This window comes from Ursus arctos, unplaced genomic scaffold (genome assembly GCF_023065955.2).
Source record: "Ursus arctos isolate Adak ecotype North America unplaced genomic scaffold, UrsArc2.0 scaffold_15, whole genome shotgun sequence".
Classification (NCBI taxonomy): Eukaryota; Metazoa; Chordata; class Mammalia; order Carnivora; family Ursidae; genus Ursus; species Ursus arctos.
The window spans coordinates 61,599,626-61,660,573 of NW_026622819.1; the positions used below are offsets into that span (position 1 = coordinate 61,599,626).

At 51.0% G+C, this 60,948-nt stretch overlaps 1 protein-coding gene across 1 annotated transcript; it reads left to right on the forward strand.

Annotated features, from left to right (window-relative positions):
• Positions 1-29,492: 29,492 nt before the first annotated feature.
• HRH2 (histamine receptor H2) lies at positions 29,493-60,667 on the forward strand. The gene is made up of 2 exons (XM_026510677.4): positions 29,493-31,054; positions 57,950-60,667. Exons 1-2 carry the CDS (start codon positions 29,979-29,981, stop codon positions 58,140-58,142), a joined length of 1,269 nt encoding a protein of 422 aa, XP_026366462.2. The 5' UTR covers positions 29,493-29,978; the 3' UTR covers positions 58,143-60,667.
• Positions 60,668-60,948: the final 281 nt, after the last annotated feature.

The following is a 60,948-nucleotide window of genomic DNA, read 5'->3' on the forward strand; positions in this document are numbered from 1 at the left end:
GTCCCTACTTGACACATAAAGAAACATAAGCCCAGAGATATGTGACCTGTTCAAGGTCACAAGCCAATGAATGGTGGAGCAGAGCTCTGAATCCAAGGCTGTCTAGCTCCTATGTCTCTGCTCATAAGCACTACAACAGGTGATAGGATAGGACATCAAGACATCAGATCAGTAGGGAAAAGGTGGCTTAGTCAACAAATGGTACAGAGAAAATTGAGAGATTATTAACTTGATTTTAAAAACAAAATTTGAAATGGATTAGGTATTTAAATGTAAGGCAAACCCATAAAAGCAATAGACAAAATAAAGGGAAATAGATCAGATATTTAAATGTGAGACAAAAACCATAAAAATAATAGAGACAAGAAAGGGAGGGAAAGGTTGACAATGTTGAGTTGAGAAAGCCCTTTCTCAGCAGAACACGAGGGCCCATAAAGATACAAGAAAAGATCAATGGATCTAACCACATTGCAGTTTAAAACTTTCTTATGGCACAAGGCATGGACACAAAGACCAAAGTGAGAAAGTATATTCACAGCACAGACAAAGCTTGATATTCAAGGAACTCTTGGGCTTACAATACATGCAAAGGCCATGAACAAGCAACACCAGAAAAAGAACCAAAGGGTGCTGGGCAGGTTGCTGGCCCCACACACTGGCCCCTCTGAAGGACCTGCTTTCCCTCTGGCCTCCTGAGTCCTATGTGCTCATTTGCTGGCCTGAGACCCATCAGATCCTCTCTCTTGAAGATCTGAATGGAGAGATGAGTTACAGAGCTTGCAATCAGGTGGGGGAAAGTTGAGCTGAATGGTCACCTCAGGGCAAGGCCAGAGTCACTGCCACAGAGCTGAAGCCTCAAGTCAGACATTCTCACGAGGAAGGCAGCAAAGTGACAAATTGGGAGCAACTAAATGTCCATCAATAGGAGATGGACTGAAAAAAAGTATAGTTCATCCATATAATGGAGTATCATTTAGGAATTCAAAAGAGTCAAGTAAATCTTTATATACAGGAAAAGATGCAGAAAATTATCTGGTTTTTATATTATACAAAACTCTATTTTTAAATTTATGTCTATAGTGTGTGTGTGTCTGCGTGTGTCAGAGTCAGACTACCTGGGTTTGAATCCTGGCTCTGATATTATTAGCCACATGGCTTTGAGCAAATTACTTAACCTCAATTTCTTCATTTCTAAAGTGAGAAATAACCATATCAGCTTCAAATGGTTGTTTTAACGAGGATGAAAACCTGTATTATCGTATAGCCATGTTAGGAACATACTAAGTACTCAGTAACTAGGAGCTTCCATCATCAGCATCCTCCACAGAGCAAGAAAACCAGAAGGACAGACATCACACAGTTCCTTGCCAGTACTCTGAGAGAAGGGATGGGGTGGAGATGGCAGTATGACTGTGACTTCCTCCACTGCCCCATTAATTCACATTCTCGTCATAGAGAGGTTTTCTTTTGAAAACTAGAAGAAAGCCATGAGGAAGCTTCTTTCCTAAGTGGAGGAGCTGATCAGTAAAGAAGGAAAGAGAGTGGAGCAGACGGGCAGAGAGAAGCAGTATCCCTTCCTCGGTCCCCAGGGAGTGAGCAGTGAAAGAAGTGAGCAGAGAGCGAGGATGGAGGGCGTCACTTTCCAGAGGGCAAGGCGGTGATCTTTTTCTGAAGTTGCTTTGTGTTCTTACCAAAAAAAACCACCCTCTTCCATTTTTTTTTTTTTACAAATAAGTGCCTAAAAAGTATTTTTATGCATAGATAAGAAGTCTGGAATGAGCTATAGATCAAATTATTCATAGGCTTATCTCTGGAGGAATAAGATTTCAGGAAACTCACTTCACCCATATGGTTTGAAATTTTACTACAAGCTTTCTTACTTTTAGAATGGGTAAAAAATAATAAAAGTATTTCCATTTAGGAAAAAAAGACAAATAATATATGGTTCAAACATTAAAAACTTGATAAAATATTTCTTCATTTGTGGCAGATGCCTCTTCATGGCCAGCCCAGCACTTGCATTCCCAGCCCTCTTCTCCTTGCTTGCCTCCCACTATGGAGGCTAGAAGGGTCCAGCGGTGGCCACGTGGTTGACCGGGGCGAGTGAGGCCAGTGTGGAAGCCTGCTGAGGGAGACAAGTATCACTGGCTCCCTCCCTTCTCCCATTCTTCCTGCCCCCACCCCCACCCAGCACCCATTCTGTGACGTGTTCACTGGCTCGTGAAGATGCACCGGGCGAAGAAGGCTCTGAAGAGGCCATGGGACCCCGCTGGGAACTTGAGGTTGAACTTGCACAGGAAGTTACTACCTAGGTGCGGCACAGGTGGAGAACAGAGAGGAAAAACGTGCCAGCAGAGGAAACCGCCTGCCGTACTCTCAGAGGACAAGAAATTGGGGATGGGGTCACATTCGTGCACTTTCGTGGACTTCCTCCTTGACTCGGAATGTGTTCAGCTGTAAATCATAGAAACCCTGACTTAAGGGGGAGGGGGCTTACTCTCTCAGAAGTGAAAAAGTTGGCCCAGAAGCCCTATAACATTAGGTTTTGAGTCCATTTCTTTGTAGTTCTCACAGTTTTTCCCTCATGGTCACAACATGGCTGCCTCTGCCGTGGGATCAAAAGAGGGAAGTAGCTGAACAATCAGGGGAAGGTGTGCCTGTCTCTCCTGTCATAGGAGGGAAAATTATCACCGTACCCCCCCAAGTTTCCCCTTCTTCTCATTGGCTGAACCAGGTCACATGACAATCTCCATCCGTAGCAGAGGCTGGGACAGCACGGTGGAAATCACTGCTGTAGACAACAGCAGGGCCCGCTGCCCACCACCCTCCACCCTCCACCCCCCACCCCCACGAATCAGAAAGGAGCTTCCCAAGCATCTTTGGCTGGGCCTCAGGCTCACCTTCTGACCTTCACATCCAAACTCCTTGCCTCTTGGGACTCTGATTGATGACCCAGCCAGGCTCCCAGGGTTTAGCCGAGCATGATTCCGAAATCTAGCTTTCCCTTCATTCGGGGCCCTTGTGCTCTTACTTGAGTCCCAGTTCTGGGCTGCCTGCATCAGCCAGCACATCCTCCAGCTGCTCTTAGGAAACCCTTCCTTTAGGAAATGGCTAATAGGTCCTATTCTATGCACTAGTCAGGGTTCCCAGAGAAGCAGAAGCAATAGGATGTGGATATAGAAAGATATATTTTAAGGAATTGGCTCATGCCATTATGGAGGCTGGGAAACCCAAAATCCATCGGGTGGGCTGGCTGGCTGGAGACCCAGGCTAAATGCATCATTACCAACCCTGGGTTCCACAGAACATTCGCCTTTTGGCTAGTGGAGTGCCCCAGGAGAGTAGACTGGTTAAAAGATGGGGCTTTGGAACCGGTCAAATGAATTCCCCAGCCAGCTGTGGGACCTTCGCGAAAACTCTGACTTTCTGAGCTTCAGCTTCCTCATCTATAAAGGGGTGATGAGATAATAGTATCTACCTCACAGGGCTGTGGCGAGAATTAGTTGAGATGATACATGCAAAAAATCCAGCACAGTAGACAGAAGAGTATGGATATTCAACAAACTGTGCTCCTTCCTAGCTCGGAGATGCCCCTAGCTGGGACATCTATAATGTTGGAGACACTGCGCGAATAGCCAAGTCCGGGGTCTCTGGAGTAGCCGTGGTGGGGCAGGGACCAAGGGCATCCATCAGGGGACTCCCGGCCCCGTGACCTTTCCAAAGCTTCTCTCAAGACTCAGAGCACGTGACGGCCAAGAAACGTTACACCCCACACATCCCAATCACAGTCTCAGTTGCCCTACCGCAAACCTAAAGCCACCCCAGAGCCCAGGACAGAGATGAGAAATAACTGATGACAAAACCCAGTGGGTTTCGCCGGAATTTTCCGCAGACCACTTCGGTAAATGTTATCGTTATGCCATGTCATTCGTTATCTTAATTGTTGCAATTTTTTTTTCAATGTTAAGCTGTCAGACTTGGCAGAGATTACTCATCCAAAGAAGGCACGTTTTTGGTTTTTTTTTTCTATTTTGGTCAAATTGTGGTTTGGGTTTCCTCAGAATAAGAAGCTTCTTCCGTTTCCTTTGAAAGATGGTTTTTTATTAAGTATTCAGAGCAAGGAGAAAATTTAGGCTATCAGATCCCAAAGCCTCTTGCAAGGTGGGGTGCCTCTTAGTTACAATGATGACTTCCTATACGATCGTGTTCAATAGTGTCCAAAGGTTTTTCAGATCTAATACAGAACCGGAAACTTTTAGAGCTGGAAGGGTTTGCAAATGTTCTCCCGGTCTGTGGGGGGACCAACCGTGAATTGACTCCAGCAATCCAGTACTAACTTGCTTCATAGTGTATAAGGGTATCACTTCCCTGCTGAAATCCTTCCTTGGCTCCTTTTCATTTAGGATGCAATCCACTCACCTCACCGTGGCCTTGCAGGAACACCACCTCCAAACATCGTCCCTCTCCCTCACGCGCTCAGCCGTGATGAACTTCTCCCTGCCTTGGGGCATTTGCACTCACTGCCCCTCATCCATGGCATGCTGCTCCCTGCTGTCGTCATGTCGGCCTGGGCTCAGGTGTCATGGGCTAAGAAACTCCTTCTCCAACCGTGAACAAAGCACTGACTGGGGTCTCTGGAGTAGCCGTGGTGGGGCAGGAACCAAGAGCATCCATCAGGGGACTCCCAGCCCCATGACCTTGGCTTTGCTTCCTGGTGGCGATTATCTCTAGCTGAAATTATCTGCCTTGTTCATTGTCTTTTCCCTCCTCACATTTCCGATCCTTGCCTATCTGGTTCATTGCTGTATCCCAGAGTTAACCGAGGGCCTGAAACATAGTAGGTCCCACCGACACGTGTTGAATGAATGAATGAATTTAATACCCATTTCTTTTTTTCATCTGAGCCTCATCTCAACTCTTTGAGGCAGACATTGCTGTCATTCTTATTTAACGGTCAAGGAAATGGGCTCAGAGATAGGAACTGATTCTCCCCAAGGCCCCTTACCTAATTCATTGCTTTGTTCCAAACCCACCCCAAAATCTACGGACTTAAAACAACAAAGATGGATCATTTCTCTCAGTTCTGTGGGTGAGCTGAGTGGTTCTTCTGCTGGCCTTGCCTGTGCGTACCACGTGGCTGTGACAGCTGGGACAGCTGGCTGTCTCTCGTGTGTGGCCCTTCATCCCAGACGTCTTTGTGGCCTGGTGGTCTCAGGCATTATTCCAAGACACTGAGAGCTGAAGCACCAGCCCAGCCTCAGGAGCCACCCAGCGCCACTTCCGCGGGGCTCTGTCAGTTAAAGCCAGTCATGGGGTGCCGGGGTGGCTCAGTCGGTTAAGCGTCATGACCCCAGGGTCCTGGGACCCAGCGTGCATCGGGGTTCCTGCTCAGCAGGGGAGTCTGCTTCTCCCTCTCCCTCTGCTGCTCCCCCTGCTTGTGCTCTCTCTCTCTCTGTCAAATAAATAAACAAAATTAAAAAAAAAAAAAAAAGCCAGTCATGAGGCCGGCCCAGTTTAGGGGAACGGATACCTCTTGCTGGGAGGTGCTGCCACATTGCAGAGGCCCTCGGGCCACGTTGTTGTGGCCGTCTTTGAAAATCTCTCATAGCTAAGGAGTGCCGACAGGCTTGAATGGACCTCTGACTCAGTGAAGGACACTGAGGCACCACGATTACCCTGCAACATCAAATGACTCCAGAAATCCAAATGGCCTACGAGGAATTTGTCTCTCGATGACATTACGTGCCCACTGGGAGCGGGGTAAGGCTCTGGGACTTCACTCGGGGACCCAAGGTGATAGAGCAGCCTCTCCCTGAATCATGGCCTGAATAGACCCAGTCTCATGACAGAAGAAAGGGACACAGCAGACACCTGCTGTCCCAGACCCTCCTGCATAGAAGGGACACAAATCACCCTCACCAACACATCCATGGCCAAACAGGTCACAGACATAGCATCCTTTCTCTGGGAGGGGCACTGAATATAAGTGTACCGTAATCTCACCCACGAAGAGCCGATTTCCCTTTTCAGATCCTTAAAAAAATTCGTTACAGCGTCCAAATCTGTCTCATTCTATTTCTACCATTGGTCCAAGTGCTGGAGTCTCATCTGCTCCCTCAGAGAGCCCTTCATAGAGACAGAAGTTGCTGGAGCCTTCTCTTCTCCAGGACACCCCCCCCCCCGCCTTTCCAGCCACCCAGCCCCAAAACCTGCCACAGCTTCCATTGCTCACAAGGTCAAGTCCAAACTCGCATCCCTGAGGTGTCCTTAAAGCCCTCCCCCCACCCATATGATTTCTGCCAGCTGGCCCACCAAGCAGCTCCCTGGATGCCCCAGGCTAGCTGATGCTCTTCACCTGTCTTCACGCTGTTTCCACCAGCCCTGCAGCCCTCCCCTCTTCTCCACTCCTATCTCAAGACAATCGTTTTTCCCCTTGGTGGGGTCAAGCACCTTTTCTTTTTTCGAAACATTTTCATTATCGTGTTTATTCATTCAGTTATTCAACCAGCATTTGTTGGGCATTTATTAGTATGTGCCAGCTACTGTTAGAGGCTCCGGGGAGACACAGGGAATGAGACCAACAAGATTCCTCCTCCTTCACTGGTTACATTCTGGTGAGGTCAAGCAGACAGTAAGCATTAAAACAAAAAATTCTAGATATCGGTTAAGTGTTTTTATGATAATAAAAAGGGATGATCCGAAAAGCACTGTGGCGAGGAGGTAACTACTTTAGGTAAAATGATCAGGGCATATGGCCTCTCTGAGGTTTGAGCAGCCAGCAAGATGTGGGGGAAGAGCAATCTCAGAAGAAGGAACCGCCAGTGCAAATGGCCTGTGGTATGATCCGGGGCAGCCCATTCCGGGCACAAGTAGGAACAGCCAGGGCTGCCACACGGAGTGAGGCAGAATGCGGTGAGACCTAAGATCGGATCACACTGGCAGTGATAAGGAGCTTGGATTTTATCCTAACCAACAGGAAGTCATGGGAGGGTTTGAAGCAGGACATACAGAGGCATGATCTGATTTACACTTTTTTAGAGATGACCTATGTGGCTTTGTAAATTGTGGGTGAGCAAGCCGGCTTGGAGGCTCTTGCTGTCCTTCCAAGATACTGGTGACTTGGATGCATGGCCTACCACATCCTTCCCAAGAAACTGTGACCTCAGAGCTCCAGAGGACTGTGGCCTTAGTCTGCATCTCAGCCTGTAGGCACAGGGCCAGGCCCATAGTGTCCAAATGACTTAGGGGGCACGTCAGGCATCATGAGCGCGCCTCAACACGTAGGCCCAGCTGGGCCAGCCTCCTTCTGCTCTCCTTTGCCAAGCTTCTGCGCAAACTCCCTTCCTCGTATCGGGCTCCCCAAGCAACTAGGGGCAGCCCATCTGACCACCTGCCTCTCCTACCCTGGGCTGACTACCGCAGGCCTGGCACAACGCCCTTGGCCATCCTGCCCGCCCAGGCTCCCTCCACCCACGTCTGCGTGGTTAGTTAGCACAGCAGCCTGGACGTCTGTCTTGATAGTTAAGAGATAGGTTTTCCCATTTGAGCCCCCGTTTTCCATACCCAAGAGCCCTTTTGCCAAGACCCTTCTCTCTAGCTCTTCTCTTTCTCTATCCCTTCCTCCAACTAGAACAAACCCTCTCTGGAGTTTTCTGAAGTTCCACTGATCCCAGAATTATCCAGGCTTTTCCCAGGAAACGAGTCCTTTTTCTCCTGTAGCCTGATTCCAGGAGCGGGGTGCTGGGCACCCATGCTGAGGGGGCCACCTGATCTGGGCCACAGCTGGGAGTCCCCTTCCACTCCTACCCCCTCACCACTGGACACTGGGCCCCAGACAGGGTGGAGGTGGACTGGAGGTGGATGGAGTGGGTGGAAGTGAGGGCGGAAAATGAGAGGAAGAGGGGTAGTGTGATGGAAAGAAAGAGGAAAGGGTAGCGTCAGAGCCAGAGACAGAAGGAAAGAAGGTCTAGGAGAAAGTGGGGGAGCGTGGGGGACAGAGACCGCGGGGAGGGAGCAGAGCGAAGGGAGAGAGAGTGCGCTGTGCACGGAGGCGGGAGGAGAGAGGCTGAGAAAGAGAGGGGAGCAGGAGAGCCCTGGAGAGGGAAGGGAGGAGGGCGGGGCGGCGGAGAGCGAGGAGGAGCGAGCTGGAGGCGGAGACGAGGAAGTGGGCGCGGGGCGCAGGCGGGGCGGCCGCTCCATCCCTGCCCGGAGCGGAGCCGGCGCGGGCGCAGGACGCCGGCGAGTCCGGAGCCGAAGCCGGAGCCACACGGCGCACGCAGCAGCTCAAGGTAACGCGGCCGCCGCCTCCCCGCGGGGCCTCGGCTCGGGTGGGGTCCCCGCCGCCGTCGTGACCCTGACCCCGAGTGCGAGCTTGGCCCCGCGGCTCACCGACTGTGCCTGACCTTGGACGAGTCTCTCCGCCTGCGAGCCTCAGTTTCCTTCTCTGTGACCCGCGGGGGTCGTGCGCGCGCCAAGGGGGCGTTGCAAGGACGGGATGCAGCCCCGGTTCGAAGCCCGTGCTTTGGGCGCGGGGTCCGGTGTATTGTCCCCTCTGCCCGCGTGGGGGTGGATTTGGCAAGTCCACTTGCACCGAAAGAGTCCCTGTTTTGACCCCGGCTCTGAGTGGTGGCATTTTCTAGGGGCGTTGTGTCTGCGGGAGCGTGGAGCGACATTCTGCTTAAAGAAAGCCACCCGCTGGGAGTGGGCGGGAAGGGGCTGGGAGTTCCTCAGGGAGCCCAGGCATCTGGCCTTCGTCCTCCTGGGCTGCTGCCCTATGCCCAGTAGCAAGGACGGGCAGCGCTTGCCTGGACCGATTTGCCTCTGGGATGAGCTAGGCAAGTGGCCTCATCTGGGAATCCCAGTTCGCTGACTTAAGTAATTGCAGTTGACCTTGACCATGTGAACCTCAGTTTCCAACCTGGTGAAGATGGGTGGGGGTGCTAATGGCCTTTTGAGAAGGTTCTGAGGATAGGCAGGTGGGTCAGGAATGTACCTGCTGGCTGTGGTGTCCCCCCATGGCAGCTGTCATCCCCTAACTTCAATGACCAGAGTCCTGGTTCTCCTTGCCTCCTGGGAACTCATTTGTAGTGGCAGGTCCTCTCCGGTCTCCTTTGCCAGAGGGGGCCAGTGGCCCAGCTGGGCATGAAGCAGGGCCCAGGGAATTGGGGTGGGGGGGGCAGGAGGCCCTTCCACTCCAGACACGCATCCGGATGGTTCTCTGAGACACGAAATCTGTGAGATGACAGTTTCTGCCTTGAAGAACTCCTGGTGGAATCTGTCTGAGCCTCAGTATCTTATTTGTAATGGGAAGTTATAAATTCAAACTAAGGAGTTCCCTGTCGCTGGAGGTTATAAAAGGCAATGGGATAGATTACGTTTATTGACATCTTTGACTGTGAGATATGATGGGAATTGAATGGAACAAGAAAATAACATTTCTCCTGCACTTGCTCTGTGCTGGCCTGGGACTTGGTGCGTTGTGCATACAGTGTGGGCTATCATCTCCACAAGGATCCTGGGAAGCTGATGCCGTTAAACCCCAAAATTACAGACAAGGAAACCAAGTCTCACAGGGGCAAATGGTTTCCACATGGTCACTGGTAGGACGTGCCTGTGCCGGGATTGGTCCCAGATCTGCGTGATTCCAAGCACTTCTGATGGTACCACACCGGCTCCAAAATCTGACTGTAGAAGGTGTCGAGCATGGGACCTGGCACCTGGCTGAGGCCCAGTCGGCACTGGTTTCTTGCTCCGCATGTAACTGGAAGCTGCTGTATGAACACGAGGAGGTGAATCTGAGTTGGGGCACCTTTGCCTAGTGATTTCTCTAGGGATCGGGAAGGAAGGTCACTAGTCAACATCGCGTAGGAAACGGACATCAGGCTGCCCACCCCCCAGCCAGCCAACTTCTCTTCCCCTATCACTTTGTCCCAGTTAACCTCGTCTCTCCATTAACATTGGCCTAGGCTGCTTTTCCTTTTCGTTCTCCATCCACTGATGACTAACCAAACTGACTCTCCCCACTGATGCCTCCACGGTGAAGACAAGGCCAGCTGTGGTCCATCTTCCCCAATGTCCACAGAAGGGGAAACAGGATTAAGTCACAGTCCCAAGGATTTAGCTCAGCCTTGCGGAGGAAATCCCTGATGATGGGAAAATGGATGCCTCGCTGTGGGAAAATGGGTGTCCCGGCAGGCTGGAGAGGTTCCTTTGCCAGAGATATTTTAACAGAAGGGAGGACATCCAAGTGAAATGACGGGAATATGAACGAAGTCTTTTTCAAATGCAAAGATATTCATCAACAATCAGAGAGTGCCTAAATGTCCGGTAGGGGATCAATTAAGTAAATTATGGGACAGCCATGTGGCTACTAAAAACGGAGAGTTTTTAATGAATGAGGACCTGCTTATGCGTGAGCATATATAGGGCATGGTCACAAATTTGTGGCAAGCACTTAGAAAAAAGACTGGAAGGGAATAGACCAAAGAGTGTTAAAAAAATTTGCCTGTGGGTGGCAGGATTATGGGAGATTTGTTCCCTGACTCTATAATTTCTGAACTTTTCATATTTTATGTAATATTCTCATTAGTGGACATAGAACTGTCTGGTTTCTAGGGACAATATAACCCACCACTCCCACCTCCTCTTGGCCAGCACCCAGGACAGGGCTTTGCACAGCGAAACTTACCAGTGACAAGGCCACCTCTATGTTGAATCCTGGGAGTCCCCTCAGAAAAAAGAAAGAATAGTAAATTATTATTACCAATAGTATCTGACACTTGTTACGTTTTTGCTCTGTGTTCATGATAACCCTACAAGGTAGGTCCTATCAATATTCCTATTTTACAGAGAAGAAACCAAGAGTCAGATAACTCAGTCACTTGCCCAGTGTCTCACAGCAGTCAGACCCAGGCCATCTGGATCTGGAACCTACACCCCTACCCAGAGTCAGGAGGGGTGGACAGATCAGTAAGCTCCCATTTGAGCGCTAATCCCAGAAACCCTGGAGGCATCGGATCTCTACACTTGGCAGGTGAGGCAAAGGCTCGGTAGCGACCTCCAGAGGGCCACTCTATGCTTGGGACCCAAAGGTACATAAGGTGCCATTTCTGCACAGCTGCGGGGTAGAGTGGTGTGAACACAGCACGCCAGGGCTATGACGGGGGTTTGTTTAAGAAACTGGGAAACTTTAGAGAATGAAGGATGAAGGCTCCCCAGAAGAGGTGATATGGGAAATGATTCTGGAAGGATAAGCAAGAATTCACCAGCTAAGCAAAAGAGGTTAGAGCAGTGGTTCTCCACTGGGGTCGGTGTAGTCCCCTAGGAGGTATTTTTGATTGTCGCAGCTGGGGTGGGGCGATGTGCTGACTTCTAGCGAGTAGAGGCCGGGGGGCCGCTAAACATCCCGTGAAGCACATCCTGGTGCCTCCGCAACCAAGAATGATCCTGCGCAAAATGTGAACAGTCCAGAGTTAAGAAAGCCTGGATAGGAAGAGAAGGACATTCCCGAACAGGGATCAGCCTGTGCGAGGCATCCCCAGACTGTGCGCTGGGCACTCTGAGCCTGCGATGGCGCTCTTGGCTGCCTGGCCGACTTGCTGCCACTCTGCCCCCACCAGCAACCAGAGCGGTCTTTCGAAACAAAATTAAAGCTTTATAGAGACGTAATTCACATGCCATACAACTTGCGCATTTAAAGTCTCCAAGTCCGTGGTTTTCAGCATGTTGTACAACCATCACCACAATCTAATTCCAGAACATTTTCATCACCCCCAAAAGAAACTTTGTACCCATTAACTGTCATTCCCCAATCCATCCCCACTCCCACCCAAGGTTGAGAACCGCTTATCTATTTTCTGTGTCTATAGATGTCCCTGTTCTGGACATTTCAGATCCATGGAATCATATATGATTATGTGGAATAATACGTGGCCTTTTGTGTCTGGCTTATGTTCACTTAGCATGTTTTCAAAGTTCATCCATGTTGTGTGCAACGTGTATCAATACTTCATTCCTTTATGTGGCCAAAATAATCCTCCCTTCACCGGTACACCACATTTTGTTCACGCATTCAGCAGTCGATGGGCGTTTGGGTTGTTTCCACTTTCGTGGCTATTATGAATAGCGCTGCTGTGTGTATTTGTGCACCAGTTTTGAGGACATATATTTTCATTGTTTCTGCGGATATACCTAGGAGTAGAATTACTAAGCCACATAATAATACAATGTTTAACCTCCCAAGGACTACCAGAGTGTTTTCCAAAGCAGCTGAAACTTTTTTAAAAAAGATTTATTGATTTGAGAGAGAGAAAGAGCACACAAGTGTGGGTAGAGGGGCAGAGGGAGAGGGAGAGAGAGTCTTAAGCAGACTCTGTGCTGAGCTTGGAGCCCGATGTGGGGCTCGATCTCATGACCCTGAGTTCGCGACCTGAGCCGATCAAGTGGGATGCTTAACCGACGGCGCCACCCAGGCGTGCCAGCCGCTGAACCTTTTACATCCCCACCAGCGGTGTGTGAGGATTCCAGTTTCTTCTCATCCTCACCAACCGTCATTACCCAACTTTTGGATTCTGTGGTATGACGAGGTCTCACTATGGTTTTGATTTGCATTCCCCTGATGGCTAATGAATTAGAACATCTTTTCAGGAGCCTGTTGGCCATTCGTATATCTTGTTTGCAGAATTGTCTGCTCAGATCAGTGTCGAAACTCCGCGATGTTGTTCCCTTACACAGACTAAAATGCAAACCCTACTGAGGTCTACAAGGCCCTACATGATCGTGATCGGGCCCTGCCTTCGACTGCATCTCTGCTCACTCACCCTGCTCTGACCACGCTGCCCTCAGAATGGCAAGCTGGTCCCCACTAAAGTCCTCCGCACGGGCTATTTTCCCCTGCCGGACGCCATGTACATAGCAGCCCTGGGGTCAGCGTCACGGAGGCCTGCCCTGTCCCGTCAATTTCAAGGCCCTCCTCCCCAGGCCCTTGCCAGCACTTCTCAACTTTTCCTTTGATCTTTTTTTTTTTTTTTTTTTTTTTTTTTTTACTGTCTGATAAGATCTGGAAGAGCTGGGCTCCAGGCATGACTACACCTTTCATCACTGTGTGACCCTGGACAAGCCACGGTCCCTCTCTGGGCCCCAGCTGCTCCATCTGAAAACCAGGCAGGGGCACACTGGCTGATCTCATAGAGCCTTTCTGACTCTGTCCTTCTTTGATGCCAGCTTCTGAGTGACAGCGCTGCCAGGAGGGCACGGGCCTGGCACCGTGGCAATGAGGAAAGGGTGGCTGGAGCCAAGTTGGTCACAGATTGGAGCAGGCGGCATGACTGATTATCGCCAGCCCTGTGGGGACAGTCTCCAGGAACATGTGGCGGCCTTGACCTGGTGCCCAACCTCCAGGAACAGCAGGAAGAATTGTGAACAGCTCCAGCCGGGACTGGATGCCTCAGCCACTTTCCACTTGGAAATTACCCACCTTGGCTGCGAGAATAATCTTCTAACCTCCAGACCTGCTGCCCTGGGGGAATCAGAACAGGATTCACAGAGCTGGAGGTAGAGGTGAATGGGGAGGGCAGCAGGTAGACTGAAGAGCATTCCAGGTAGAGAGAGAGGCATACAAAGACACAGAGCCACAGAGCCACAGATCCTCCAGGTGCGCTCAGGGCATGCAGGACAGCTAGGTTTTGCCGGAGGACTGAGGGGCAGTGGCAGGTGGTAACAGAGGCGTCGACAGGGCAGGATCCCGCAATGCCAAACTGAAGAGTCTGGACTTTGTCCTGTAGGCTGGAGAGCAACACAAGGATTTTAGGCAGAGGATAGAGGTGACCGGGTTGTGTTTTCTAAAATGCCCTTTCCCCAGATAATGTGAAGGCAGGTGGGGCTGACGAGAGAGCGGAGACCTGGAATAGTCAGGACAGCCCTGCTCTCGCCCAGGTGAGCTGGGATAAAGGCTGGAACACTGCAGCTGGAGAGAAGGAGACCGACTTAAAAGCTGTTTGGGAGGTGAAAGCACATGAGAGGGATGTGGGTTGAAGGAGAAAGCGGAGTCTAAATAATGAACAATGCAGGAACAGCGGATGCCAGCCTCCTGGGGTGCTGGCGACAACAGAGACGGCACAAGGAGCTGGCGTGCCACTGTCCAGCTGCCTGAGGGATGGACGATAGAGGCAGCAGCAGGAGAGGGTGATCCCAACCCAGGGATCGGGATGTGCAAAGGCACTGGGGTGCGAGAATATGGAGAGTTACAGGAAGGATGAGGCTTTCTGGCTGGCCGTTGCACAGAGGGTGTGATGGCAGGAGAGGAAGGGAAACTGAGGCCGAAGAGGGCGGGAGGGGCAGAGACACTGGCATCAGAGGGCTGCTAGAGCCCAGAGCAGGAGCCCAGCTGCAGCACCACCGACTGTCACTGCCTGACGCAGAGCGTTCACTCCGCACGAGAAGGCTGGTTGCTAGGGTTAGTCAGCCTCTCCTGGACTCCTTCCCACATGTGCGGGGCAGAGATGGATGGATGTCAGCCCGATTTTCAACCAGAAGGAAGGCAAACTCCCCTGAGCAATTGGCCAATGAGTTTGATGCTGATCTTGGGCAAAATTCTCAAAGCAATCATGAGAGAGGGTGAGTGGCTAGAAAAGGAAGTAAATCCTCGGGGCTGACCTGCTTTCTGAGGACTCCAGCAACACGCTGAGCTCCTAGCCTGCAGCTGGTGGAGGACTTTCGCAGGGAACCGTAAGATACTAGGGAAAAAGAGAGAGAGAGAGAGGAGAGAGATTGCATCGAAAAGCTTGGATATTTTATTTTATAGCCAGAAGATTTCATTTAAAATCCAGATTTCCAGCTTCTCTTGAAGAATGCGGCCATCTGGCAACACTAGGCCCGTAGTGACCACAGTGACCACCCCTCTGGCCAGGACATGCCTCCTCTTTCTGGGTCGCCGTGCCCACACCCCTGCAGTCCCACAGTGGGTGTAGACATTTATACTCGGCTTACCGGGTTCCGGGAGGCATGAGCAGCTTCCTGGTGTTCCCTTACCCAGTGGTCCCTCAACTGGTCCTGGGAGCATCATTCTTCAGGTGGGCTCCGTGGGGAAAATAAGGGTGGGTGTGAGCCCTGGGACTTTCTTTGGCTTGGTGGGAGCCCTGCAGTCCCCAGCCTCTCTCAGTCCCAGCACATGCTGATGGGGTCCATCAAGTGCCCCATTAAGACCCTGGACTTACAGCGAAATTCGGGGTTTTTTTCAGTAGCAACTTGAATGCCCACAGAGCCCATTTGGGAAAATACTGCCTTTGCTAAAGATTTATTAGATAGTTATGCTTTCTTTTTCTTTTCACTTTCTGATTAGAGAAAACATTCATGTGGTCAGAAATATAATATCCGAAGGTGCACAGGGAGGGCCTCACTCCACCCCGGCCCCCATCTGCCCAGCCCCCAGCCCAAAAGAGGGGGTCACTTTTGTTTGCTGTGATGTATCCTTCCAAATTTTCTTCATGCATTATATAGATATAGATGCATATTTTTGACATGAGAGGAGTACAGCATACACAATTCTGCATCTTTGTGCTCTTTTTAGACACTGCAGTATTAATTCTCAATGTAGGAAAGTTTGAATAAGGGAATTTGGAAGAAGACAGTAATAAGTCACCGTACCGGCGCCCAAAGAAAACCACTATTACCATCCAGTCTGCCCTTCTAGACAGAAATGGTAGTTGTTTTTCTCTCCCGTAGGTTAACAGGGCAGGAGTTCTTAATTATAATCATTTCCTAAATACCATTTCAGTCTTGCGATTTTATTACTCAAGATAAACATTTTCTCTTATTCTTTCATAGTTTCCAAAATGGGATAGCAATAGCTATCAGGATGCCATTATGACATAATTTCTCCACCAGTCCTCTAGTTTGAAACACCTGGAAGTCGTTCCCAGTATTCAACTGTCGTAAATAATACAGTGAAACCTGCAGTCTGTTCTGCATCTGGGTTGGGCTGAGTGGACGTCTCCGGAAGCCTCGCCCCCAGATCAGACACTGAAGGGTCAGGGGTGGTCCCCCAGGGCAGGGGCTAGGAGCTGAGGGTGCTGCTGGGGGAACGTAGCTAAGAAAGGGGACATGCTGAGGTCAGGGAAGGAGAAGGGACAGGGCAGGACAGAGCCCAGCTGGAGGAGGACGGGTTCTGGGTCAGGCATTGTGCTGCGTTCACACCCACTGAACACCGACTACTGGGGCTTTGCACACCTTTGCCCATTTCTTCCTGACAACAGCCAGATAATATAGAAACTACCATCATTTCCATTCTGCCTGTTGGGGCGTCCGAGGCAGCGAGACAACACCATGCCACTGCTTGCCGTGGCTGCGGAGAGCAGCGGTGGGGGGTGCTGGTTCTAGAAGTGCCTTGCTCTTAAGCCTGCAAGCCTCTCGGCACCCTTGTGTGGGTGAGGTTATTATCCCCATTTCACAGGAAGGGAAATTGGGGCTCCAAGCCAAGTCTCCTGGACGGAGTGGCCTCACTGGTAGGTAGCAGAGCTGGTGTTAGAACGCACGGCAGCTGCTGGGGGGACCCTTTGTTTCCCTGGGGCCGGGAGGCCGAGGTGAGGGTGGGCTGAGGGGCAGGCCGGGAGGTAAAGCCTGCTAACCGAAACACCGTCCCCACTGGCCTGGCAGGCTGCCCTGCGCTCACCAGGAGCCGCCCCTGCACCCACACTGTCCCCGTGGAGACCCGCGTGGCCTTGCAATGCTCATTTCTTCTCCCCGTCTGGCCACCTGGGGTGCCTTGCCTCCCAGAAAAGGCAGGACTCCCGCGTGCAGGGTTTCTGAGAGAAGAGCAGAGAATGGCCATGGGGAAGGGAGTGACACTTGCTTGGGCGCCACCTCACTTCTGGTACCATCTCTTTGTGTCCCATCTCGTCTTCCCAGCACTGCACGCTGCAGTATCGTGCCCATGTACAGATGGAAAACCGAGCCTCGGAGAGGTTTCTGGCTCCTCTCCACTGCACAGTGGTGGCTTCCTGCATGAGCCAGATGTTTCCTCAAGGGTGGGGCAGGCAGCCCCAGCATCCCGAGGTGGACTTGGGTGGTCAGCGGCACAGATGTCAGCACGCAGCCCATCCTACGGAGAGAGGATTCCCTTTTCAGTGTCCAAGGGAACAGTCCCTCCCTGTGTCCAAGGGAAAGTATCCGTTCGGTGCCAGTCCGTCTTCAACACCTGTCCAGGCGGGCCGGTTGGCCTTTCTGACAAGGAGAGAGGCTGGTTCTTCGGCAGCACTAGCCATGGGGGATGTAACATCGGTTAATCGCCACATTAATTTTCAGGGTGACCTATTTGAAGGAAAGTGATCTTGCTGGTTATTGCAATGATAAAACAATTCCGTTTGCAATAAATCCAACCACTTTAAAGAAAAATATTAAGTGAAAAAACAGGACTGGTATTTTGTGGGTTTGGCAAGAATCCTGGAGGTGGCGCATGAGCGAATGAGGGTTAAGAAATAGAGGAAGTGGGGGCACCTGGGTGGCTCAGTCGGTTGAGCTTCTGCCTTCGGCTCAGGTCATGATCCCAGGGTCCTGGGATTGAACCCGCATCAGGCTCCTCGCTGGTGGGGAACCTGCTTCTCCTCCCCCCACCCCCCCGCTCGTGCTCTCCACTATCTCTGCCTCTCTCTCTCAAATAAATATATAAATAAAATCTTAAAAAAAAAGAAAAGAAAAGAAAAGAAAAGAAAACACAGGAGGTGTGGGATGGGGGTAAGTTGTCGGGAATGGGAACCGGAGATGGCTCTTCCTGACTTTGACCAGCTGTGTGGCCTTGCCTCGGCGGTTGGCCTCTCTGTGCCGCATTTGCAAAACAGCATAATAGTTAGTGACTGCCCGACTGCTCTGCAGCGCTCTCCTGCGGGACCCGAAATGAGGCCATGGGCCTGTGGGGGGGCCATGGAAAGTGGGAGAGGACAGAGAGGATTATGTAAGATAGCCAGTGTGTATGCATGCTCCCAACAAATGTCATTTGCTGCCGCCATCGTTAAAGCCGGCGGCCGCAGGAGCAAGCTGCACCTTGTCGGAAGGGCAGCACCTGGAGTGAGCCTGGGGGAAAGCAGCACAGAGACGGATGGAGATCCCGTGTTGGCAGGGGCAGCTCCGGTGCCCAGCTCTCGTGGCGGCGGTGGCCGGAGGTAGGGGGAGGTGATACGGCGATGGAGATGACGGTGGCGAGGGTGCTGATGGCAGCGGTGACAGGCAGGGCGGTGGTGGCCCTGATGATGGTGAGGAGTCCAGTTGGAGGGCCCGAGGGCTGTTTGATCATAAAGAAGCAGAAACTCAGGAGAACAAGGAGCTCTGTCGAGCTGCCTGGAAAAGGGGACTTTGTTCTATGGGGCTTCAGAGCTCTAAGGAACCTACAAAAATGTCTGCAAACTCATACAGGCGCACACACACACACACACACACACACCCCAGATCTAAAATACAAAAAGAAAACCACAAAATTGCAAGTAATAAATGTTTAATTGCCCATCTACAATTGTGCCACTATGACAGCTGGTCAGTGGCAGCTCATTATACCAAATAGCTAACTACACATTCTCTTTTCTTTTCTTTGGAATATGCATTTATTATAAGGCATTTATTATGCAATGGTGTATGCCTCCAAAACAAAGAGTGTGTAGGGCTCTATAATGTCTTTAAATGGCTATGACTGGTTGGCAAATAATTTCTGAGATAGTAAGTCCCCCATCACTGGAGGTATGCAAGGCAATTGGGGCTGACTACCTTTCCGGGATGCTGTAGAAGGGCTTCTTGACCACGGGGTGACCACTGAATGTTGTTTCCACCCAGAACACTCCTATGTTGTTATTTTGGGAGTTCATGATTCCATCCTTTCCACCCCCTCTACACATGCATGCATAAAGTTGTTGGAAGAAACCTTTGAGATATTCTAAGCCCATCTCCTCACTTGTCTGCTGAGGAAACTGAGGGTACGGAAATTGTTGGAGGTAGCACAGTCAGTCAGAGTCATACCGGGGACTCAAACTCAGGGTCCAAATTCCCAACCCTGTGCCCTCTCCACACCATCCCTGCCCCCCCTGGATGGCAGAGGTCTGGGCCCCCCTGCAAACATTGGCAATTCAGGTCTCACCCCTCAGAAAATCCAAGGCAGAATTTTCATTTGGTCCAGTCCAACTCCGGCCCTGAAAAGCCCTTTCCCCGGCCTTGCCCACACTTGCCAAGCCACTGCTGGCCGTGGACTTTGGCCAAGTCACAATAACACCATAAACCTCAATTTCCTTATCTAGAAGATGGAGGTGAATAATGGAATCCACATGATGGGTTATTGCAGAGATTAAATGGGATAAAGCATACGAGGTACTTAGAACATTGCTTGGCACCTTCAAAGTGCCCAGTAAATGGGATATTTTATTGTTACAATGGTTGTTTTCAACATGCATTTAGTCAATCCAGTAAGTATTAATTGAGCCCTCATTAAGTGCATGTCAGGGAACAAGACAGAGTGGATCCTGGCCCTCATGGCACCCACGTTCCAGTGGGGAGAGAGAAATAGTGTAGTGAACAAGTATAGGGAAGTAAGAAAAAGGCCAGGAAAAAAATGTGCTCTGTGGAAAGCCGAATGGAGGGATATGATAGAGGTGAAGAGAGCTGCTTTGGGGGGTCAGGGATGGCCCCTCTGTGGAACTGACATTTGTGCCAAGATTGGAACGTGTGGGTGAACAGCACGCCACGAGCAGGAGTGAGGGGCATGCCTTCGGCACTGGAGCGAGGTCAGCCTGGCCAGGTGTCCACTGAGGCCTCAGGCATGATGTAGACCAGAGAGGCAGGGCGCAGAGCCCACGAGGCCTTGGGAGCCCAGGGGAGGTGTCATGGTACAGCGCTGGCAAGAGAGAAGGGAGGCCAGTCGAGAGCGGTCACAAAAGTCCAGGCAAGAGATGATGCTGGCTTGAACTGGCCCTGGGATGGCGGCAGAGGCCAAGGAAAGCAGCCACATTCTGGACACACGCATTTCAGAGTCCCCGGGCTTGCTGGCAGGTTGGACATCCAGGGTGTTGTCTCGGTATTTAGCTGAGCACCTAGGTGGATGAGAGGGAGGCAGGGGGTGGAAAAGAGAATCAGGGGTCTCCCCCAGCCCCACACTTGCCAATTTTACACGCACTCTGTGCCTACGACATCCAGGATAGGCAAATCCAAAGAGCCAGAAGGCAGGTTGGCCGTTGGGAGGGACAAGAGGCGACGGCGACTGACTGCCTGAGGAGCGTGAAGTCTCCTCTCGGGGAGACGGACCTGCTTTGGAACCACGACGTTGTGAATAGACCAGATGCTGCTGAATTACACACTTTGAAATGTTAATTCTCTGTTATGTGATCCTCGCCTTAATTGAAACAAGAAAGGAAGGAGAGATAAAGACTGTCTCAGGCAAACACTAACTAAGGGAATTTGTTGTCACCAGCTGTCCTTCAGGTCCCCACATCAACCGTTAGCAGGGGCCAGGCAAACAGCGTGGGGTCTCTCACTGATAAGGAAACACGTCAACGAGAGCAGGTCGCACAAACGGTCAGGGATGAGCTGGACCAGATGCGTGTCTTGGACACTCAGAGGCTACGGCCCCAGGCCTGCTTCCGTGCCCTGCCTGTGTCTTTACAGCTGTGTGCCCTACAAGTGACCTTAACCTCTCAACCTGACTTTCACCATCTGTCAAGCACAGATAATAATAATCTTGGCCTCACAGAGATGGTCAGCTATCTGTAGGTTACCAGCAGATGGAAGTGACCACTGCCCCGGCTTGTGGTCCCGGGTGCGGACCTCAGTGTCCCCCTCAGTGCGATGCCAAGGTGATAGCATTCATCGTAATAGAATGTCCACTTTGATCCCACTGCCCCACTCTGGGCTAAGGAGTCAGTGGGACCCTCCCCAACCTGTGCCAAGTGGCCCCAAATTCCAGAACCTTCGGATCTGTTCACCTCTCAGCCCGTACAGAGGGGCCCCACCAAGGGGGCTGCAATGCTGGAACAAGACGCACTTGAGGACAGAAGGAAACACAATCCCTGGCTTTGGGCCCCTGGAGGAAATGGAAGAGGAGACCAAAGCTCAGATGACTGGAATCCAGGACCTTTCTCTCTAAAGAACAGCCTCGATCAGAAGCCTTTTCCTGCCCACAGGGCTTTGACCAAAGGTCCAGCCCACTGCCGGGAAGGTGTTAGAAGTCTACAACCACAAAGATGAGAGACTAACATTAGTGCTATTGCAAAGAAGGAATCACACCACCTCTTCGAAAAGCCCAAACGGTCATTTCTTTCTCTACAGGGAAAGATAAATAGGCAGTGGCCCGCTACAGGGACTCCGGAGTCCGGCACACGTGGATTCAAATCCTGACTTTTCCACTTACCGGCGTTGAGACTTTGGGCAAGTTCCTGAACTTGTCTGAGCCTTGGTTCCTGCATTCGTAAAGTGCAGAAGCAGTTTCTTGCCTCAAGATGTGGTGGTAAAGCGTAAAAGAGATGATGTTTATGGAGAGAGCCCGAGGCCTGCTGAAGTAAGAGTCCAGACATGCTGACGAGTAACGTGGTCCTCACTGATGGTTGGCTGACTGGATAATCTTGGACCTGGTGGTTAAAGTTTCAGTGGCTTTCCATTGCCTTCAAAACTAAGTCTAAACTTTTTTTTTTTTATTTTATGTAAATTCAATTTAGTTAACCTATACTGCATTATTAGTTTCAGGGGTAGAATTCGGTGATTCATCAGTTGCATAGAACACCCAGGGCTCGTTCCATCACGTGCCCTCCTTAATGCCCGTCCCCCAGTTAGCTACCCCATCCCCCCACCTCCCCTCCAGCAACCCTCCCTTTGTTCCCTATGGTTTGCCTCCCTTTCTGTTTCCGTCTTATTTTATCTTTCCCTCCCTTCCCCTATGTTCCACGGTTTTGTTTCTTAAATTCCACACACGAGTGAAATCATATGGTATTTGTCTTTCTCTGACTGCTAAGTCCAAACCCTTTAGCTCCATCCCCAGCTCCAGCTTCCCCTGGAGAATCAGCCAGAGAGATTGGCGGAGGCCAGATCCTACAGGGTGTGGCAGGCACGGTCACCTTATGCGAACAGCAGGGAAGCGTTGGAGGGGCATGGCATGAGCAGGCTGACTCCCAACCCTGTGCACTGATTGTGCGGAGAGGATGGTCCCTGAGAAAACGAGTTCGGAGTGGAGGATTAATTATAAGGGGGCTCCTGGACTAAGCAGACTGAGCTCCAGCCCTGACCTGGAGCCCTGACCAGCCACACAGCTGGTCCTGCTCTCCGCGTGATCGGATCACCCAGCTTCCACCCCTCTCTGTGGTGTTCCCTCTGCCAGGCATGCTCTGCCCCTTCCGTTCTCCACCTGCCCAACTGTGTGGCTGTAGGTTTTGAATTGGTGACACATTCCCAAGGGAAAAAGACTCAAAAGGTCCCAAAGGGCATAGAGTAGAAGAAGTCTCATGGGACACCTGAGCTGGCTGAGTTGGTTGAGTGTCCGACTCTCGGTTTCAGCTCAGGTTCTGAGATCAGGCCCCACGTCGGGCTCTGCACTCAGCGTGGAGCCTGCATGAGATTCTCTCTCCCTCTTCTGCTCGTGTTCGTGTCTCTCTCTCTCTCTCTCTTTTTCTCTCTAAAATAAATAAATCTTAAGGAAAAAAAGTCTTTCTCCCACCCTTGGCTCAACCCCCAGGTCCGCAGAGGAAACAGCCCCCTTCTGGCAAGTCCCGGTACCCTTTCCGAGGCAGCCCCAGGTGGATGCGTGGGCACACACACATTCCCCTTTTCCTAGCCTACTCGGCACATGTTCGGAGACCGTCCCACATGGGCCCAGACAACCTACTCAGTCTTTCTGATGGCTTTGTTGCTTTGTGTCCTCTGGCCTTTTACACCATTTCCAGCTTTTGCTAACACAGTCAGTGCTGTGGGGAGTCACAGGACAAGTTCCTAGAAACACAACTGCTGGGTCAGGAGTCTGAGTGTTCTTAGCATTAATGGGATTTTCCAGGCTCAGTAAAGCACACGTTCGCACACACACACAGCTGTCACCTGCCACCAGCCACAGAGCCCAACTTCATTTCTCCAAGTTCCCACAGCCCTTTCTTGTCTCCACCATGGCCCCTGCTACCCATCCCTTGGCTATGTCTGAACTGCGGGGGCTGGGACCTGCCATGGCCACTTGGTTTCTGTCCCCGGCCCCGGCCTCACAGCTCGCACCAGGCTCCTGGGTGATGGTAACGGGGAGCCCCAGAGCTCTGAGCACCAAACAGGCAGTCAGCATTTCTTAAGCGGAGCTGCCCCTCAGCTGGCATCTGTAAGTGGGAACAAAGGACTCCCGGGGAAGACCAAGGTCATTTCCATTCTGACAGACCACTGAGCCTCGGTCATGTTTGCTCAGCACCCCATGGGGGTAGGGCCAATCTGGAGCTTGCAAAGGCTTGTCTGCCTTCCTTAAGGAACGGAAGTTGCCCCACTGACAGAAGTCCTGCTTCTCGGGCCCCTCTGGGACTGCTGACAGGGACAGAGTTCCTGAGGGTCTGTTGCTGGGGTGGCTTTCTAATGCCCTCAACACCAGGTGCCTAGGACATTTGGAACGGCCAATTATAGGGAGGTTCTAAGAAATTATGGCTCATAAAGAGACCGAACTACCTTTCCAGAACCCAGTGACTTCTGTCTCATAACCTATGGTGATTCCTGGGGGTGGTCAGCAGGGCCCAGCTCAGGCCCACCCCCACTGCCACAGCCCGCCTCCTGGGAGAGACCGCAGGACAGCAGGGCAGGGGCCTCTTCCTGCCTCCAGTCACATCACCCTTCGCTTACGCTCCCCCTCTACCCCTGAGGCTTCCCATGGCTCTGCGGTTAAAATCCACCATCTCCCTCCTGGTGGAGCTTTTGTGCAGAGCTCTTCCAGTGTCTGGAACCTGCTTGTCCCCCATTTTCATTGAGTTTCCATCTGTTCTGGTGTCTCAACTCACATAGCCCTTCCCTGAGAAGCCTTCAGTAATCCCTGGACCAGCTCAGCCCGCCACCCCCCCCCCCCCCGCCGCCATTAGATAATCTTTCGGCTCCCTATACTTTCCATTTATATATAAAACTCATAATACAACTGTAATTAAATGAGCAATTCTACAGTGAGTTACTTAATGTTTGTCTCCCCCACTGTACTAGAAATTTCTGGCTGTGTCTGTCATGCTCACTGCTGCTTTGCAAGAGCCCAGCACAGTGTCTGTACCTGGAAGGCACTCAGTAAATATATGGAGTGCTCATGAATGCTATTTCCTGGCTGTATAGCTTAGACAATAGTACAGATAACATTTGGGGAGAACCTACCGTGTGCCAGGCCGTAAGGGTTTTACAGACCTTTACTCTGCATTTTCACATCCACCAAGCAAGGGAGGGCATATTATTTCCCAATTTTACAAATGAGGAAACTGAGGCTCAGGAGGCGGCCGTAAAGTGCAGGCGGACAAAGCTATCAAATGGCAGCCCTGGAATTAGAACCCAGATCTGTCCAGAGTCCTTGCTTTCAGCCCCGGGGCTCCCCTTCACTTCTCTGGGTGCCGACGTTTGCAGAATAAGGATCAAATCACCTCCGTCACAGGATTGCCTACTGGATCACCCAGCAGGTACCTGGCATACAGGGGTCGTCTGATGAATCCCGTTTTCTTATCCTAGTGTCAAGTATTGCTTGGAAAACCAGACTCATCTGTCAGGCCAGGTGAGCGCCCCAATCAGACAAGCCTTAACTGACCCCCCAGATTGCTGGCTGCTTGCACAATGCCAGCTCCCTGTGCCTGGAGCCTAGCTATTTAAACCTTGAAAGGGGAACTTCATTTCACTTCCCAGTGAAAAGGGGAAAGAAAATGCTGGACTCAGTTTGATAAAACCTGAAAGGGAGGAGATCGGAGCCCCTAGACTCGTGGCTTTTCTAGAAAGCCTCAGCCCTCTAGTTAGCAAACAATCTACCACCAGTGGCATTTCTTCTGGGATTTTGTGTGTAAGGAATAGTGAGAGGGAAGTTGAGGCACGAGGCAGGCCTGGGTTTGGTCTGGGCTACGCCTATGCTGGTGGGGCGACCCTTGACCCTCCAAGCCCCCGTGCTCTTTGTGCTGCGTGGGAGGAATGAGGGAAATAATATTCTGGACCCCAGCCACCACAGCTCAGTTCCTGGGGACACGCATTCTGATAATGAATCACCAAGGACCCCCCGGGAGGAGAGTTTTCCTGGGGCACCGAAAACCCAGGATTCTACCCGGTGTACCCCAGAAAGCTGGAGCCAGTACCAGAGGGGGTACAAGGGGGAGGTAGAAGTGAGAGGACGGAGCCAGTACCCCCGGAAGCCTTCCTAGCTGGGATAACAGAGGAGGCCAGGTCTTACAGGAAGAATGAAGGCTTTGCCAGGCAATAGAAGGGAGGAGGGGCATTCCAGACAGGCGGAACAGCATATGCAAAGGCACAGAGTCAGAATGGGCCTGGCGCTTTCAAAACCAGAGGAATGAAATGTCCGCAGTGCCGTGTTTCTCCAAGTGTTAGCCTAGGACACGAAAGTGCACATGGCAGGCAGGAGCTGAGATGAAAGAAAGAAGACAGAACCGGGTCACGAAGAACCTTGAATGCCACATCAAGGATCTAAACTTAGAGACCAACCAAAGCTAGTAATGGAAAGCGGATCAGACCTCCCCCGCACAGAGCCCAGCACGGCGGGTCTAAAACACATCCGAGAGTGCAGTGAGTGCCCTGCTCACGCTGCGCTGGGGAAGCTCTTGAGGGCTAATTGGCCAGCATGGCCTCGAGCAGGCACACGGTGGGGCAGACTCTGAGCCGGCCCCTGCTCTTTGTTATGGCTGCATCTGCCAGGTGAAACCGCAGGTAAAGGTCAGAAGCCTCCCCAGGAGGCCGCGGGGAGTACGGCAACCCTGAGCCAGTTCTCCAGAAGGTGCCTTTTGAAAGGCTATTAAGACAAAGATGAGAAGAGAAGCAGTGGGACGTGTGCAGCTGTGAATCCGCGGTCAGCCTACAAGAGGGGCAGGAAGTGGCTGAAGCCTGTTTTAATGAATTTCATGTGATTTTCACACACACACACAGAATGGAGGTGAACAGACAATTATCTAATCTTCAGGGACAGTTGGATAAGATCTATTGTATATTGTGTTGCTTTTTCAACTTTTTGTGTGTGAAAATTTTCACCGTAAAATGCTGGGGGAAATAGGCCCATTTTCATATATCCATTCAGATACTAACCAGACTCACTGAATCCCAAAGTGAGTACCCATATATTTCCAAGATGGGGAAACCACACACACACACACACACACACACACGCTCACTCACACTCCATGTACCCTTTCTCCTGTTATATAGACAACAGAAAATGTTGGCTGGATGGGTGGATGGATGGATGAATGGAGGGGTGGATGGATAGATGGGGTGGAGAGAGGTGGGCAAGATCCAGGCCCTGCAGGGAGGGCAAGCACAGAGCCATATTAACACTGCAAGGCAGCAGGTGCCGAAGTACAGGGGAGAATGCTTCTGCCTCCAGGCATTCAGTAAGGCTCCAGGGAGATGGAGGTATTTGAGCAGGGCCTTGAAAGGACAGTAGTCAAAGTGAACACAGGGAAGAGCGGGGCTGCGGGTCAGGGAGACAGCAAAGGCGGGAGTGAGGAGGTGTGATACGTTTGGGGGGAAAGGCTGGGTTAACTGAATGGTGAAGTTAGGGGACAAGTACAGGGGTGTTTGTTGAGATCCAGCTAGAAGGATGGGGCGAAGTCTGATCCAAGCACAGCCATTAAGACAGGCTGAAGGGGTGTGAGCTGAGTTTGAATCCAGGCTCCGTGGCCATTTGGGACATCACTTGGCCTCTCTGAACCTCACTCTTTCAGACGTTAAATGGAGCAATGATTGCCCTCACTCGTGGGTTATTGTGAGGATGAAATGATGTTTCACATAATATGTGATCTCACCCTGCCCAGGACGATTCTACAGTAAGGATGCTCCGTGATGTCTCAAACCAGCCCCCGCTGCTGGGCGCTCCGGTGGTTTCCGCCTTCCGCTGCTTGCAAACCTGCTGTCACAGACGCCCTTCATAGCCCACAGAGGCTGTACTGCCACAGCACAGGTCCTCATAAAGAAGCAGTGCGGTCTAAGTGACCCAGAGGGGTGTCCTTATACAACAAAGGAATTAGGGAAACAGCGTTGCTCAGTAAGGTGGACAGCGTGTCTGCCTGCGTACACACAGAAGCCCAGAGCAAGCGGGAAGGCCCCCATCACACCGAACCGCCAGCAACAGTCACCTTCCAGGCATGAGGGCCTCCCGTGTGACAGTGCCAACAGTCGGCCTTTTCCGTCTCCCTCAGGATACCGGGTTTACTGCAGTAAGTATGGCATCGCCTTGGAAGTTTGAAAGGAAGATTCGAGAACGTGTTTCTATGTTATCTGTGACGATGAAAACAGTGACAGTGACCTCGTGGTTCCATGGCCTCTGGGGCGGTCCCTCTACCCACCACGTACAGGGTGTATGAAGTTTCATCTGAAAGTTCCTGCCTTCACGAAAGGTCACCGGAAACTCTGGGACCTGGGCTGTAAAATAGAAACACGACAGAAGTGATTCTTCCTTGAAACTCCATGAAAAAAGCGACCACCGCGGCTCTGTTCATCATTGTGCCCCCAGCACCTAGACCAGCATTTGCCACGTTGTAAGTTCTGACAGAAACACTCGCTGAAAAGAACAGAGGGAAGGAAGAGAAGGAAAGAAGAAGGGAGGGGAGGATGAATTTCGAATTATGTGAGAGGCTGCTTCGTTCAAATTTGAAAACTCCAAACATTAACTAAAACATTGGTCCGGGGCCAAAATACCTACACCTGGCTGTTAAGAAACTCAGAAAAAATTGATATCAGAAATAGGGATTCTCAGAAAAGATAGCCTTGCTGCTGTCTCCTCCCCAGTTAATTAAACGTACCAGTGAGAGGCCTGCTGCTTGCGCTATTTATGTCATGAAAAGATCTTCTAAAAATAATACCCAGCGGCCCAGCTCGCAAAGCCCGGTGGCTGAACCAGCTGGAGTGGCAGAAGGTGACCAGGAGCCGTGACCCCGGCACTGACACAGTGGTTACGATTAAATGATGATTCTCATATTCAGGTTGCAAAACCGCTCCAGGCCAGAGCCTAGGAGAGGCTTAATTTATGTCACATGGCGATTAGTTTGCTTCTGAGAGGGATTCCACCGTCATCCTGATGTCTGCAGGCTCCCAGATCCCAGTAGAGTGCCTGCTAGCTGCTCTCCGGAAAACCAGGATCGGCTTGCGTGAAAGGGAATCGGCAGGTTCTTTGCTTGTTTTTCATCGACTGGAATCATAGTGTATCACCAGTAGGAGGGGGTCTCTGGGATTTAACCAAGAAGCATTGTGTGTGGAGCCTTTCTGTTGAAGTGAGGTTTGCCCTGGGACAGGTGGAAGGAAGGTAGGAAGGACAGGAGGGAAGGAGGAGCTGGAAACCACCAAAATACTCGTGATAAAGGCATAATAGGATCAACTGTGGCCAGCCACCCTGCGGGCTGCCAGGCAGCCATTGGAGAGATGGAGTGAATTCGGTGCTGGCTGAGCCGACCACATGTGCTGCTAAGTAAGAAAAGGAAGACTGAGAGCGATGTTTGGAGCAGGTGTGGGCAGGGCTGCCGCTGGCAAACCATGACAGCAGACTATATCTGGCCCTCTGCCTGGTTCTGTGCAGCCTGTGAGCTAAGAATGGCTTTTACATTTTTAAAGAGTTTGGAAATAGTTTTAAAGAGTTGGAAAAAATCAAAAGCAGGATCCCATTTTGTGACACGTGGAAACTATGTGAAATTCAAATTTCAGTGTCCATAGTACAGTCTCATGGGAGCACAGACACACTCATTCATTCGCACGTTGTCCGTGTAGGTGCTTTCAGGCTACAGTGACAGAGTTGAGTCATTCCAGCAGAGACCTTGGGGGGATGCAAAGAAGAAAGTATTTACTACCTGGCTCTCTCCCGAGAAAGCTGGTCAGCTCCTGCTTTACAGTATGATGACATTTTGTAAAACCAACAGTGTCAGACACTGTTCTCGATGCCTGATCAGAGCAAATTCATTACATTTGCTTATTTATTCACTCATTTGATCATTTGTCCATCAGATGCTTAATGCCTACCTGTGGGAACAAGTAGACACAGCCCCTGTTCTTGGGGTGTTTAGAGTCTGTGTCTAGTTCTTTCTTTCTCCAGTATAATAGTCCTATCCCTCTAACCGTATCTCACAGGGTGACACAGCGGTCCAGACCCTTGTATCCTGCCTCCTTCCTCCTCCCACTGCACATCCCGGTTGCCTCAGTCCCTCCTAAAGAGAGGTATCCGATTGGCTCTATGCCTCCTGGTGTCTCCCAGGGAGGTCAAGGTCCAGAAGGATTCCTCTCGAATCGGTCATGCTCTTGGTCTGATTTCAAAGTGTCCAACCCTTGACGCTTGCATTTTTCAGCTCCTGTTCACCAGCGGCCCTAGGAGGCAGATGCAGCAGCCCTCGACCCCCGTCACATGGGTGGGAGCATCCGCCAGCTATGGAGAAGGATGTGGCCACACGTCCACATGATCCCTCCCACATAAAACCAAAGCCCCGTCCAGACACCTGCTCCAGGGCCTCAGTCTCCATGCAGAACCCAGACAGTAGAGACCTGCTCCAATCCCTGGAGGAAGCTGGCTTTGCACGGGGTGAATCGAGGACGGGAATTTGAACCAGGAACTTTCTCCTTTTGCTCTTCTTCATTCCTACTCATGCCCAATACCTCCCAGGAGACTGCTTTATTTATTTCTAGAAAAACAGTACTTGGGCAATCATCGTCACCTCCCCACGTTTGGACATTTTCTCTTGGCTCCGTTGGGAGCTTAGAGCCCAGGGGTTTACATAATTGACACCCTGGGAGCTGGGCGAGAAGCGGCCAGGGGCCGCGGGCAGAGGACAGAGCCGTAGGGTCCCAGGATGGTACCAAACAGCACAGCCTCTTCCTTTTGTCTGGACTCGCCCCCGTGCAAGATCACCGTGAGCGTGGTCCTCACCGTCCTCATCCTCATCACCATCGCTGGCAATGTGGTGGTCTGCCTGGCCGTGGGCCTGACCCGTCGGCTCCGCAGTCTCACCAACTGCTTCATTGTGTCTTTGGCTATCACCGACCTGCTCCTTGGCCTCCTGGTGCTGCCCTTCTCGGCCTTCTACCAGCTCTCCTGCAAGTGGAGCTTCGGCAAGGTCTTCTGCAACATCTACACCAGCTTGGATGTGATGCTGTGCACGGCCTCCATCCTCAACCTCTTCATGATCAGCCTCGACCGCTACTGCGCCGTCACGGACCCCCTGCGCTACCCCGTGCTGGTCACCCCCGTCCGGGTCGCTGTCTCCCTTGTCTTAATTTGGGTCATCTCCATCACCCTGTCCTTCCTGTCCATCCATCTGGGGTGGAACAGCAGGAGTGAGAGCAGCAGTTCCAATCACACCATCCCCAAGTGCAAAGTGCAGGTCAACTTGGTGTACGGCTTGGTGGACGGGCTGGTCACCTTCTACCTGCCGCTGCTGGTCATGTGTGTCACCTACTACCGCATCTTCAAGATCGCCCGGGAGCAGGCCAAGAGGATCCATCACATCGGCTCCTGGAAGGCAGCTACCATTGGGGAGCACAAAGCCACAGTGACACTGGCTGCCGTGATGGGGGCCTTCATCATCTGCTGGTTCCCCTACTTTACCGTGTTTGTTTACCGGGGGCTGATAGGGGACGATGCCATCAACGAGGCCATCGAAGCCGTTGTTCTGTGGCTGGGCTATGCCAACTCGGCCCTGAACCCTATCCTGTACGCCACGCTGAACAGGGACTTCCGCACGGCCTACCAGCAGCTCTTCCGCTGTAGGCCTGCCAGCCACGGGGCCCAGGAGACCACGCAGAGGTCTGGCGGCTCTCAGCTGGCCAGGAATCAAAGCCGAGAAGCCATGCAGCAGGAAGAGAAGCCCCTGAAGCTCCAGGTGTGGAGTGGGACAGAGGTCACAGCCCCGCGGGGAGCAGCAGACAGGTAACTGCCAAGAATGTGTGTGTGTGTGTGTGTGTGTGTGTGTGTGTGTGTGTGTGTGTACGCGACAAGCACCTGGGGAGGGGGTCCCAGTCACGATGACCACGAAGGTGGCGGCTGTTCCCCAGGTGCTGGTCGAACATTCTGTGCTGGGAAGTCTTCCTGAGCACTTTGCAAACCTCATGTTGTTCCATCCTCCCAACGGCCTCCCGAGATAGAAGCTTTGACTTCCATTTTTAAAGGACCACATTAATTCTTGGAGAACGTGACCGGGGCCACACAGCTGGGACCTGGACAGAGATCCCTGCCTCCAGACCTTGTGGGCCCTTTATTCTAGCTGCATTGTCCTCATAGTCGGGAGTCCTAAGTTCCAGGCCCCACTCTGTCACTTGGTTAGTCATCTGAGGTGTTCTCCCTAGCTCTCCAGGATAGCCCTCAAATAGCCAGGCACTGATGCCGCCGCCTGGGGGGCACCCGCAAACCCAGCTCGGTCCACATTCGTTGAGCACTTATGATGCACCCATTCTTATGCTAAGGGTGCTCTGGTGAGAAGAGAAAGAGGGCTGGCCAAATTGGGAAGGCAGAGCCTTGCAGGTCAGGCTAGGGGCTTGAACCTTGTACGTTGGTCTTAGGGGAAGACGGAAGGATTAGAAGCAAGGGTGGGGGTAAGCCAGGCAGCTCTGTGCTTTGGAAAGAGCGCCCTGGTTCCCTGTAAGACATGGACCAGAAGGATGAGACGGGGCCATCGGTGAAGGGGGGTGTGCACTGGCCCATGAGAGAGGAGAAGGGAATCGAGCAAAATCTAGGAGGCTATTAAAAGAAATAGGCTTGGAGAGCATTGGATGTTTGGGGTACAGGAGATGCGAGAGAGAGAATGCCCCAGGATTCTACCCCCAAGAGGTATCCAGGTGGAAAAGATAAACAGATCGGAACGAGATGTAGATGAGTGCACTGACGGCAAAGCCAGTGCCGGGTATTCAGGGAAACCCCGCCAGAGACCCGAGCGCGCTGAGGACGCTCACCTCAGCAGGGGAAGGACGCCGACCGGCCTGCGGGCACGCTAGCTGCAGAGAGGGCAGTGGTGGAACATCTGGCACGTGGAAGTGCTCACCAAACGTTGCTTTCCTCACTCTTCCCACAGACCATGCCTTTGCCTCCCAGAGTGCAGGTCTGTGTGACTGACCCACCCACCCATCCGTTCGTCCGTCTGTCCGTCTGTCGGTCCGTCCGTCCATCCAGCCATTCATTTGCAAACATTTATTGACTCCCACGGCAGGCTGGGAACTGTGCTGAGCCCCAGGGGTGCAGAAATGGCATTTGGGGCATTTGCTCTGATGCCCAGGCATGGAAAGTGCACTGCATAGCCCCACTCTCGGCTCTGTCTCAGTCTGTGGTGTGAGCAAGTCCCTGCCCCTGTCGGGCTTTTGTTCCCTCATCTCCTAGGGTGTAGGGTCCGTCCTCACGCAGCCTGCCCTGCTCACCTCCCAGGGTCGCCCGATGTCCCTGGGAGCCAATGGAGGTGAACGGGCTCTCCAGCCCCCATGGGACACTTGTCTCCTCTCAATAACTGAGCACCACGCTCAAGAAAAGCTTCGGCGGGTGCCGCAGCCCCACAGCCTCTGGGTTCTGGTGCCTGTGGAGCGTTGTGGGAGCAAAACTGCCCATGAGAGACCCCTGGGCCTCATGTCCCCTCTGGTCCTTGCAGCAGCCAGGTGTGGAGTGTCCTGCCATAGACTTGGGTCCCGGGCCCTCCACCCCTCCACTGCCAGCCTTCTGGAACAAGCCTCATTGCTCCTGCCTCCAGCCTCCTAACCTGGAGACTCTCCCTCTCAAATCCATCCTCCAAACCGCCCAGCAGTGTCTCTCCGAAATGGAGATCTGGAGCCTTCCACATCCGGCCCTGATGGGTAAGGCCCCCTCTGACCGTGTCTTTCCCCACTCCCTCCCTCATCCAGGACGCAGCCCAGAGCACAAAGCTGAGTTAGATCATGAAGCAAAGAACAAAGCACAGGGACTGGACCCTGTAGAAGGCCGGTGACATGATCCGGTCTAGTCATGAGTGCCACTTCCCGCGGCTCTTACCCGTGTGACCCCCCTGGTGAAGAGGTTGCCTTCACCCCTAATCCATGGGGAACTGTATTCAATAAGTACTTAGCAACAACAGCCGACAGTCCTCGGGCACCCACCAGGTGCCCATTGGACACGTTCGCCCTTGTTTCTATGTATAATCATTCTGTGGGCACCCTATCCCCGCCCTTGTGCTGGGTGCTAAGGGTGCAAAGGGAAATAAAACAAGCCCCCCAGCCCGGGTCTCACCACCTGTCATTGCTCATGGCCTAGTTGAAGAGTAGATGGGCAGCAGTTCAGAGCAGCACGTGCCGAGGATTGAAACCCAGTGTGCTGGGTGCCCAGAGGAGGCCGTGCGTGGCCCAGGGAGCCCAACCCGGGAGCAGACCTCCGAGCTGAGCCTTCCGGGCAGGCAGGAGAGACCTTATTCAGCCAGGGTGGTACTGGACCCTTTGGACTTGTGACCTCATTTCACTTTCCCCACAACCCTATGCTTGTGTAAGTTCCACTTCACAGATGGCAAAACTGAGGCTCAGAAAACGTAAGTTGACTGCCCCAGTGACACAAGCTAGTGAGTCCACCAAAGCCATGTTCTGAGCAACAGCAGAAATAGCAGCCCCCCGATTGGCTGTCCTCTGGGTGCTGGGCACACCGTGGACCATGAATTCCCACCTTTTCTTCCCATCTTCACAGCCACCCTGGGAGGGGGGCTAGGAGGCTGAGGCCAGCTGAGAGGCTGTGCCTGCCTGGGTCACACACAGTAGCCACAGAGCCAGGGCCTTCCGAGCACACGTTCTGTGTGGCCATGGCCATGCTCTGTCCTCCAGGCCCTGGAAACAGTGGGCAGAGGGGGTTGGCAGAGGAATGTGGTGAACTTGTCGGAGGGCTTCACACCGCGGTGGGGGCTAGGGGGTGAAGGAGGCCACGACCAGCCGGAGGCTGATTTTCACACTGACACTGCCAGGGCATCAGGGCCTCATGTGGCCCTCCATGAGTTGGCTCCCAGCTTCCCTGATGACCGATAGCATGTCCTTTCCACTCTCTGGGGACAAAAGTCAGCATTGGCCCCACCGAAGGCCCTTATCAAGGCTGAGCGGGTGGAGGCATTGCTCTGGAGTGGGGAATTCTGAGGGCCTTACTGGGCCTGCCCTTGGGGCAGGGCGGGGCCCAGTCAGGGGCGTGGTGGCGCCAGCCAAGGGGAGACTCCAGGAGAGGGTGGCCCTCGTCACCTCTGCAGCCACGTGCTCCCCCGCCCTGCCCAGTGACCTCCACCGCTCCTGCTGGTATCAGTCTGCGTTCGTTTCCTAGGGCCACTGTAACACTTGGTGGCTGAAAACAAGGCAGATGGGTTGTCTTCTGCTTCGGGAGGTCAGGAGTCTGAGATCAAGGTTGCTCTGGAGGTTTCAGAAGAGAATCCATTTCCGTGCCTCTTCCAGCTCCTGGGGGCTGCCAGCTCCCCTTGGCTCATGAGTCCTCTCTCACAACTTGTCCCTCTTGCTTCCTTTGTGACAACTCCTTCTGCAGCCAGATCTGCAGCCAGATCTCCTGCCGCTCTCTTAGGAGGGCTCTTGTGACTATATCTGGGACCACCAGGATAATCCAGGATCATCTCCCCATCCCACCTTCCTTAACTTCATCACATCTGCTAAGTACTTTTTTTTTTTCTCTCTTTTTTTGCCACAGAAGGTAACATGCTCAGGTTCCAGCAATGAGGATGTGGACATCTCTGGGGACCGTGCCACAAGTCCCAGCTCCTCACCTGGCATTAGAAGCCCTACCCTCCTCCTGATCTGTCTCTTGCCAACATCCCCTGGCCCACACCCGCCCTCCACGCTCCTCTGTCACAGCCAAAGCAGCCCGCTCAGAGCCCAGGATCCCCAGGCACACAGCAAGCATTTGCTATATGGCCAGCCCTGCCTGGGGCATAGCAGTGAGTGGATCAGAGGCAATCCTCCCTGAGGGATGTTATTGTAGGGCAGTGGTTCTCAAAGTGTGGGCCCTCAGCCAGCTGCAGGCTTCCAGAAGCAAAGTGGCCGGCATTGAGCCACATAGCCTCAAACATGGCTAAGCGAGGATTCCAGCCCAAGCCTGTCTGACCCTAGAGCTTGGGGTCTTTCTACAGCAAAACACTGTCTGGATTTAAATTTAGCCCAGACTCTGTGCTAGTCCCATGGACACCAGATGAGGGAACTAAGATCACTGGGAAGCAGGTGACTTATCTGAGGCCCAACGCAAGCTCAGGAGGGGCCAGGGATAGACCCGGTACTTTGGACCCCTGCCCGGGGCTCTTGGGTCCTTTCTCCACGCACTGGCTTGCTCTGGGTAATCTCCCAGGTCAGGGAGATAATATTCATAGGCACCTGGAGTATCAGAGCCTCTCCTGGGCGTGGCACATCCTCATTCCTGCAGAGCGCCTGGAGGCTGCAGCCAGAGATCTGGAAAGGCCCTGGGAGAAGAGGTGCAAAGGGAGGCAAGGTGCCCCCACCCCTCCAGCCCGCTTTCCCCCCAGAGGTGCCATGGCAGCTGTCCCCCAACCCCTCCTATCTGCTCTCCTTCCCTCTGCAGCCAGGGAGCAGGTTTCTACACGGAAGTGGGACTAGAAACCCCCCTCCTGGAATAAAGTAGCAAGTTCTTATCCTGACCTCCCAGGCTTTGGACTCCACACCCCCTCGCCTCAGCCCAGACTGTCTTACTCCTCTTGATGCGTTCTCTGTGTTTCAGGTCTGCACCCCACGAGGGTGCGCTCCCCAAGGGCAGGCCCATGTCTGTGTTGTTCACTGCTGTATCCCTAATAGGATGGGCACAGTAATACTGTTGAAGGAACGAATGGGTGAATATCTAGTTTTACTTCCCCAAGAGCCGGAAGAGGTAAATAAAACTGCCTCCACTTCAGAGAGCAGGAAACCACAACTCAATGAGGGAAGTTCCAGGAACTAGCGGGAGCTCAGAAATCCCTGGTTCCCTTTTCTAATTCGGACGTCACAACAGGCTTCCCTCCAAATAGTGGTGTCAGGGCGGGCCTCACAGCAGAATCCCACCGCAGGCTCTGAGTCAGTCCTGCAAGCGGGAAGAGGCCCCGAACAGGAACCCCGCCCCTCCCCCTGACTGTGTCACAAGCCAGCCCAGAGCGGAGAGGGGACTTGTGCCAAGGATGCAGAAAGGGAGCCTCCGAGTGGGGTGGGAGTCCACAGTGCCTGACAACCTGGCGCTGCCCCTTCCGTCTCCACAGCACATCACGGTTTGGCCAGAGTTTGGGGGCCCAGGGGCGTGCGAGGCTGACTTCACCTGCTGCTCCAAGCCCAGGCTCTGCCCATGAGGCTGCGGAGCCACAGGAGTGGAGGAGCCCCGTGAGCCATGCACACGCGCTTCCTAAGAAGGAGGGTTGCTCGGGCCTGAAGCATCCCGTAGCTTACCCTGCTAAGAGCCAAAATTTGCTTGCCTGTATCATCCCGGCTCTAAAGTCGTCTAACCTTTGGGCACACTGATTCTAGCATTTCTTAACAGCCTTTACGGTGTTCTTTGCAAGGGTGCCGGGAACAGCTCACCCCCAACGAAGGGCCCTGGACACCCCCCTGCATGCTGGAATCCCACTGGCCGCTTTGTCACCTCTACCCTCTGTGCCTGGCCATCACAGAAGAAGGCTGTTGGGGTGTTCTCCTGCTTCTGGGGTGGAACTAGAGAGCTCCAGTATGAGGCCTGCCCCACCACTGCATCGGGGTTGGTGTGGGTTTATGTCTGGGCTCTCTATTCTGGATCCATTGATCTATGTGTCTAATTTTATGCCAATGCCATATTGTTTCAATTACTACAGCTTAGTAGTATAGTTTGAAATCAGGGGGTGTCATATCTCCAGCCTTATTTTTCTTTCTCAAGATTGCTTTGGCTAGAGAAAGTCTTATGTGGCTCCATACAACTTTTAGGATTATTTGTTCTAGTTCTGTGAAAAAAACCATTGGAATTCTGATACAGATTGCATTGCGTTTCACTGTAGTATGGACATTTTAACTATTAATTCTACCAATCCATGAACATGGAATATCTGTCCGTGTATTTGTGTATTCTTCAATTTCTTTTGTCAGTGTTTTATAGTTTTCAGTGTACAGGTCTTTTCACCATCTTACTTAAATTTATTTCTGGGTATTTTATTCTTTTTTGATGCAGTTGTTTAAGAGATTTTTTAAGATTTTTTAGATTTTAATATTTTATTTATTTATTTATTTGAGAGAGAGAGAGAGCGTGCATGCAAGTAGGGGGAGGGGCAGAGGGAGAGGCAGAGAATACCAAGCAGAGGCCATGCTGAGCGCGGAGCCCAACTCAGGGCTGGATCTCACGACCCACGAGATCATGACCTGAGCTGAAACCAAGAGTCAGATGCTTAGCTGACTGAGCCACCCAGGCGCCCCTAAAGAGATTATTTTCTGAATTTTTCTTTCTGCTACTTCATTAGTACTGTATAGAAATGCAACAGATTTCTGTATATTGATTTTATATCCTGTGACCTTACTGAACACATTTATATCAGTTTTTTGGTGGAGTCTTTAGGGTTTTCTGTATATCATATCCTGTCATCTGCAAAAAGTGACAATTTTACTCTTCCTTTCCAATTTGAATGTCTTTAATTTCTTTTTCTTGCCTATCTGCTGTGGCGAGGACTTCCAGTATGATGTTGAATAGAAATGGCAAGAGCGGGCATCCTTGTCTTGTTCTCGGTCCTAAAGGAAGAGCTTCCAGCTTTTCACTGTTGAGTATGATGTAAGCTGTGCGGTTGTCGTATATGGCCTTTTGTGGCCTTTAATATGTTGAGGTATGTTCCTTGCGTACCCACTTTGTTGAGAGTTCTTTTAATCATAAATGGATATTGACTTTTGTCACATGCTTTCCTGTATCTATTGAGATGATCATATGATTTTCAAACTTTTTTTTGTTAAAGTGGTGTATCATCATCGATTGATTTGCAGGTGTTGAACCGTGCTTGCTTCCCTGGAGTAAGTCCCATTTGATCATGGTCCTTTTAATGTATTGTTGAACTGATTTGCTAATATTATGTTGATGATTTTTGCATCTGTGTCTATCAGGGACATTGGCCTGTAATTCTCTTTTTCTGTGCAGCGTCCTCGTCTTGCTTTGGATCAGGGTAATGTTGGCCTTAACACGGGTTTGGAAGTATTCCCACCTCTTCAATTTTTGGAAGAGTTTGAGAAGGATAAGTATTAAATCTCTGAATGTTTGGTAGACTTCACCAGTGAAGCTGTGTGATTTTGGACTTTTGTTTGTTGGGAGTTTTTTTGGGCGTGGGGGGTAGTTTTTTGATTACTGATTCAATCTCTTTAATAATTGGTAAAGGAATTGATCTATTCAGATTTTTCTGTTTCTTCATGATTCAGTTTTGGAAGATTGTATGTTCCTAGGAATATAGCCATTTCTTCCAGTTTATCCAATTTGTAGGTATATAATCGTTCTTGGCAATCTCTTATATTCCTTTGTATTTCTACGCTATTGGTTGTAACTTCTCTTCTTACATTTTTCATTTCACTTATTTGAGCGTTTTCCCTTTTTCTCTTGATTAGTCTAGCTAAAGGCTTGTCCATTTTGTTTATCTTTTCAAAGAACCAGCTCTTATTTTCATTGATCTTTTCTATTTTTTTTTAGTCTCTATTTCATTTATTTCTGTTCTGATCTTTATTATTTCCTTCCTTCTAATAACTTTGGGCTTCATTTATTCTTCTTTTTCTAGTTTCGTTAGGTGTAAGTTTGGATTATGTATTTGGGATTTTTCTTGTTTCTTGAGGTAGTTGTGTATCCCTATGAATTTCCCTCTTAGAACTGCTTTTGCTGCATCTCCTAGATTTTGGACTATTGTGTTTCCATTTCCATTTGTCTCAAGGTATTTTTTTTTTAATTTCCCCTTTGATTTTTTTCATTGACCCATTGGCTGTTTAGTAACATGTTGTTTAATCTTCACTTATTTGTGATTTTCCCAGTTTTCTTCTTTGTAATTAATTTCTAGTTTCATACCACTATGGTCAGAAAAGATGCTTGATGTGATTTCAATCTTTTTCTTTTTCCTTCAAATTTTTGTTTTAATTCTAGTTAGTTAACATGTAGTGTAATAATCATTTCAGGAGTAGAATTTAGTGATTTGTCACTTACCTGCAGCACCCTGGGCTCATACCACAAGCACCCTCCCTAATACCCATCACCCATTTAGCCCATCCCCCATCCACCTCCTCGCCTTCAACCTTCAGTTTGTTCTCTCTCGTTAAGAGTGATTTCAGTCTTCTTAAATTTATTGAGACTTGTTTTGTGGCTTAACATGTAATCTAACCTGGAGAATGTTCCATATGCACTTGAAGAGGATGTATATTGTGCTGTTTGAGGATAAAATATTCCATATATATCTTTTAAGTCCATCTGGTCTGATGTGTCATTTAAGGCCAATGTTTTCTTATTGGTTTTTTGTCTGGATGATCTATCCATTGATGAAAGTGAAGTATTAACGTCCCTTACTATTATTGTGTTACTGTCAATTTCTCCCTGTAGGTCTGTTAGTATTTGCTTTATATATTTAGGTGCTCCTGTGTTGGCATATAAATATTTATAAATGTTATCATCTTTTTGGGTTGACCCCTTTATCATGATGTAATACTCTTCTTTGTCTTTTATTACAGTCTTTGCTTTAAAGTCTGTTTTGTCTGGGATGCCTGGGTGGCTAATTCAGGTAAGCATCCAACTCCTGATGTCGGCTTAGGTCATGATCTCAGGGCCTTGAGATCAAGCCCCACATCAGGCTCCATGCTGGGTGTGTGGCCTGCTTAAAATTTTTCTCTCTCCCTTTGCCCCTCAACCCCCCCAACTCATGCATGTGTGCTCTCTCTCTAAAATAAAAATAAAATAAAATCAATTTGTCTGATATAGCTAAACCAGCTTTCTTTCCATTCCCATGGAATATCTTTGTTCACTCCTTCTCTTACAGTCTGTGTGTGTCCTTATATCTGAAGTGAGTCTCTTGTAGGCAATATATATAGTTGTCTTATTTTTATCCTTTCTGCCACTCTGTGTTTTTTGCTTGGAAAATGTAGTCCATTTACACTTAATTATTGATAAATATGTACTTACTGCCATTTTGTCAAATGTTTTCTAGAACATAGTTTCTCTGGGTTTTTTTTTTCCCCTTGTTCTCTTCCTTTGTGGTTTGATGCATTTCTTTAGGGTTATGTTTAGATTCCTGTATCATTATGTTTTGTGTATCTACTATACACAAAAGTTTGAATGCGTTCTAAAAACTATATTCCCCCCATGTTTTATGATTTTTGTATTACATTAACATTATTTTATTTTGTTTATCTCTTAACTAATCATTAATAGTCTTAATTAATTTTACTGTTTTTATCTTCTAACCTTTATACTGGCTTTATAAGTGGTTAATCTACTTTTACTGGTGAGATTTTTACTCTCATATGTTTTCTCGTTATTAGTTAGTGCCTTTTCAGCTTGAAGAAATTCCTTTAACATTTCGTGTAAGGCCAGTTTAGTGGTGATGAATTCCTTTAGCTTTTGCTTGTCTGGAAAACTCTTTATCTCTCCTTCAATTCCAAATGATAACCTTGCCAAGTATTCTTGATCAGAAGTTTTTTTTTTTTTTTCCTTTCAGCACTTTGAATATATCATGCCACTCTTTTCTGGCCTGTAAATTTTCTGCTGAAAAATCAGCTTATGGTCTTATGGGGGTTCCCTTGTTTGCAAGAAGTTGTTTTTTTCTTTTAGTGCTCTTAAGATTCTCTGTTTAACTTTTGACATTTTAATTATAATGTGTCTTAGTGTTATTCTCTTTGGTTTCATCTTATTTAGAACTCTCAAGAGGCGGGGCGCCTGGGTGGCTCAGTTGGTTAAGCATCTGCCTTCGGCTCAGGTCATGATCTCAGGGTCCCGGAATCGAGCCCCACATCAGGTTCTCTGCTCAGCAGGGAGCCTGCTTCTCCCCCTGCCTGCCCCTCCCCCTGCTTGTACTCTGTCTCTCTCTCTGTGTCAAATAAAATCTTTAAAAAAACAAAAAAAAAAATTCCCCGGGCTTCCTGGACTGGGTGTTTGTTTCTGTCCCCAGGTTAGAGAAGCTTTCAGCCATTATTTCGTCAAATAAGTTTTCTGCCCCTTCCTCTCTTTTCCTTCTGTGACCCTATAAAGCAAATGTTATTCTGCTTCATGTTCTTCCATAAGTCCCTTAAACCATCTTCGCTTTTTAAAATTCTTTTTTCTTTTTGCTGCTCTGGGTGAGTTCCACTGCCCTGTCTTCCAGGTCACTGATCCATTCGTCTGCTTCATCTGGTCTGCTGTTGGGCCCCTCAAGTGTATTTTTCAGTTCCATTATTGTATTCTTCAGCTCTGTGACTTCTGTTTGGTACTTTCTTACATTTTCTGTTTCTTTGTTGAAGTTCTCACTGTGTTCATCCATCCTTCTCCTAAGTACAGTGAGAATCTTCATGACCATTACCTTGAACTTTTTAATAGGTAGATTACTATTTCTGTTTCATTAAGATCTTTTTCTGAGGTTTTGTCTTGTTCTTTTATTTGGAACATATTCCTCTGTTTTCTCATTTTGCTTGCCACTCTGTGTTTGTTTCTATGTATTAGTCTAAAGAACCACCTCCCCCAGTCTTGAAAGAGTGGACTTGTGTAGGAGATGAACCTTATCGTTCAGCCTTGCCCTAGCTCTTCTCGCCCTCAAACCTTTGTGACTGTCTGAGCAGCCTGATTTATTCTTGATAGGCCGCCGTGGTTGAAGGTGTGCCAACACCTGCCAGTGCTCTAAAGGGAGTAATCACAGGCAGCACCTGTGCTGACTGGAAGCCACACCCTCAGGTAGCAGCTTTTCAAGTATGCAAATGTATATAGTCCCGTGGAGCTGCAGTTGTAAACCTTGCTGGCCTCCAGACCAGGAAATCTGGAGGTGGCCTGTGGGCAGCTGTTGGAAAAATCAGGGCTTCAGGCAGATGTATAAGCTCTTTTCTAAGTGATACCAGTGAGCTGCGTGAAGGCCAAGGGAAGGCTCAAAGGTGTTATTTCCTTGCCTGCGTTCCCTCCGAGTGCCGCTATAGCCTCTAGATGTCTGCAGACCTGAAGCCTGTCCCGTAGGTTGAAGCTCCAGGACAAGTAGTGGGGCTTTTTCAGAGACAGACTGGAGCTGGGTTTCAGTCTGCTGTCTGTGCAGTGCCCTGGGCATGGTAGCTTGCCCAGAACTGTCTTTCCAATTGCTATGGTCCCATGGGGCCCATAAACACAGGCAATTCTGGCCACAAGGGCCAGGTGCTCACGGGTGTTGCCTGTGTGGACGGCCTTCCCCTACCAGCTTCAGCGAGGCTGCTGGAGAGTGTTGAGGCCAGGGCCTGCCTACGGCTCTGAGGAGGCAGAGAAAGAGTGCCGGGGGCCAGGCACACCCAAGGCTTTAGCAAAGCGGTGTCTGTGCACACCTACCTGTGCTAGCAAGGGAGACGGATAATACAAAATGCTGCTCGCTGGCACCTCTGTCCCCAAAGGGAGTCCCAGCTGACCTCCACCCTTCTGCTAAATGCATCTCCTCTACGTATAACCCAGTCACCTCTCAAACTGCTGCTCCCCGCCGGTCCCAGGATGGGCGAGTCTGTGCACGAGCCCCCCAAAAGGAATATCTCAGATTTCCAGACCCCCGGGTTTCCTGGACAGACGCCCCATTGGTTTCCAAAGCCAGATGTTCTGGGGGCCTCATCTCTTCAGTGAGGGTACCAAGGGTTGGGGTGTCCAGTGTGGGGCACAAACCCCTCTCTCCTCAGAGATTCCAGACCCACAAGATCTCTCCATATTATGAATTATCCCACCAGGGTTGAGGTTTTTGGTGAGATTGCGTCTCCACCTCTCCTACCTGTCTTGATGCGGCCCTTTTATCCCTTGTTGTGGAGGGAAATGTTCCACTACTTTTCTATTCTTTTTCAGCAGGAATTGTTCCCTGTGTAGCTAGAGACTGAGTATGTCCCTGGGAGGAGGTGATTTCAGGGTCTTCCTGTGCCGCCATCTTGGACTGTCTTCAATCTTTCTTCCTTCCATGTAACAGTTTTATTGAGATATCCTTCACGTACCATGCAATTTAACCATTTCAGTGTATAATTCACTTGTTTTTAGTATAGTCACAGAGTTGTGCCACCATCACCACAACCAATCTTAGAATATTTCCATCACCCTCAAAAGAAACCCTGTAGCCTTCTGCGATCGCCACACAATCCCTGATTCCTGCCTGCCCTCCACCAAGCAACCACTAATCTATTTTCTAACTCTACAGATTTGCTATTCTGGACATTTCATATAATATGTGGTCTTTTGTGCTCTGCTTTTTCATTTAGCATAATGTTGTCCAGATTCTTTATTTCTGCTTTTTCTTCCTTCCTTTCTTCCATTCTATTTTGTGTTTTCTTTTCTTCCTTCTGTTTCTTCCTTCCTCCCCTCCTTCATCCATGGTCTGAGTTCTCCTTCCCCAAGCACTTGGGCTTTATGGAAGCTTTTGGCCATTTGTAGGCCCTGGGTGGGGAGCTCTAGGCATGAGACTATGGCATGGACTCCCCAGGAGCCCACGTCCTTACATCCTGCCCCGGAGATGCCCAGAACACTGTGCTCGGGCCTGCGGGCCTCACACCTCTGCTCAGTTGCCAGCCAGAGCAGACTGGCTACAGCCAAGAGTTAATCCTTTTCATCTTCTGTCTCTTCTGAGAGTTTGGGGAATGAGATTCCTTCCCACCCCCAGAGGAGAACTCAGGGGAAGGACAGCAGAGACAGAGGAGGTGGGAAGACTTTTACAGCCTTAAAAGTCACGGAGAATAAATAGTGCCTCCCAGGAGTCACTTGAAAGGTAGAGAACTCGTCTTCCAACTCCCTGGGGATTGCGCCTTTGAAGCCAGCGAGCGGCCCCAGCTTCTGCCCAGGCCGTCCCTCCTCCCTCCCTCTGGCTTCATGCAGACCCCCTCCCCTGCTTGTTCCCCACCTTCACCATCCACTCCTTCTGCTGCAGATCTGATGGGACATACTTTGGGGCTGCCTTCCCAGAGGCTGTGATGGGGACGGGACGGAAACTGTGCATTTGGGGCCACTGCTAGTCGCTTTGTGCTCACAAAAAAGGGGGGGTGGTGAACACTCCAGGTGAACAAATTAGGGAAGGGCCCTTCTCCAGGGGATCCAGCCCCAGGGCACACGGCTTGGCAAGCAGAAGGAGACCTGGGTTTCAGCCCTGATGCCCTTGTGCAAGGACAGGGAGGCCCTGCAGACTTCCCAGGCCCCCTGGGAAATTGCACGGCATCAGGCAGGAGTTAGCCAATCTTATCTGCAAAGAGCCAGATAGTAAATAGTTTGGGCTTTGCAACCCATATGTTCTTTCTTGCAACTACACAACTCTGCCCTTAGAGTGCGAAAGCAGCCATAGACAGTACATAAATGAATGGGGGTGGCTGTGTTCTAATAAAACTTTATTATGGATGCTGAAATGTGAATTCCATATCATTTTATCGGTCATGAAATGTTATTCTTCTATTTATTTTTTCCTCCACCATTTCAACAGAAGTAGGTGGTAGGCTGGATTTGGCCTGCAGGCTATCGTTTGCCAATCCTTGATGTAGGGGAAAGAAATGGGTGTCAGTTTCAGCCCCAGCACTGGCTGGCTCTGTGACTTTGGGCGGGTGGCTTGTGCTCTCTGAGCCTCATGTGCAAAATGGGGATAGAAATGTCTCTCTGTGAGGATAGCAATTAGGCTCAGCATCAATTTATAGAAAGCACCTAGCAGAGAGTTGATGCTCAGTAAGTGGTAGTCTTTCTCTTTCTTTCTTTCTTTCTTTCTTTCTTTCTTTCTTTCTTCCTCCCTCCCTTCCTTTCTTCCTTCCTCTCTCTCTCTCTCCCTTCCTCCCCCCTTCCTTCCCTCCTTCCTTCCTTCCTCCCCTCTGTACAAGAGTAGCTGGGAAGTTCAAGGCAGGCTTTGTGGACTCGTGTTGCAGCTGTGCCCTTGAATTGTTCAAGTCAAGCCCTGACCCCTGAGTCTCACATCTGTCCTCTGAAAATGAGGGACTTGGATCAGTCTCAAGAGACAATTTCAACCCAAATTATATATAAATGCTTAACAAGGGAGAGATTTTATGCCAAACCCCCAATGTGTTTGTGTCAAGAATCTTCTGGCAAGGGCAGCAAAGAACATGTTTTTCATACTAACAAATCATTCTGAGTGTGGAGGCAAATTCAGTAAAACGTGTCCTTGTCACGACCCAAGCTGTGAGTGCAGATGGGGGTGTAAAGCAGGTGCGCGACAGGGCTGCCGCGAGCCTCCCCCCGCCCCCCCGGCAGGTAAGGGGCCAGATGCTTCACAGCCTCTGCTGCTGAGTCCCAGTTTCCTCATCTGTCAAAGAGAGCTACGGCTTCTGGAGGCTGCCATGGCTCCTGAAGAAACAGCAGAGAACACAGGGCTCTGTGTTCTGGGGTGTTCATTGGACCCATATAGGAGCTGTTTGCGGCATGTTGGTGGCCAGAAATAGGGTACACCTGAGACCCGCTGTGCATTGCAGGGTGTCCGTAGCCCCTGAGGCTCTCCTGGGGCTTGTGGATCACTTACTGTCTGCCCGGAGCTGGGAAGGAGGGGGGCAGGGGACTTTGTCCCACCTGGTGTAAGTGGCGGGTGGCGCTCCGGCGCCTTGGCGGGGCTGCGGCTCTGTACCGATCATGCGGAAGGTTGCAGCGTGCGGGGAGGGCCATAGGCTTGGGCAGCACGGGCCCGTGGGTGAGACTCCGGCCTTCCTCATTGCAGGACTGAGCAACGTGCCATTGTCACCCAGGGACAGGCATTGGGGGGGGGGGGGCTTGGCAAGGCAAGGCGGTCCCAATGCCCAGAGGGTTCAGGGAACTTCCCCTTTCCATACCAACTTTGGAACACAGTATTTATAAATACTTAATTATTGTGGAAGGGGAACATTAGAACTGAAAGTGGAGGAAAAACCCCATTCCTGTTGCCGCCTTACGCAATCCCCGAAATCATGGCTCTGTTCCCCTGCATGTTCTTCACGAGCAGATGTGGCCTCAATATCATGGTGAAAGAGAGGTGCCGCACTTGAGCTCCTCAGCAGACTGAAGTACGAGGTGTACCAGGCAGAATCTAGAGAACAGTGACCCCAGGGCCGCACGTCTCCCGTTTTAGGGGCTGCTGAGCCTTCCTGAGTCGTTGATTCCCTTACCTTTTACCGAGGTCCCGCTCCCCTGCAGAGGCTTGGGTGGGAGGGAGGGGGACACTGACGGAGGCCCTAGAAGAGTAGGGACACGTGTGATGAGTGCCCAGACCCTGTTGCTGTGGGGGCCGAGCTGGGAGTGCAGAGAAAGCCTCCTGGAAGGGGTGGTGTCTCAGCTGACTCCTGAAGGACAGTAGGAAGTTTCTAAGCTGAGGAGCAGAGGGGCCATTCTGGACGAAGGAACAGCATGGGGAGAGGGGTACCCTCACAGGCAATGAGGTGCCGTTTAGTACTGTGGTCTGTTGAGAGAGTTCTGAAGGCCAACCTCCCCATTTTTGCTGGCTGGTTGATCTGAGCAAGTCCTTTCCTCTCTAAAACTCTGTCCCCATCTGCAAAGTGGGGCTGGTCCTTACAGCACCTCCATGCTAGGCTGGAGAAAGGAGCAAGGCTGTTAATGCATGTGCCTGGGACAGCAGCCTGAGCCCGCGCAGGTGTAAGATTCTTTGTTTCATTCTGCTCAGGGTCTGGGGTCTGACCCCAAAGGAGGATGATGGGTGGGCCCCACTCTACCACCTAACCCTAGGCCTCCTGCCCCAGCCCCCAGGTCATTCCTCCTCCTCTCTGGGCAGTAGGGGAACTGCTCTCATGGGCTCTTAAACACCAAACACCCTAGGACTCTCTCACTCCTGTTTCTGTTTGGGGTCTAAGAAATCATCCCTGCCCACACCCGCCGTTGCTGCCTGGCGGGGGGGGGGGGGGGGGGCTGCAGGAGTGAGAAGCCACAGCAAGCCCTCGACATCTCAGAATAGTATCCCACCCTGCCCCACCTGAGACCCCTCACACACCGGGCACACTGGCCTGCATTTAACAACTAACTACCTGGTGACAGTAACTAGTCACCACCACTGCCCTGGGAGTGGTTGAGCCTGGTGGAGTCACACTGCCTGGAAGCTGCTGACCTTGGGCACATTACCTATCCTCTCCATGCCTCAGTTTCTTTGTCTGTAAAATGGGGTGTTGCCAGGACCCACTTCAAAACGTTGTAAGGATTAAAAAGGAGAGAATAAATATAAAGGCCTGAGAACAGTGCCTGGCACTTGGGGGGTCCCCCAATGACCACGGGCCTTTAAGAGTTTTCGGAGGGGAGGGAGTGCAGGGGGAGCCTCATGAGTGACAGAAATATTTCCCTATTGCACTTTGCTGTGGTCTCCAGATTTTTTTTGCTATTATAAACAACCCTATGATGAACATCTCCGTGCAGAGAACACTTTGTTCCTTTCAGATTATTTCCCTAGAAACTGAATTTCTGGGAACAGAATTACTGGTAGAAGGGGAGGGATATTTTAAGCCTTTCATCACTCTTTGCCTAGTTGTTTTCTAGACAAGCTGCCGGGCTTCCCTGCCACCAGTTACACTGGAAGGTATCACTTCCTCAAAGCCAAGCTGGGGGAGCAATTCGGAAGGGCTGTAAGGGGCGCCGCTGGCTAGGGCAGGGCATGGGTGCAAGGAGAAGGGGCCACCTGCATTTTAGAATGGGCAGAGGGGACGGAGAAGAGCGAGAGTCTTTAAAAGGACTAAGAAGGAGCCATCAGAGAGGGGAGAGCCTGTCACACGTTCAGAGCACATGAGTCTCGACCTGAAGAGGCCAGCATTGTGAGACAGGGAGCTGAGCCCAGGATGCAGCACTGACAGCACCTGACCATGGGCATTGCCTAAGCCTCAGTTTCCCCATCTGTAAGGTGGGCATGACACTTCGCCTACCTCACGGAAGTGGGATGGCGTGAGTGATCGGAAATGACCTTGAGGATTGACTCGGGTGCCACGGGTTCTTTTCCCATAAACACCCACTGGTGTAAGTGAGCAGGGCCTAGGGGTTTTCTTCAGGTGTCCCAAACATTCTATAGTTTCAGGGAGAGGATTGGGCGAGGCAGCCAGCCTCCTGGGGATTACTGGAGGGTTCGAGCAGCAGGGCAGGGGAAGCCTAAGGTTAGGACTGGGGCGACCTGAGTGTGATCCAAACTGTGTGGGTGACGCCTGGCCTCCCCGAGAGCCTCTTTGTGTGTTGGAAGGGATCAGGGTGGGCAGGGCATCTCCAGCTTTGCCGCTGGGCCACACGGGGCTCTCTCAAAGCTCCACCGCTTACCTGCTGTGAGTCACCGGGCAAGTGGCTCAAGTTCTCTGGGCCCAGACTTCGTCTGTTAGTGCTAAGGAGATAACAGCTGTACCGCATGTGTCACACGGGTGCTGGGAGAGCTCAGTATGGGGTGCCCAATGCATGAGCACAGTCGTCACTCTTTCATTTGGCAATCCTGGTGCAGCTGCAGGAGACGGAGGACGTGGAGGTCAGGGAGGAGTTGAGTGGAAGCAGGCCTCCCCGCGCCTTCACTTCTTCAAGCAACAAGCCCAGCGTGCTGTAACATCCCCAGCTCCCCTCACCCCTGCGCGACCTCAAGCAGGTTTCTAACCTCTCCGTGCCTCAGTGTCCCCTCCATCAAATGGGGAGAATCGTAGCACTTACCCCATGAGGGTTGCGTGTCGATGAACTGAGCTCAGACTCACAAAAGGCTTAGACCCAGAGTGCAGGAGGCGCTCCGTGGACAGTGGCTATCATGCGGTTGCTCTCAAGGCTTAGAGTCCAGGCTTTGCACCAAGGAGACAATGGCAAGAACCCCGTTCCTCTACCCACCAACTCTGCGACCTTGGTCAGGTCACTTAATTCCACGAAGGGCCCCTCCCCTGGTCCGTAAAGATGTGGGCAGTGCCCACATGGCAGGCCAAGCACACAGGAAATGCTCAACATGACTGGAGACTGAGTGTCTTAAAGACAACACCCGGGAAACCTGCCCGGACCCGTACCCTGCAGCATCGGCCGTCCCCGTCAGCGGGAGCAGATGTGACAAAGGGTCACTCTCCTTCCCCACCGGCCACCCTATGCCAGGCACTCCCTCAGGTACAATCTCACCAACCGCAGAGGTGTAAGATCATGGAGAAGGGCCAGTCCAGGCCACGAGCTGAGACTGTTCCTTGGCCAGTTCCTGACAGTCCTCGGCTCCTTCGCGGCCAGCCTCGCTCCGGGGCCTGCCAGGTTACTTGCAGACTCGTCCAGCGGGCCCCCATGTTCTGGCTCTGGAACCCCTCCCTGTCTCCTCGCCCACTGCATCCTTACGGGGTGCAGGTGAACTAGACCAACTAGACAGCCCTGCTCTCAGAGCACAGTCCACAGCTCAGGCTGCCCCGCTGCCCGAAGAGACACCCTTCCTGCCGACATCCCCGTTCGATTCCCACTCATTGCCCCAGGCCCACCTCAAAGGCCACCTGCTCCGCAGAGCTTCCCCTGATCCTCGGCGCCAGAGATGGCACACCCACGCACACTCAGGCCCTGGCACACACTCACATACCCACACATACACACGTGTGTTCACATTCCCAGCCGCTCACACCTGTGAGTTACTTGAGACAAGTGACACTGCCCTGACCATCGCCACATCTCTCATTTTACGCTCAGTCCTGTTCTGTCAAATTCATTTCGTCTGGTCCTCAGGAGGGAGCATGCCAACGGCTGTTGTTTCCTGTTTGAGTTTTGTTATTGAGTGACCTAGGGACATCACTTAACCACCCAGAGCCTCAGTTTCCTGGTCTGTGAAGTGGGACACCCGTGCTTGCCTGATAGCACCGCTGGGAGGGTTAACTAGAAAAAGGGTGCCAAGCAGCCCACTCAGGACCTAGCATGTGGGCACTCAGTAAGTGCTGCTTCTTGTCAATCATTTACTCATTCACTGGTACAATTCACGACGCCTGCTCTGTGCGCGGCCCCTCGGGGCTGCTAGAGTCGTAGCCAGTGACTCCTCACTGAGCTCCCAGTGCGGCCCGGGCAGTGCCCCGCCAAGCAGTCAGGGGTGCGTGCCCTGGGAGTCCCTAATCAAGATTGCTTTGGTGAGCCGAAAGCTTTCAGACCCTCACCAGCTCCTATGTCACCAGGGAAAAATTTAAAGGGGCCAGTGGTTTATGACAATTACCTCTAGATCTCAGCTAAGTCCCAGGGAGTTCTGGGGTGCCTTTCTGGGATCAATTTCACCTTCTCTGGCATTGAAATGAGCACCGTGTGCGTGCACAACTCCTGCAGGAAGCCTCTGCCCAGTTCGCTGTGATGCTCGCTGCTGAAAGACAAAAGACCTCACCACCATCCCTTCAAAGTAGATGCTGGTGGAGGCAAACCCTCTATGTTTGCTTCCAGAAAATTCTGAGAAGGGCATGAAAAAATAATTTCTTTCAAGAGCAGGGGCCTGAAGTTTGGTCATGCCAGCATATCGGGCAGTATGATTTGTGGCAGAAAACAAAGGTATTTGAACACGACGCTCTGATTGGCTGCTGGGTAGCCTGGTGTCCTGAAATGCCCACCTCGTAGCTTATTCAGAACAACCAGAAATGAGGCCTGGCCTGGAGAAGAGGGTCACCTCTGAGTTTGACAAAAGCTTAAGGCCCAAGAAAGAGCCCTGAGGGGCTATTGCCAGCTCCTGGGGCACAGAGAGCCTCTTCTCCTTTCTCGGCTCCTCCACTTCCTTTTCCTCGTAAAGGAGTTTCGGTGACCCAGTTCCCAGGAGGCAGGCGAAGCTGACATGAGGCCGTGACGGTTCTGCTGTGCGGTTGAGCACAGGAGAATAAGAACCCTGGGTTCAGAGTTCAGACCAGACCCTCAACACAAAGTCCCTCACCCTCCAGTTCTTGGGGACCCTGAGGAACAAAGCAGCCAATGGCCATACCCATTGCAGGAAACAAGGGAGGAGGAAGGGGAGGCTTCCTCTCCCAGCGCTTTCTCTGGGATCATCCTGTTTCACAGAGGAGGAGGGGGACTTGAGGGAGAGAGGGAATGGTCTGAGACCCAACAGCAGGAGAATGAGGAAGGCTCAGACCACACTCAGGACTCCTGGTCCCAAACCTCCCACTTTCTCCATCCCCACCCCCAACATGGCTAGTCTCAGAGGTGCTGGCTGAGATGACCAGCGTGCCTCACCGTCCCTCCTGGAGTTCCTGTCCACAAGGCCCTTCCCGGCCAGCAGCAGGGAGGTGGATAGAGAAATAAAGCCAGCGTGAGTCACCACACACAGCGGAAGGGCCGTCAGAGCGGCAGGGGAAGTGCTTCGTTTCTGATGATCTGTGAATTGGGGAAGTCAGAACCTGGGAGAATCACTATTGAAACTGAGATGGATTGGGCTTTTCGTTTTCACACATGTGACTGAAGACCGACTCTGAACTTGGACGGCGGGGTGGAGGATGAAAGATCCAGGGCCTGCCTTTAGCCTGGGAGATAGACAAGCAAACTGATCGCTTACTCAAGGAGGTCAGTGCCTCCGTGGAGGGGCTCCAGGAGCTGGGAGGGGATCAGCAATCCTGGGAAGCCTCAGAGACAACCTCCTACCGGAGGTGAGGCCTGAGCAGAACCTTGAACCAGAAGTAGAAGTTGAGCAGCAAAGAACATAAAGGCAGCCCCAGCAGTGGGACATGTGCCAAGGCACAGACGGGAGGGCCGGCAGGTGCCGCACGCAGGTGGTGGTCCTGTGCGGTCGTCTGTACTGTGCACAGTAGACGGCAGTGGTGAAGAGTACTGACACTCACACCGGCAGTGCGCACAGCAGTCCTGTGAGGTTGCCGTTGCCGACTTAACTTCACAGATGAGAAAAGCGAGGTTCAGAGAAGGCCCGAGCAAGGCTCCTGTAGAGAGAGCAGCGCTGAATCTGGATCTGGACCGCGGGTGGCTGACTATATTCTAACACCCTCAATGTGGAAAGATGGGATTCTGATTCAAATTCAGATTCTAGGACTATGATGAATCAGGATACTGTTGACTGCCAGGAGCAGAAACCCAGTTAAAAGAGTCTGGGGGGGAGGGGCGCCTGGGTGGCTCAGTCAGTGAAGCGTCCGACTCTTGATTTCGGCTCAGATCATGATCTCAGGATCATGAGATCGAGCCCCACATCCGGCTCAGCACTGGGCGTGGAACCTACTTAAGATTCTCTCTCTCTCCCTCTGCCCCTCCCCCCAACTCATGCGCACCCATGTGTGTGCGCTCCCACTCTCTCTCTCTCAAAAAATACATAAATAAAGTAAATAAAAGAGGCTGGGATTGGTGGAGGTGGGGAACTGGCTCACGAAACTGAAGAAAACAAGGGTAGCTTCAAGCGTGGCTGGATCCAAAGGAGCAAATGTCATCAGAAAATTCTCTTTCTCCAGCTTTCAACTCAGTTTGACACCGTGTTGACTTCGTTCTCAGAGTCTCCCTGTGGTGCCACGAGCAGCTCCAAGCTTACATCACCCCACCTTGGCAACTCCAGTGGAAAAAGTCCACAAAAAGTTTCAGGCTTTCATTGGCTGGTGGGTCATGTGTCTACCTCTGTACCCACACCTGGAGCCAGGGCAAAGAATAAGAGGTCAGCCCCACCTCACTCACATGGGCAAAGAGTGAGGAAGGCTGGATCCCAGAGAATCAAAGTGCTATTACCAAGAGAAGGGAAACAGATGAGAGGAAGGTGACAATGACAGGTGTTTACCATAAGCACTTACTGTGTGGCAGACACTGTATTATGTGCTCTTCAGAACCGCGTTAACATCCCCTAGCTTCAAGATTTAGGGCTCAGGGCAGGATGGGCCATGGGGCTATGAAGGGGGTCAAGGATTATTAAACCTACTGGTATTTCTAGACTCTGTAATGTAATAGAGTCTACACAGAATTGGAATTTAGCTTAGTGTCTCATCCTAACTTACCTTTGGCAGGGATGGCAAGCTAAGTAAAGGAGGAGGGCTCCATGCCACTAGATTTTACTATGTTAAACATGCATGTTAAACTTATTTTATAAGAGGCTAGAAATTCTGCAAGGTAAGAAGGAAAGAGAATGAGGACGGAAAGGGCAATCTAAAGCAGAGCAAGAAAAGATAGGAAAATTTAGAAAAGGTGGGGCAAATATAAAACACAAAACCCCATTGAAGAAATTAGTCAAAATACATCAGTAATCACAACCCATGTGAATGGAATAAACTGTCCAAGTAAGAAAAACAAAGGTTGTCAGATTTGATTTTTTAAAAACCCAAACAAATGTTGTTATAAGAAATAGACTTAAGGAAACAAAACTGTTGAAAGTATAAGGAAAGAAAAATATAATATGCTAGACAAATATTAACCAAAGGAAATCTAGCTTCAAAAATATGTAAAGTAAAATTGACAGAACTACAAAGAGAGATTCATCACAAACGTCATAAATAAACAATATTAAGAGTTTAGAGACGATATTATTTTAGATGTTACAGAGATTAAGAAAGGTAATAAGAATACTATAGTCAATTCTATGCCCCAAACAAGGGAAAACTCAGATAAAGGGAAAAATTTCTAGCAAAGCAGAACTTGCCAAAACTGACTCACAATGAAATAGAAAACTGGACTGGTCCTGTAACCATTAAAAATAAATAAAATGAATGAAACACTAGTTGTACTTAGTCTTGCAAAGGAGTTCTACCAAATACTCTAGGAATGGTCATTCCAATTCTGCACAAACTAGGGGAGAAAAAAGGGAAACTCTCCAATTCATTTGATGAGGCCATTATAGTGTAAATTCAAAAACAAGTATGAGAAGGGAAATGATTTTAAAAAATGGAAAACAACTCAGATGTCCATCAACAGGTGAATGAATAAATAAACTGGAGTATTTTCACATAATGGAATACTTGACAGCACTGAAAATGAACCACAGGTTCATGCATCAGCACAGCTTAATCTCAGAAATACAGCATTCAACAACAACGAAAGGTAGCTGCAGACAATCATAAAACATGATTTCATTTATCTAAAAGGAAAATACTGAATTGTAAATACTTTCAATTTGTAGTTTTAATCCTTCTTTGGATTTTTCTGGTTTTTTTTTTAATAAGTGGTGAATTTTTTTTCAACTTCAGAGTAAATTATAGTTATTACAGAAATTTATGCTTATTACTTAAGTGATAATGATTAAGATGTATGCTGAGAGGTTATGTATGCCAAAAACCACTAACTGCTTTAAATAATCAAAATTTTAGTATCTGAAACTGTGTATTAACTGATAAATAAGCCAGTATTTTTCTTTTTAAAAAGATTTATTTATTTATTTTAGAGAGAGAGAGAGAGCGCAAGCAGGGGGAGGGAAAAAGGGAGAGGGGGAGAGAATCTTCAAGCAGACTCCCTACTGAGCATGGAGCCCATCTTGGGGCTGGATCTTGGGACCCTGAGATGAGGACCTGAGCCCAAACCAAGAGTCAGACACTTAACTAACTGAGCCACTAAAGCGCCCCAATAAGCCAGTATTTTTCAAGCCTTTATATGAACACAAAATGTCAAATAGGGGGCAGGTCCTTCCAGTCATGTTCAACTTGTGTCTGCAGTTATAAAATACTATAAAAGTTATTTTGTTTTCAAGCGTGAAGTGTTGTAGGGGGTTGTTATGATCGTAAAGTACAGAAGGTTGTTGTGTTTATGGTTATAAAATGTTGTAGGAGGATCTTTCACTAACTATATTATTATTGGAAATAGTCTGCCTCAAATAATACTCTGTGTTGTTATATTAGACAAAAGTCTTTTTTTTTTCCTTTTTAAAGAGAGAGAGAGCAATAGGGGAGGGGCAGAGGGAGAATGGGAGAGAGAATCCCAAGACCCTGAGATCATGACCTGAGCGGAAACCAAGAGTCAGACGCTTAACCGACTGCACCACCCAGGCGCCCCGGACAAAAGTCATTTGGTTGCAAGTGAAAGTAATTCAGGTGGAGAGCCGCTGACTGCCTTATTTCCTGTGCCCCCAGCTTCTCTGGCTCATAAGGAAGATGCAGTCGTCATGGGAAGGACTCTCTTTCTCCCGAGTTGAGTTTTGAACTCACCTCTCAAGCAGTCGCCGTTGCCACATGGAGAAGCGAATCCAAAAGCGTCCTCTAAGGGATGGGGTCCAATAATTGCACTCCCACCCGGACCACATGCTGTGGGGACGGCATGGTTGCCAAAGGAAGGCGTGTGGGGCAGAGACATCACATTTATATAACAGGGTTCATTTCAAGATGCTTGTCATCCATAAACAGCCATGTTCCAGACAGACAATCCAGATTTAGCCCCCATTTGGAAAATGACAATATTGCCGAATTAATCGTTATTTTGTAAAAAGAATAAAGCTGTAGTTTGCAGCCCCCCCACCTCTGCCAAAAAACAATAAATAAATAAATAAATAAATAAATAAATAAATAAATAATAAAATAAATAATAAAATAAATAAATAAAGTGCAGAAAGAACACCACAGTACAATGTTTCAGGATACCAAGGCATGTACTGAAACAAGTCAGGTACTGGTAAATTCTATCCCTTAACCTGAGAAGTGGTTATACCTCTAAGATGGTGGTATCCATTTTAGTATTCCTTAATATTCTTTGAACCACACGTATTTGTTTTTTATATAGTCTCTTTGGATGTATGATGTATTTCATTTAAAAATACTTAATGACAGAATCAACATGTAACAAAAAGATATGTCTGAGTAGAGGAATTATTTGAGATGTTTATCTTCTTTGTTTTGTTCATCTGTCTGTGCTGAATTTTTTACAAGGAACATGTGATATTTCCATAATAATATTATTTTAAGTCATCTGTAAGCTCTTGAGAAGGGAGCTGGTTATTTCCTAGCCAAAGCTCACTTTTCTTTGCTACTTTCAGTGAAAGTCGCTTGACCAGAGCTGCGTCTGGAATGTTAACCCAAGGGTAGATACCTGCCTGCTTGGTCAAATATGCACACCGCCAGCATGGAGGACTGGGGCCTGGGAAGTGCCAGGGCTATAACCTTGAGGCCCAGGTGAGGGCACGTGTTCTGGGGAGGGAAGGGCTGGCCAAACCTCCAGGGAGAGCTTGGGCCACTCGTGGCCTTCAGCAGTGGCTAAGCTGGACCATAACTATGGGCTGAGGGAAGCTTGGGTGTTGGGGGCAGTTGTCAACTGTGTCTTACAAAGTCAGGCGTCCAAATCCGCAACCCCCATCTAGCTAACAGATGCTAAAGGGAAGCTCAATGTTCTTCCCTCTCTCTACGGAGAGAGGCAGAGGAGCAGGGAGTTTGACGCCTCTGGCAGCCAGATTACTTAGCAGATGATGGCGAGAGCTGAGACCAGGTGTGGTCGTCTCGGGACATCCCAAGGAACCGCAGTGGGTCCCAGGGCCAAGCTGGTGGCACCCAGCTTGAAACTGATGAGGAAATTGACCACTCCAGCCTAGGCAGGGAAGCCAGAAAGTGGGTAGCGTTGGTGGCTTTAGACAGAGCTGAAGCCAGATTTTGTCCTGCCCTGGGGCTGCAGAGACCCCAGAGTCTCTAGGGACACCATGCACTAGTCAGCTTCTCCTGTGTTTGGGCTACGGGGAACCTGGGATGTGTCAGGGACTCAGAACGGCACTGCCCAAACCCCTCGCGCATTCCCTTCCCATCCGGTCCAGCCCATAGTCTTCTCCCACTTGCATTATATGCACTTGAAGCTCTACACCAACTTGCTGTTTTCACTGAAATAGACCAGGAAACTTTACATTGTCACCGTAAATGGAAATGCAGTTTCACTTGCGGAAAACAAAAAGAACCCATGAGCATAGATACAGTGACACAAAACACTGTCACCAAAGTTTGACGAGACCCAGTTGCCTGATGAAAGCTCTGACCTGCCTCCTGTTCTCTGTTCTGAAGGGAGATCTGCAGGTGCTGGGGTGCGGAAAACACAAGAGCGCCTCCCTGAGCCTTTCCCTCTGACTTGAAATAAAAGAGATAAAGGAATTCTTACTCACTGAAAGTAGCTAAAGAGAAAAGCAGGTCTGCCATCCGCACCCTAGCAGGCAACAGCGCAAATGACCTCTGTATGCCCAGAAGTGAGGGAAATCCTCTTCTTCCTAAAAATGTATGCCAAAGACTTTGTTAAAAACTTCCCTACCAAGCTTTTGGCTAACTCAGTCTTCGGTGATCTATTCTAAAGGAAAGTGATCAGATCGACTCAGAAGACGTTAACGGAGGAACTACTATATACCAGCCGTAATTGTGGGGGGCTAGCGCCTTAGCTTTGGGGAACACGCATTCACATGGAGACAGATGTTCTCACAACTGGTTTTAATGCAGTTAAAGTCTTCTCCCAGCCTCCCTTCAACCCACGCAAGGCATACTGTCGAGGCCAGGAAGCATTTCGCTGAGAGTGAGAAACAGCAAACATTAATTGGGCTCCTCCTGGGAGCCAGGCAAGGTGTGAGATACTTTTGTATATATTTTATAATACTCAATCCTTCCAAGAGTTGGAAAGGTGGTTGTTTTCTCCTCCATTTTGGGGTTGAGAGGAGTGAAGGGGCTCACGGCATGTTGGAAGCAGGCCTGAGATCTGAAAGCAGGTCTCCCGAACGCTCCCCTCTGCGCGTCGAGGGAAGAAGTCCCTGCCCCTCGTGCGCTGCCCCGGTGGCCAAGGAAGGGCCCCCACCTCATCCCACCCCACCCTTCCCAAGGCTGGCTTAGGAGAAGCAGAGGCCAGAGGGTGGGCCCTGGGCCCGCTGGCCTTGTCCCATGGCCACCTCCGCCCTGACCTGTGCTTGTGTCTCCCCAGGAAGCCAGCGCTGCCCTGCACTGTGTGCTCCGGCAACCTTCTAATCTGCTGCAAGAGTCTGTGGGGGCTTGGGTTCCTCCAGAGACACACGCGAGGCCCCTCAGAGGAGCAGCCAGGCGAGCCGCTGTCCGAGGAGCCACTGAGGACACCACCCCAGGAAGCGGTGAGGACTCTGCCCTCCGAGGCTGTCTAGACCCGGCCCAGGACACAGAAGATACTGCTTCTGGTCACCAAGATTTGACTCCTGGGGCCATTAAGGACCCAGAAGCCCCCAAAGCCACCGAAGATGCACCCTAGCCTGAGTCTAGGGTCTCCCAGAGCACACAGCGGGGTGCTGGGGTCCTGGATCTAGCGCGGAGCAGCCTAGGCGGTGCTCAGCATTCCCAGCCGATGCTCAGAACTCTCCTGGGCCTGGGTCCGCTCAGTCCCATGGGTTCAGAGCTCGCGTGGGTGCTGGCCCTTAGTCATGAGCAGAGGGGGCTGGACACGGGTGTGTGTGTGTGTGCGTGTGTGTGTGCAGGTGAGTGCATGGATTTGTACACGCAGGGACGCGCAGGCCCTCGGAGATATGGTTAGCCTCTCACTCCGTCACGGGTTCTGCAAGGTGAAGGAAAGGAAGGGGCGAGGGAAGGGAAAGAAAGGAAGGAAATTGGCCTTTAAGGAGCACCTGCCGTGTGCCAGGTCAGCATGAGCTCGCGTAATCCTTAACGTGGTAAGAATCACCAACCTACTTTACAGATGTAGAAACTGAGGCTTAGGGAGACGGGGGCCCGCCCCAGGGCACTCAGCTAGCACGTGTGCCTGGGTCCTGGGAGGCCCTGGAAAAATAGTTGTTGAGGGAATGCAGGACCAGGAGCACGGGCCAAAAGCCAGGCCTCGAGCCCACGTCCTTGACATGGCATTGCACTGCTGCTCAGGAGAGAGATCAAGGTGTTCACTTGCCTCAGCCCACCCTTCTCTTAGAGGGGCTCCCCCCCGGAGCCCGAGGGGTCCCTTCATGCTGCAGTACTGCCCCTCTCTGGTGCTTTTCGTCAACAAGAAGTGGTGCGGAGCAGAGCCCACAGCGGGGCGGGTGGGGGGCAGCGGTGCGCCAGAGTCAGGGAGAGGTGGCGTTGGGGGGCGGGGGAGGGGATTGACCCCACAGCGCCCTCTGCCAGATGGTGACCTTGGGGGCATCAGTAGTGATCTCTCTGAGCTGCTCGGGACTCCTCCACACAAGGGGCTAAGATCCCCTTTGCTATTCACAGGGCTGTTGAGGAGACCCAGGGAGGTGGGGGAGGTGACACCTGGAGAAACGAGGGTGTGCATGGACTCTGCCTGCTAACCACGGCCCCTCCCCGAGCCCACTCCTGCCTTGGTTCCAAAGCCCCCGGTGGCGTCCCCCTCCGCGCGCACCCATGCCTTCGAGGCCGGCCGGCGGCTCACTGTCCTCTCCCGGGCCGTCAGGGCTGCCCGCCCCATAAGCCTTCTCTTCTCGCTGCAATTTCTCTCCCTCTGTGGCCTCGTCTGCACCCTCGCAACCGAAGTCACCGGAGACTTCTCTGCGAGGAAATTCCTCCCGGGTTTGTGCCTGGAGCCCGGGCTTCCTCTGGGGGCTTCCCCCCATGGCTGCACGCCCGAGCCCCCCGCCTGGTGTTTCGAAGGCACCTCCGTTTGGGCACGTCTGCGGCCACGCTCTTGACCCACTCCCTACCCCTGCTCGGCTGCCGGGCTCCCTGTCCCGCACAGAGGTCTGCCACCGGCTCCGCAGCCCAAGGGTCCGCCCCTCAGGGTCAGCGTTCTCGAGCCCCGGCTGCATACACAGCCCTCTGCTCGATTCTCCGCACCTGCCCTGTCCGCGCTCAGCCGCACTGCCATCCCGCGGTCAGGACAACCGCACAGCTCGGCCTCCGTCCAGCCCGCCCCCACCCAGCAGCCGCCGCGGGCTGTGCAAAATGCTGCCGTGGCCACGTGGCACACGCAGGCCGCAGTCGTTGTCCTGGCCCACCGGCCCGCGTGCTCAGGCCTGCCCCGGCCTCCGGCCCCCGCCCCCGCCACGCTCCCCTCTGTCTCTTCAGCCCAACCGCCCGGCTTCTCCTTTCTGTCTGTTTATCCTCCTGCTCCTGGCCGCTACAGGGCCATGCACGATGCTGTTTCCATGACGTGGAGCGCTCTTCCCGCCCCTCTGGCCCTGAGAGCTCAGCTGAAATATCACTTCTTGAGGAAGTCTTCCTTGACCCAGCCCATTAGGTCAGGCCTCCCCCACACACCACAACCGTCTCCAGAAGCCACTGCGTGTTTGTAATTCACTGTCATCCATGTGGTTCCCTCACCCTTGTCTGTCTCCCCCACTCAGGAGGTCACGGGCCCTGCCGATTTCTGCTGACCTCTGTATAACTAGCTCCCAGAAGGGTGTTTGGCACATAGTAAGGGCTTTAAGCAGTTTATCTGCCCAAACACCTGAAGGCATGATTTGCCCCCAGTGACCCTCAGAGGTGCTCTGTCTCTTGGCCGGATTCCTTCTAAAAGCCCCAGAATCCCCTCCTCCAATGTTTTCCCAGGAGTCTGAGGCAGGTGGGTCTCTAAGTCATGGCCAAGTAGCCTCAGCTGGCCAGGGCTCCGACCCCGTGTGCCCACACACCACCTGGCATGGCAGGGGCCTCCTTTGGGTCTGTGTCTGAGCTGCCCTGCCCTTCTGGCCGCTCCCTGGAGCCTCTCTGCTGGCTGCAGAAGTGGGGCACATGCTGTCTAGAGGAGGGGAGCATCTGCGGTGGGCCCCCAAATCCATGTTCTGTGTTACCATCATGTTCCAATAAAGCTATCAAAACAGATGCTGCCTTGCGGTTTTATTTTTTAACTTCCTGGTGAGGAATACTCCCCAAACTTCATCACACAGTGTGTCTTGATTTAGAAAAGGAGTTATGGTAAAATACTGGAGTAAAGGCCAACTTGGCAGTTGCCTTAAAAAGTCAAGGAGTTCTCAGGGAACTAGAGAAACACCACACTGGCAACGAAGGACG

Bases quoted from the DNA above. Each gene is read 5' to 3' on its own strand.
- HRH2 (XM_026510677.4), top strand. From the start codon at position 29,979: ATGGTACCAAACAGCACAGCCTCTTCCTTTTGTCTGGACTCGCCCCCG. The intron at 31,055-57,949 runs GTAACTGCCAAG...GTGTCTCCCCAG, and splicing joins CCGCGGGGAGCAGCAGACAG to GAAGCCAGCGCTGCCCTGCA.